This window comes from Schistocerca americana, chromosome 5 (assembly GCF_021461395.2).
Source record: "Schistocerca americana isolate TAMUIC-IGC-003095 chromosome 5, iqSchAmer2.1, whole genome shotgun sequence".
In the NCBI taxonomy this organism is placed as follows: Eukaryota; Metazoa; Arthropoda; class Insecta; order Orthoptera; family Acrididae; genus Schistocerca; species Schistocerca americana.
In genome coordinates, this window is record NC_060123.1 from 137,629,557 (window position 1) to 137,701,645 (window position 72,089).

A 72,089-nucleotide genomic window follows, 5' to 3' on the forward strand; every position below is an offset into this window, starting at 1 on the left:
CCTTGGCGCATTTACTGTGGGGTCCTTGCTACTGGCACACGTGGGCCAGTGTTCTCCAGGAGTCTATACTCGACACCGTGTTGTCTGCAATGCCATAAAATTATCATATATTTAACGATGTGCTTCCGAGTACTCACTCATCCATTTTGTTGTCGTAAGACCAGAGTTAAACTCGCAGCATCTGGAGAAGGCGACTGTGCGCCACAATAATCAACAGTTCGACTGAACGTCATTAAACTGCAGGAAGGTAGGAGTACTGTAGATGTTCACATGGCAGGAACACGGTAACGACAATAAGGGGGTGTTCATAAAAATGTTATTCTTCACCCCGAAAAGAAAATACAGTAAAGTTATGAACTAAATTTTGTGGTTGTTTGCAGGCACGTATCTGCAGTTCTGGTACAAGTTTAACATTTGCGCCACGTTACCGTACCCACTTCAGGAGCCAAAACAAAATCATGCAGTTCGTTTCTTCGTTTCAAAGGGAACAACAGTTTATTGTTACTTGGTGAATGTGTGTAATAATGCACTATCATTTGATATACTGGTAAGGTGGTGAGATGGTGCAAATTCTCCCATTGTGGTGAAACATGCCTGAATGGCGAAGAATGAACGGGCAGGCCACCTCTCTGTGAAGAACCAGGTATCACAAGAGAAGAGGAGACAGGGGAACTCTGACACCGGCGTATAAGTATCGAGGCGATAGTGGAAAAGAATCAGTCAGAGATCTGTTTTATACATCCTGTGTGGCATTCTGAACGTGACAAAAGTCGCCGCTACGCCGTTGATGATTTTTCTTCACAACAACGCTCCAGGTCCGTCCGTCCAGGATGTGAACACACACGCTGCTTCTACGGTCTTTCTAATTTTGCTCCAATCAGATGACACTTTATGATTCCAGAGTCCTTTCCAAGTCTCAAATATTTCTGATGCATATACGCAGATTGAAGCGACGAATAAAAATTTGTACCAAGCCGGATCTCCTGCTCACGAGGCGCATACGCTCACCACTACGCAACCCTGTACAGTGGCTTTGTATAGCTGCACTCAGTACCGTAGCACGCCTCCATCCTCAATTCAAATTTCCATTCACACCTCAGCCTACTCTCCATTCCCCCTGAACTCGAATAACATTCTCCTGATATGCCCCCCAGAGATATCTTTTTATTTCTTAGGATGAAGATCACATTCCATAGCAGGCATTTCCCGAATAACTGCGATATGTTTCCCGAAAAGTAACGTTTCCTGAACAACCAAAATGCAATTTTCTACAAGTACAAAATCATTGGGAAAATGTGACACACTGAAGGTTGATTACGTATAAAAGGATTAACACCAGGTTTCTTCATTGCAGCTTGATTTTGCGATAGTTAACGCTAGAATGACTACCCTTCGTGCTGTGTCGTCCGAACAATACACAGCCAGGGAAAAAACGCCACAGCCGCAAAGATCCGAGCTGGTGCCAGTGCCACAGAGACTCGAGTTTCCACCAGCGCCATGGGTGGCGCTGAGGATGAAGATATCGACTCCGCCTCGGCCAATTGCCGTCCGAGTACAGTCCGCCAATGATGGGAGAACAACGGACAGAAGCCTACTAAGAAGACAGAAGAGCATGTCTCCCACACTTGATTATAGTTCATCGTCCAGCGCTGACATAGACAGTGAACGTCGTTTAGTGAACTCTTAGAAGTGAATAGACTGTTGTTGTAAATTGCTTCTGCTACGTACTGTCTAGTTTACCTACGATTAGCCATTGACGGCCTGCAGTGTTGCAGACTTCCATTATTCAACAAGTGACAAAGGTAAATAACCTTTCTAAAGCACTTGTCTGACTTTGTTACTGATTTGTTGGAGTGTTGTAGAACCTTTGTTCTCCTACCCTTTGACCTCACCCTGGGGCATAGCTGTGTAATAGTGGCAGGGAGAAATTGTCTTAGCGGTGTACTGCACCAGAAGTCGTTTCACGAACTCATAAAGTCGGTCTACCGTAACAATATTAGCAACTCGGTCTCTTCAGCAGCCTTTACAAAACTGGGGACGAGGATTTACAAAACTTCGTATATGGATAAAAGTAGGTGCAATGAAATTGACCCAGGAAAGAGCATTTCTTTAAAGGATGCTATATTTTCGTGAGCTGCATTTCAGCCTACGGACAAAAATCCATCGACGTGCAGCGTTATTCAGGCCCATGCCACATCTTTCGACATTGAGACGAAATCCCTTTACCATTAAAGCATTATTCACCAAGATGAGCGTTTGTGGAAAATCTTATATCCTTGCAGATTTAGTGAAGTTAAATTTCGAGGAATGCAAGCCTCGAAGAATACAGACTACCTGACATGGTCAGTCTTCTAGGACGCGACCTATAATTACAAATTCTGAAGTTCTCTTCTGCGAACATTTTATCCACCAAAATCGTAATTGGTTGTACTGTGACGACTACTTTCGGTAAGGTTGAATTGCCGTTTACAGGTCTGAAAATGCATTAGATGTACGCTAAAGGTGAATATTCGACTTGAATACGTAATGTAAGACAACAGGGAAACATGAATTACACAGACTACTACGTTAGTACAAGCAGTAGCGTCTACAGCGGCCGTTATAGGTAGACACTTTGCATAATCGATAACAATATCCACAATCATAAGTAAAATAATACGAGGTTTATTCGTAACCAACGTACCTCGAGGTAATAACAATGCTGGTATTAGCAGATTTCTGCTTGCAATACACGTCGGTCAGGGGCCTGAAAAGCGTAGTAAATCGCCGAAACTGGTAGCCAAATAAAATAAGTTTTGAAACTAGATGGCTAAATTGCTTTTAATTTGACGTCCTTTTTGTAAGAGAACTGCACAATCAGAGCATTAGATAGCGTACTTATAACTTTGGTAGAACATAATTTGATAAATCATAAACGTTTAATAAACAACAACGTGAGATTAAAGTATTATTCGTAAGGATTAAATGCACACAATTGTATAATTTGGTAGATCATAAGAATAATTCGAAACGTATACAACAATTTTGATACCATTATGAAAAGGAAAGATGCCACTCGCCGTATAGCGGAGATGCTGAGTCGCAGACAGGCACAACAAAAAGACTGTCACAAATAAAGCTTTAGGCCCGTTTCGTCGAAAACAGACGACACACACACACACACACACACACAAAGGCGCGCGCGCGCTCGCGCAAACGCAACTCACCCACAGTCCCAGGCAACTGTAGCCACACGCAGTGGTCTGCAGCCTGCAGCTGCGTTTGCGCGCGCGCGCGCGCGCGCGCGCGCGCGTGTGTGTGTGTCGTCTATTTTCGACGAAGGCCTTACGGGCCTAAAGCTTTATTTGTGACAGTCTTTTTATTGTGCCTGTCTGCGACTCAGCATCTCCGCTATATGGCGAGTGGCAACTTTCCATTTCATAATATTGTTACATTCCATCCTGGATATTCCATTGTTTGACTTAATTTTGACATCATGTCACACATGTAAGTTAATAATGTTCAAGCGTTCTAGTTTACAATAGAATATATGATGAAAACCTTTAACATTAAGAATTGTTTTCATAACATAAGGTATTAAGAACTACTTTTGTAAAATATGATCTTAAATAATATATTATGTAAAAAATCTACGTGTAGTATTTAGACCTGTCCACCATGACTGTTGGTTCGTATCAAGTACAACCAATCCCAGGAATAAGGAATATATTCAAACATACTCCGTAATCAAATGTATATTGTGCTTGTTACAAATTCTGACCATAGCGTTATAACAAGACCTGGGCGACGTCATCATTGTATCGGGACTTAGTTGTCTAAAGTTCAGAATGCTATGACCTACAGGGAAGCCAGACATGTAAACAATTTCAAGGTCTTAAAATAACTAGATGAATGTGGGGCATGATCCTAGCCCAAGGTCTAGGTTATAATCGCAGTGTATAAGTAAGTTACAGGCAAATTTATACACGAAGCCTAAAATAGACATAAAACATTTCAACAGTATTTCAAACGACACTTCAGTATGTACTTAGACGTCTAGATATAAAACAACTCGAGGTCTAGTTTATATTTAGAACAACTGTACGTCACTCAAGGTCTAGGTGTAAGGTGTAGGATGAAACGGATAATATCTAGCCCGAGGTCTAGGTTATCATTATAAGAACATGTGGTGTATGGTTTATCTTACACATAGCTCAAGATCTAGCTCATAATAATAGCACCAGAGGTATCTGATACGTTGCTTGACGTCTACGCTGCAATCAGAAAGTATGACAGGAATATTATTAATTTCACTACAGGTAGCTACACTGACTTTATAACACTCCATCGAAAATTCTATTTGGTCATTAATATCTTATCAGGTAACCTTCGACTCCTGCTGTAAATCTGTAGCTCTTCCAATGAGTCTATTTTTCTTGCTTTCTGGGCATTATGGAGGACCTTCATATTATGTTTCACATTCGTGATTGTATGTTTGCTATTTTTCAAGTATAGCCCGAACACAGTTTCATTTGAGGTACTTGTACGTTCGTTTTATCTCGTCGAAAAGGAACGTCCGGTCTGTACAGTATAAAACATTTCACAAATATCACAATTTAATATACACACACACACTGAAACCAGTAAACTTACCTTTTTTAGCGCCTATATGATGTCGTAATTTCACTTTTAATGTATTAGCAGTTCTGAAGGCTAATTTTACACTAAATTTGCGAACCATATTGTCACGTTGGAGAAGGTGTAATTAGATGAATGACGAACACCAACTTCACTTAACGAAGGTTTATTCAGCACTTGCACATAGAAGAGCGCGGAGCGAACTGTCTCCGGCCAGAACACATACGGTGTATATAGAGTTACAGAACATTCCAGTACAATGATTTTTTAGATTTGTGGATACTTCTAGAGTGTACTCGAACCGAATATAGAAATTAAGATTTTACAGTTCAGGTGAGTTTTGAACTCACGACCATCCATGCAACAGTCTAGTATCACAACCACAACACCACGGTGATTGTGCTACTCAGCTTCTTCTGCGACAATATTCTCAGTGTTATCTGTAACAGTTCTACTGTATGGCACTGTGATAAATTTTGTTGTAGTTATCCTTGAATTCTGTGTGTAACTTGGGCCATTTCAGCGTGGGTTTTCTCTTTCTTAAGTTATTGTACATTTTAGTTACTGTATTTTCGTCATAGCCGTTCGTGATGGCTATTTTTTAACGATTTCTAGTTCTCTTTCAAAATTTCTTTCCATTAAGCAGTTCAGTAAGTCTATGTATCATTGTGTGAAAGAATGACATTTTATACCGTTCCGGGTCACACGTTGTGGTGTTGATGGTAATATCATTACTGGCTGATTTTCTGTAGATCCCGAAAATACGTTTACCATTCTGTTGTGTGACGATAAAGTCTAGAAAAGTAACTGAAGTGTTTCCTTCAATTTCGAACGTGTTTTTAATCGTGATATGTTTGTCGTGTAGTGATGACAAATCAGACACTTAATTTGCGAACCATTTGCAATTAGAAGACGGCCAAACAAAGGGATCCTTCAGATTAACTAAAAGTCATAAGGAAATACAAATCTATACATTTCATCGCAGTGGTAATGTCAGACCCTGACGTTTTTTTAGAGCAAACTGCGATTCATCTACAAGTGCTAAGACTGCATCCCTTGCCCCGTCGGCAGAGTGGGACGCAGTTGTGCTGAACACCTGCAAAACAGTTAGTAGAGTATAACGTAATAATAACTTGTGCTTTAAACCTTTTTCATTGTATCAGTACCATGTAAAACGAATGACACAATAAATTATGTTACTAAGAATAACAATTTTAATAGATATTGGGCCATGTGGTGATGTATAGAATTACAGCGCGTCAGTAGTTAATGATAGCGGGTTTTCCCTCTTGAAACACTAAGCGTGAAAAAAGACCTCCCAAGTCGGCACATTAGCGGTACATCGCCATCTCCTTTCCTTTCTTAATGGACAGCTGCTGTTCCACCACAGAGTCGTAAAACACGCTAGACGTTGATGGGGCAAGTCAGTGTTGGAGTTTTTCTCGTTACGTTGTACGAGCACAGGAAGCATGAGCAAGGGGAATGCTGCTGGTGATCATACGCAGAGAGAAAAAAATTAGAGTACTGTAAACACTCCTGATTGAACGGCATCTGTAAATTTGTTAAGGGCTAGAGGAAAGCACATATACAGCAAAGTCTTGCTCACAACAGCTAAGCGAAAGTCTCTTTAGTTTTATTGTATCTAACCTCTCCCCGGCTAAGAAAGAGAGTCTATGACGTTTGCGTAGAATCCGTAGCTTAGAAATGGGTTTGGGTGGAGAGTGGAGCGGAAGTCTGGGGCTTGAAGTTTTCCAGCAATCGAAGCGACGCCACAGATGAATTTCCCTAGCGCACCCGTTGATGGGAATGCTGAACTGTTCCCCGAATTACAGTCACGAGAGTTCGCACAGCTCACGTTTGCGTCACGTGTTCTCCTCGTCCCTTCTAGTATCCCAGCACCCGCAGCCTCCCGTGCGCTCCATGTGCGGAGTTCGCAGTCGGCAGAGACGCTCCTTTCATCTCGGCCGCCTCACGTACCGCCGCTTGCACTCCGTTCCGTGTGGCTGTGCAGAGGCGATAACTCCGGGCCGTGTGAAATCTTTTGACGCCAAAAGAGAAAAGAAGAAGGACGTGTACTCTTGTTGCTAAAACCGGTATGCGAAATTTACTGCACCTCCATGTTGCGTCTGTGTGCATTGAATACTGACCACTTGGCTGCAGCGCAAAGGCACTTTCCTCTTTCATCGTCCATTTTCTTTTTCTTCTTCTTTTTTTTAAGAATTCCCGTTTCTCGCACGGACCACAGCCAGCGCTGCTGGACGGAAGCCAAGGCGAAGAGATGCAGTCCCAGCCGCCATCCGGCGCCTTGCAGGTACCGCACTCGCGAAGTGGGCCACCGACCAAATTTCTCAGCTGCTTTCCCGAAAGCCGGTTTCTGGCTGTCTGCAGCGCGTCAGTAACATATTTACGTTACACAGTGCTACAAATGAAAATTTACACCAAAAATTTATTTCTCATAGACGAGGTTACACAGACAGACTCACAATTAATGAAGAGTAATGTAATTATTGTACAGTACTGGCCATTAAAATTGCTACACAACGAAAATGACGTGCTACAAACGCGAAATTTAACCGACAGGAAGAAGATGCTGTGATATGAAAATGATTAGCTTTTCAGAGCATTCACTCAAGGTTGGCGCCGGTGGCAACACCTACAACCTGGTGACATGAAGAAAGTTTCCAACCGATTTCTCATACACAAACAGCAGTTGACCGGCGTTACCTGGTGAAACGTTGTTGTGATGCCTCGTGTAAGGAGGAGAAATGCGTATCATCACGTTTCCGACTCTGATAAAGGTCGGATTGTAGCCTATCGCGATTGCGGTTTATCGTATCGCGACGTTGCTGCTCGCATTGGTCGAGATCCAATGACTGTTAGCAGAATACGGAATCGGTGGGTTCAGGAGAGTAATACGGAACGCCTTGCTGGATCCCAATGGCCTCGTATCACTAGCAGTCGAGATGACAGGCATCTTATCCGCATGGCTGTAACAGATCGTGCAACCACGTGTCTATCCCTGAGTCAACAGATGGAGACGTTTGCAAGACAACAACCATTTGCACGAACAGTTCGACGACATTTGCAGCAGCATGGACGATCTGCTCGGAGACCATGGCTGCGGTTACCCTTGACGCTGCATCACAGACAGGAGCTCCTGCGATGGTGTCCTCAGCGACGAACCTGGGAGCACGAATGACAAAACGTCATTTTTTCCGATGAATCCAGGTTCTGTTTAAAGCATCATGATTGTCGCATCCGTGTTTGGCGACATCGCGTTTAACGCACATTGGAAGCGTGTATTCGTCATCGCCATACTGGCGTATCACCCGCCGTGATGGCATGAGGTGCCACTGGTTTCACGTCTCGGTCACCTCTTGTTCGCATTGACGGCACTTCGAACAGTGGACGTTACATTTCAGATGTGTTACGACCAGTGGCTCTACCTTTCATTCGATCCCTGTGAAACCCTACATTTCAGCAGGATAAAGCACGACCGCATGTTGCAGGTCCTGTACGGGCCTTTCTGGATACAGAAAATGTTCGACTGCTGCCCTGGCCAGCACGTTGTCCAGATCTCTCACCAACTGAAAACGTCTGGTCAATGGTGGCCGCGCAACTAGCTCGTCACAATACGCCAGTCACCACTCTTGATGAACTGTGATATCGTGTTGAAGCTGCATGGGCAGCTGTACCTGTACACGCCATCCAAGCTCTGTTTGACTCAATTCCCAGGCGTATCAAGGCCATTATTACAGCCAGAGGTGGTTGTTCTTCGTACTGATTTCTCACGATTGCGTGAAAATGTAATCACATGTCAGTTCTAGTATAATACATGTGTCTTGTCAATACCCGTTTATCATCTGCATTTCTTCTTCGTTTAGCACTTTTAATGGCCAGTAGTGTATTCGAACTGGAACAATATGACGTTACTTAAGATCTTTTAATTTTGCACTGCCAGACATAGACTGACTGCCACAGTTTTCGAATCCCTGCCGCCCCCAGGTGAGTAAGTGAGATGAAAATTGGTAGTTTATCGTGATCTCATGTTATTATTCTACCGAGTATCAGACCAAGGGAAGGGAGGGAGCCACTGATTTGAATGGGCAATGGGTGAAGGTGGCAGAAATCACAACACAAATATGTTCTGAATTTAGGTATATGTCCTGAAATTAGCACAGAACAACGTATTCCTAACCGAGGGCAGTCTTCTCCAATGACACAGACACATTCACAGAATGTCATATAGAAATAGCATTCACCTACAGCTCCAAAAAATTTAAACAAGAACGCTTCTGGTTGGCGCTGGTGTCCCGTAGTACAGCGAAATATTCGTGATTGTCAAACGGCCGAAACGGCGATGCAATCTGTGTATCATTATTAGACTCTGCCCGAAGTCACGATCCGTTAATCTTTACCGTCGCATGGCGGAGTGTACGTGTGGACAACTGGCGGTCGCTGGCAAGACGGCAGTTAATGGACGTACCAATAAGACGTCCCAGTATGGGGCTGGAGCGACGATGCTCAGGGCTTTGTTAGGTGATCGGCATCTCACACCATTTTGTCTGCGGTTGAAAAAAGTAGTTCCGGTGCCAAGCTGCTGGGTGGTCAAGCGCATAGCTCTCGCCTGGTGGGTAGATCAGGCCGCTTCCTTTTTATCTCAGAAGTCTCCTAGCCTGACGCAACCTGGGCCTCTGGGACGGCGGGCTGTTCTGTGTTAATGGGCCCTCAAGACGAAGAAGGCGCTCCGTTTAATTTGAATCTTTTTAACGGCCTCCGCCATTTTGAACAATTTATTAATCCCTTTAAAAACGATGACCTCCGAGATCTGTTTACAGGTTTCAGTTCCTCTGAATGTAGGGAATTATTATTACAAGAGTTCTTTCGTTTCTGTAATTATCTAAATGGTTTAATTCATAGTTGAATCTTTAAATACTTCGATATCTACATCTACATCTACATCCACACTCCGCAATCCACCTGACGGTGTGTGGCGGAGGGTACTTCGAGTACCTCTACCGGTTCTCCCTTCTATTCCAGTCTCGTATTGTTCGTGGAAAGAAGGATTGTCGGTATGCCTCTGTGTGGTCTCTAATACCTCTGATTTTATCCTCATGGTCTCTTCGCTAGATATACGTAGGAGGGAGCAATATACTGCTTGACTCTTCGGTGAAGGTATGTTCTCGTCACTTCCACAAAAGCACGTACCGAGCTACTGAGCGTCTTCCGCCGGAGTTTATTTATCATCTCCGTAACGATTTCGCGATTACTAAATGATCCTGTAACAAAGCGCGCTGCTCTCCGTTGGATCTTGTCTAACTCTTCTATCAACCCTACCTGGTACGGATCCCACGCCGGTGAGTAGTACCCAAGCAGTGGGCGAACAAGTGTACTGTGACCTACTTCCATTGTTTTCGGTTTGCATTTCCTTAGGATTCTTCCAATGAATCTCAGTATGACATCTGCTTTACCGACGATCAGCTTTATATGATCATTCCATTTTAAATCACTCCTAATTCCTACTCCCGGATAATTTATGGAATTAACTGCTTCTAGTTGCTGACCTGCTATATTGTATCTACATGATAAAGGATCTTTCTTTCTATGTATTCGCAGCACATTACACTTGTCGACATTGAGATTCAGTTGCCATTCCCTGCACCATGCGTCAATTCGTTGCAGATCCTCCTGCATGAAATTAAAATGAAATGAAACTGAAATGCAAGTTGTCGATAGAGGAACGTCTGTTCCTCGTCAGAAGGTCCCGAATCTGTCATCTAATTTCATATTCATTAATCACTTCTCGACCCATCGTTTGTTTCCGGCCTTGCGCGGTCTCTCACGAGCTCGTTACTGCACGTGGCGTTCTTAAGAGGGATCGTAACACCATGTGTTACAACTTATTTGACAGTTTGTTACATCTAGTAAACTACTTTAGCACTATTAATACTTCTTGTGCTGTCAGTCCCTCCAGCATGGCACTATAGATTTAATATTTTCACTCTCATTTAAATTTTAATATTTTGTTTTAACTGCTTGTGACCGTTCGGTCCAGTGAGCTGTCTTAGTTCTTCATTATATGTGTTTCATTATTGTACTCCTTAAGTTTTCAAATAATTTATTTCAAGCTAATTACGTTATCAATACAATTGCTTCCTCACCTGAATATCGATCGCTTTTCTTTCAAGAAGACTTCAACAATTTTGCTGATTCTGCTTGTGATGATTTTTGAGTATACCTTGTAGGCTGTATTCAGGAGCATTAATCCTCTACAGTTTTCGCTGTTAGACCGGATCACTGAGAGCACCGACTGCAGTGAAATATACTTGTTTCTCCAACACATGTTTATAAATGTTGCAAACATTTTGACCACTTTATCTGGTTGATATTTAAGTACTTCACATTTAACATTATCAATGCCTGTACATTTTTATTCATTCCGTATTTTAAAGCTTCGGTTGGTCCCACACACAGGGTCACGTCAAGAGTCATTAAATTATAAATACGGATAACCATATTGATTATTTGATGACAAACGAAAAGGCAAAATTTTTTGAGTCTCAGATAAGCTACTAATAGCCACATCATGCCACTAAACTATATTCATTGTGACTACAATTGACTAATTGTAGTTCATTTAGCTTTCAGTATTTGTTTCCTCACTGTTACAGACATCGTCATTTATAAGTGTATTGTTGTGTCTCGTTACACTCCTTTTCAGTTGACTTTAATCCAAGAAATTCACACTGAATTTACTGGGCTCAACATGATAATAATTTCCTCAAAAGCATTCAGTTCATTGTTGGTGGCTCTCAAAGAACTCATTTTACTCTGCTGAATTTTTTTCCATAAGCCAAGAGATGACAGTCTTTTTTCGTATTTTGAAATTCAATTGACATGCACCCACAGGACGTCTGCAGATACAGCGGTAAAAATTCCGCAATAACATAGCAATGTGTCGCATCACCATGGCAGTGGGTTCTACCAGCCATAACCTGTGCGCTGAAAAATGGGCTCTACGAGGTGCGGCTAGAAAAAAACCGGACTGATGCTGGAAAAAACATTTATTTACAATTATTTACAATTTCATGTTATCTCCTTCAATGTACTCTCCTCCTCGGTCTCTACACCGCTCCATACGAATTTTCCACTGTTCATAGCAATGCTGCAGATCGTTTTCGGTAAGTCCATACATTACTTCCGTCGCTTTTTCTTTTACCGCTTCAACAGTCTCAAATCTAGTTCCTTTCAAAGCTGACTTGACTTTAGGGAAAAGAAAAAAGTCACAGGGGGCCAAATCAGGTGAGTAGGGTGGATGATCTAAGATGTTGTGTGAGAATGTGTGGGAATGTTGTGTTTTGCCAAAAACGTCTTCACTGACAACGCACTGTGAGCTGGGGCGTTGTCTTGGTGAAGGATCCATGACTTTTTTCTCCACAAATCGTTCCTTTTTCTCCGTACTCGCTCACGTAGGGTAGCCAGGACGCTAATGTAGTAATGCTGATTCATTGTTTGTCCCTCTTGTACCCAATCAATGTGCACTATCTCTTTGATGTCAAAAAAAAAAAACAATCATCATTGCCTTGAATTTCGATTTTGACATTCGTGCTTTTTTTTGTCGTGGAGAACCAGGAGTTTTCCAATGCATCGACTGGCGTTTAGTTTCGGGATCGTAAGTAAAAAACCACGATTCATCGCAAGTAATAACATTTTGTAAGAAGGTGGGATCACTTTCAATGTTTTCCAGGATGTCAGAACAAATCATTCTTCGGCGTTCCTTCTGTTCAATTGTGAGACACTTTGGAACCATTTTTGAACACACTTTGTTCATGTTGAAACTTTCATGAAGAATCTGCCTAACACTTTCCTTGTCAACTCCTGTTAACTCAGACACTGCTCTGATTGTTAAACGGCGATCTTGTCGAACAAGTTTACCGATTTTTTCAATGTTTGCATCAGTTTTTGCTGACAATGGTCTGCCAGTGCGAGTGTCATCACTGGTGTCTTCGCGGCCATCTTTAAATCGTTTAAACCACTCAAACACTTGTGTTCGCGATAAACAATCATCGCCGTACACTTGTTGTAACATTACAAACGTTTCACTTGCAGATTTTCCTAGTTTGAAACAAAATTTGATGTTAACACGCTGTTCTTTCTGTACACTCAACATTTTCCGACGCACAGACAAAACGTCAACTACTTAAAACAGACGCCACGGGCAGACTGAGTGCAGGAGGCAGATGAAACTCGAGCAGTAGGCGGAGCGAGAGTCACGTGACAGGCCACGCGACTTTCAGCCTTATTGCATTCGTTTTATTGTTTCACCAGTACTAGTCCGGTTTTTTTCTAGCCACACCTCGTATAAGGCAATATCAATATTAATAATACAGCCTCATCTAACATGAAAATTTTTTTGATCAGTTTTAATAAATTTGTCTTTGGTCTACATATTGGAGTGTCCAGTCTTCCTCCAGGTACTGCGTAAATACCCGCTCTCCAGAAGTCTTGGAAATATCTGATTAATTAATGATTACATTCATTGGTATCTATCAAGTAGCGTGTATGTTGGTTTTTCTGGCATACATACTAGAATATACTGCTGCATGTTGAGCAATAATTTTCACTACAATTAGAAATGGAAAGAAGGAACTTTGCCGTTATGGCTGGTCCTGCTACAAAGTGTTGTATACAAAAATTGGCGGTTGATACGACGGATATGCTGTTGGCACTACCTTTCCTGATTTTTACCTACTGATGCCTCTGGAATCAAGACGTCAAGCAAAAACATACCGACTGTGTGGTCTGTGTCCGTTGTCGTTACAAGCATGCTAACCACGAGTTGCTGTGCTCAATGACGGAGACGTTTATAGGGTCGACAACCATCGCCTTAACTGCCTCCAATCCGTCACAGAACCAAGTGTTTGGGCCAACGCCTCAGGGTTACCCATCAATGGAGGACCGTTCTCTCTTTGCTAGCTAATTACCAACTAAAGTGCTTCTTTTCCACGCTATGTTGGTTCCTTAAACAGGCCATCTCCACATTTTACTTTTCGTCAAAACGTACTGCTGTGCATATTATTGCAGAGCATAATGGGTCTCACAGTGACATTACTTGATGAACAAACTGTTTGACTGATGTGAAAAGAAATGATGTCACAAATGTGTGATGAAAAAAGGGAGTGCGATGTGCTTTGTGGATGAAAATTAACTTTCTTTTGGAAATTCCAGGCTTTGTCCACTGTACATGGTCCACTATAGACACCCTGAACTACTGATGTTTGTGTACGTCGGCAGCTCGTGGTCTAGTGGCTAGAGTTGCTGCCTCTAGATCACGGAGTCCCGGATTCGCTTCCCGGTCAGGTTGAGGATATTTTCTGCCCAGGGACTGGGTGTTTGTTCTGTTCTCATCATTTCGTTGTCATCACCATCATCATTCGTGCCAGTGACAAGACTGGATTGTGTAAAAGTTGGGACTTTGTACGGGAGATGATGATCGCGCAGTTAAGCGCCCCACATACCAAATATCATCATCTGATCTTCATGCGAGATTGAGCCACAGCACGTTTCCATCTTCCTCTCCGCATAGAACTTGAAGAGCAGTTTCGAGAGCTTTGATTAACCTCACTATAATTCTGAATTGGTCTCCGGAGTCTTTCTATTTGACTGTCTTTTCACCTTGCTAAATGAGTAGACGTTTCAATTTTCACATACTTGTGTGGTCAAAAGAGCGAAGTAACCGCTATGATATAGGAGAAGCGAATTCTTCAAGTCTTCAGGAGTGTGTTCCTGGAGTACCTGCGAATATCTGCCAGCGGTTACGAAAACTGGCGAGTTATTACGGTACCTAGGTGGAAACTTTAGCATTGCGTAGAAAATCTGTGGTTGAAAGTAATATAAAGGGTTTTATTTCATAAAAATAGGTTAAGAGATGTTAGTTGCACTCTACACCGCCCGAATAAAAGAAAAAAAACTCTCAGTAGAGGAGAAGGAAATGAAATTAAACTTCTCGGACTGAGGGGGGATGTGGTGTTATTTCAATGGGCACAAAATCGAATCAGATTTACAAATAACTTGACACTGTGAGTCCACTTATCACTATGACGTAGCACATGCTGTGACCTGGATGCATGCACCTGTAGTGTTAGGAAGAGTGTCATGAAGCTGTTGAATCCCATCCCGAGGCAGTCGGCCCACAACTGTTGCTGCGACGGAGTCACGTACAAGCTGGTCCCATACGTGTTGTATCGGGGACAGATCTGGGACCCTACTTGGTCCGGGGAGTACCTCAACATCACGCAGGACGACATGTGTGGACGAGGACTGCCCTATTGAAATCTGGCACGTGATGGGTCCCCACACTATGACACGAGATGCAACATCGCTGTGTCTCTCCAAAACAAGGGGGAAATGGGAGCACTCCCGGTTGCCGCCATGCTAGCCCAAAATGGTAATGTGGGCGAGTGCAGAACCACGATTCTTCGCTTAACATGATCCGACGCTATACATCAGCTTCCCGTACACGGCAGCACTCCAAAAGCAGGGCTTCCTAGATAACAGAACGCAGCATGTCATTCTCAATGCAGAGAAGTCTTCCGAAGTAAGAGTGATTTCAGGTGTGCCGCAGGGGAGTGTCGTAGGGCCGTTGCTATTCACAATATACATAAATGACCTTGTGGATGACATCGGAAGCCGGCCGCGGTGGCTGTGCGGTTCTAGGCGCTCCAGTCCGGAGCCGCACTGCTGCTACGGTCGCAGGTTCGAACCCTGCTTCGGGCATGGGTGTGTGTGATGTCCTTAGGTTAGTTAGGTTTAAGTAGTTCTAAGTTCTAGGGGACTGATGACCGCAGCAGTTGAGTCCCATAGTGCTCAGAGCCATTTTTTTTAATTTTTTTTGACATCGGAAGTTCACTGAGGCTTTTTGCGGATGATGCTGTGGTATATCGAGAGGTTCTAACAATGGAAAATTGTACTGAAATGCAGGAGGATCTGCAGAGAATTGACGCATGGTGCAGGGAATGGCAATTGAATCTCAATGTAGACAAGTGTAAAGTGCTGCGAATACATAGAAAGATAGATCCCTTATCATTTAGCTACAAAATAGCAGGTCAGCAACTGGAAGCAGTTAATTCCATAAATTATCTGGGAATATGCATTAGAAGCGATTTAAAATGGAATGATCATATAAAGTTGATCGTTGGTAAGGCAGATGCCAGACTGAGATTCATTGGAAGAATCCTAAGGAAATGCAATCCGAAAACATAGGAAGTAGGTTACAGTACGCTTGTTCGCCCACTGCTTGAATACTGCTCACCAGAACACTTAGAAGAGGCGACAAACTCACTAAACAGACAGCCTACATTACACTTGTCCGTCCTCTGTCCGTACCAGATACGGTTGATAGAAGAGATAGAGAAGATCCAACGGAGAGCAGCGCGCTTCGTTACAGGATCATTTAGTAATCGCGAAAGCGTTACGGAGATGATAGATAAACTGCAGTGGAAGCCTCTGCAGGACAGACGCTCAGTAGCTCGGTACGGGCTTTTGTTGAAGTTTCGAGAACATACCTTCACCGAAGAGTCAAGCAGTATATTGCTCCCTCCTACGTATATCTCGTGAAGAGACCATGAGGATAAAATCAGAGAGATTAGAGCCCACACAGAAGTATACCGATAATCCTTCTTTCCACGAACAATACGAGACTGGGATAGAAGGGAGAACCGATAGAGGTACTCAAGGTACCCTCCGCCACACACCGTCAGGTGGCTTGCGGAGTATGGATGTCGATGTAGATATTTGTTTTGATGCTAACGACGCCCTACAGTGGCACGGCAAATCCCTGGTTCAAAATTGGTTCAAATGGCTCTGAGCACTATGGGACTTAACTGCTGTGGTCATCAGTCCCCTAGGACTTAGAACTACTTAAACCTAACTAACCTAAGGACATCACACACATCCATGCCCGTGGCAGGATCCGAACCTGCGACCGTAGCGGTCGCGCGGTTCCAGACTGTAGCGCCCAGAACCGCTAGGCCACCCCGGCCGGAAAAATCCCTAGTGCTAGTCACCGGCGAGTGGTGCGTGACGACACAGAATGTCGCAGGCATTCCATTACCTGCTCTCGGATGGCAGTACGGGTGAGAAGTGGTTACAGTGTGCTTGCTGCATGTTACAGCGATCGTCCCTTATGTTGGTCAGACCGACGTGGGTGAGTATGTCTACCAGCACGTTCCCATGCAGCCAAAATTAGACCTTTGTCACATTCGTATGTTTCACAAAACTGGATACTGCACTACTCGACAACCGGTCACATGGTGACACACAATGAAGCCCTTTTAAACCTCTGTCAGGAGCCGACAACGCTGTCTCACAAATGCATGCGGCATTTCTGCGCTCTTCACAGCGATCACTCACAACCTGATGCTGTTGACGCCCCTTACGTACCCTACCAGACATGCTAACAATATTAAAAACGAACAACATTAATTCAGTATGGTGTCCGCTCTGCCTGTCACAGAGAGTTGCAACTCTAACCGTGTACATACCCGCCAGTGGTGTGTACCTGCAGGACGCTAAACTGACATCCGACCATGTCTTTTGGGTGCTGCACTTTTTCTGTCATACAGTGTATTTTTAGTTAAGAATTACTTGTCACCGAATTTCTGCATCAACATTCAGTAGAGATTCACTTGAACTTAATGGTCCGTTGTGTCGAGTGCAAAAGTTTATAGTTATTGAATGAGTTATACTTGTTTCTCAGAGAATGACAAACTCTTACGTAAGAGCACAAGTTCTCGCTGTATGTTCCTCTGAGTGCCATAATAGAACGGCAACATTTTATGCATTGCGAATTCCTATCGCAGGCGACGAGCAAATCTTGTCCAGTGGAACGCCGTCCAGGGTCTGCTAGTGGCTGCAGCTGGAACAACGCTGCCACAGGACAAATGAGCTGACAGCCTATTACCACACAATAGGTGGTGATTAGGCAACTTACGCAGTTACTTATGCAGGAACCATTTAATTAAGTCCTTGGAACTAATTTTTCTCCATAGACAATGCATTTGCCTGAAAAGGTAAAATCTAATTAGTTATTCCCATAAGTCATACCTTCACTCGTAGGCTACGGTTTAAAATAATCTGCATCGGTGGCAAGCAAAGTAAAGGTGTTCCTTTTTTCATTCATTAGGGGACTAAATGTCTAGTAAGGGAATGACTCACACGACAGCAGAACAGTCCTGGTTCCAGTCTCAGGGGACGTCAGACATGTCAGATTTTTTTCCATCACCACACTTTTGACTGGTTTGATGCGAGCCTTCACGATCTGCACTCCTGTGCCAACCTTCCCGCCTCGTAGTGTCACTTAATCCTAACAACCTAACTTGTTTCTTAGATATATTCCAATCTTAGTTTTCCCCGACAAAGCCACGCCCCTATTGCACCCCTAGTCCCATGGAAATCCTATCATCCTTTCTCCTTTTTTGTAGTGTTTTTCACGTATTTTTTTCCTCGTCAGTTATGTAGAGAACTTCATCATTTCTTACTTAATTTTCAAACATCTCTGTAACATTACATCTCAAACTCTTCACTTCTCTTCTTTTCTGGTTTTCTACAATCTACAGTTCAAAGTGTGAGTTACTGCGAACACAAGATAATCCTGAAGATGAACCGAGCAGAGGAATCTAAATATCGATTTTGTCAGAAGACATGTGAAGAGAAACATGATAGGACATGACAACTTCAGCAGTTATACCACAAAAGCCTACAGACTTACACAGTCTGTGGTTCGTTTACACGCAACGCTGTGGTCCAGACGAACCACACGAACACACTCCACAATTCATTTCTGAAGTTATGGCCTATATTTGATACCAGCAGAAAACTTTTACGGAAGAATGCTCCCTTTCCCGGTGCTTAATTGCCTCTTGTGTCCTTGTTTCGCCCATCACGCGGTATTTTATCTCAAAGATACAGAATCCCTTTACATCATTTACTGGTACCCATAACTTTTATGTTAAGGTTGTCGTTACTATGATTTATAAAACTCAATCTTTTCGTCTTTCTTTGGTTTATTGTCAATTAATATTCTGTCCTCAGTAAAATGTTAATTTTGTCAACAAGTCTTCTACTTCTTTTCCACTTTCACAGAGGATGACAATGTCATCTGCGGATGATATCAGCGATAGCCCTTCGCCCTTAGTTTCAATCCCACCTGCGGATCTTTCGTTCACTAATTTAAGATTCAGAAAGAACAGTGAAGAAGAAAGACTGCATCTTTGCCTTACGCCCATTTTAAACTCAGCACTACTCTATTGGTTTTCCATTCCTATTGTTCCTTCTTCATTTTTCCATCATAATCCCTCTTTCCGTATGTCGTATACTTTTACGGGAGTTTCAAACACGTTGAATTCACATTGTCGATCGTGTTTTCTACGTCAACGCATACCATGGGGGTGATTTTACTTTTCCTAAGTCTTGCTTTCATCATCGAACGTAACGTTAGAATTGCGTCTCTCGAGCCTAATACTTTCCTTTAGCCAAATTCATCGTCATCTAACAGATCCTTAATTTGCTTTTCAGTTCTTGCATGAACTGCCAAGCTGATGATATTAAAGCTGTAATGTTTTCTTATATTGATATCTGCACGATTGTTTAGTCGCTAAGTTGTAAGACCTCTTGGTATATCTCCAGTCATACAGATTTTACTCATTCCCATACATAATCGTTTGGTTTCTACTTTCCCAGTTACTTTAGAAATTCAGGACAAGTGTTATCCATTCTTCCTCATTCGTTTAATAGCGAGTCTGACAAAGTTCATTTAAACTCTTACTCTAAAATTTAAGCCCCTGCATCGTCAGATCGACACCCATGTCGTCTTCTTTCCCAGCAGGCATTTCTTCCCCTTCGTAAAGGCCCTCAGTGTACTCTTTCCACTTGTCCGCTCTCTTCAACGTGTTTAACATTGAACTCCTTATGTCTTAAATTCTCCTAAGGCTATTCTAATTTTTTCTAAATACTAGACTATTCTTTTTAGATTTCTTCACATTTTTAGTGAAACCTTTTCGCTTTCGGTTCGTTGCACTTGGTATTATTTTCATACCTAACTGACTAATATTCCTGTAGTCATTCCTTATATTTTTCTTTCTTCAATCAGCTTGGAGTATTTCTTCCGTAACTCATTTTTTCGGTGCAGTTACCTTTCTTTTACCCATACTCCTATGCCCGATCTTTTTACGGATGTGTACTCCAACTCTACGAACACTAAACCGCCCATTACCATCGTACCTACAGCCTCAGAGGCATTTGATAGTACTGAATTGTAAGCTGATTCATCCTGGCAATTAACTTCAGATTATTCTTCATCATTACTCAATCATAATCCGAGTCTATGTCTGGCCCTGAGTGTCTTCCAATTCAGTTACTGATTTCTAAATCCCTGGACCATTACGATAAAATCCAACTGTGTCTGCTGGTCATTTCCACGTATACCTACTTCTCTTCGGATTCTTGAACATTGTATTTGCTGTTACTATGTAATATTTGTTGCAGGACTCGAGAACACTTTCTCCTCTCCCATTCCTTTTCTCCAATAACATTATCTTTGCTTCCTTTTCATACTACAGTGTAACATGCTCCTCAGGATCTGGTGTAATCATTACTTACGATAAGGGGTGGTACGTCTTCTGTTTCAGATGTAAATAAGTAAACGTTGCATGCAATGATGGGTCGAAAGAAATCCCACAAACTTCCTGAGAAATTGCGGTACTAATTATGGAATTCTTCAAGCACCTCGATGAATTTCCACTGTTTCCTAGTCATTACAGATTTCATCATATTTTAAAGCTAAGTAGTGGTAATAAATAGTTTCCTTCAAAGTAAAGTTGGCAACGCAAGCACTAGATGTGAGGAATCAAATAATAGAATATAGAGGGTGAAGGAAATTCGCGGACTCGGGCTGCGCAGAGAGACTCCTCACATGCCAAGGATAAAAAAGTCTATCTCAAAATTTCGTCCGGCGAGTAAATCCGACAGGAAAAGGACGTTAAAGAGTGGCAATCTGGCGACACTGTAACCACATGTGTGGTAGCCACTTCTGTCAGCAGCTACTAATTATGCTGTACTGTTGGTGCAGTGGGTAGAGTTTTGGGATGGCATACAGGAGGTCAGTGGTTCGATCATGTGTTAAGGCTTATGTTTTTTTTTTAATTATTTGGTAAATGTAGTCCAGATGGTACGGTATCTGGCATCTTAACGGTCAACAGCGACTGCAGCGAGTCCTCTAGAAAATATCTGCACTTACATACTACAATAGCAGAAATGGTGGATTGGTCCGCTTTGAAAGTAGCCATTTCCACATCGTGGGCGTGAATTTATTCGCACCACTTCATCTTCTAGATGCGAAACCTGTTTTCTTTGTACCCTCCTCCAATGATCCCATAGATTAGTACCAACTATTATTCTCGCCTCGTTCAGGTCCTTTACATTTCGTTAGGGCCTTACGTTACCAGTAGGACTAGCAACGTGCTTTGCGAATGATGTCCGAACTCGGTTATTATTTGTATGTGTTGTCACCATGGTGCCACTAATTATGACTTTCGACATTGAGTCTGGTAACCGCATAGCGTTTAGTACGTATCTCAGTGCCTTATTATTATTATTATTATTATTATTATTGTTGTTGTTGCTGTGGACACAGCTATGGTGCGAAGTGTCCAGAGCTGTATGATCCGGTGGGTTGCGCAAAGTAGAGCATCTTTTATTCTAAGGACAACGTATTCAATTGTGAAGGTCATGCAGTCATTAATATGCATGTTATTGTTGTCACTGGTTGCTAATGTGCGACATATGGGCCTTCATATTACTTGTAATATAAATGAAAAGTAGATGTTGTGTTATTGTACTGTGCTATCATCTTTAGCATCTCGTAATTGGTATTGTTTTTGTAGTTACTCTGTCCCGTGACTGGTCATTTGTTTCAACTGTCTACTTATTTGTCTGACCACTAATTTGTTTTGTTCAGCTTTACAAAATGTTATGAATATAGGATACGTGTGACCTAAAAATGGTGTATATTACAGTATGAAATGTCAGAATGAAATTAGGAAATAAAAAAAAATGCGCCCTTCCCCAGGATTGAACCCTCGATCTCCTGCGTTCTAACCCAAAACTTTATCCACTGCACCACCTATACGACACAATGAATATGTGCTGACAGAGGTAGTTATGATACGTGTGATTACAGTTTGCCAGATGCCACTCGTTAACGTCCTTTTTCTGCCGAATCTACTTGCCGGACGAAATTTTGTGAGAGACATTTATTTATCGCTGGTATGTGAGGAGTCGCGCTGCGAAGCCCGAGTGTGCGAATTTCGCTTCACCCTGTATAGTTAGTTAAATGCATTGTCCAGTCACTTTAACGTGACCACTTGTAAAAAACCTAAATAACCACCTTTTGCAGCACGAGTCTTGCAGAGAAACAGTCAATGAGATTCTGGAAGATAATGATAAGGATGAGGAGCCATGCCGAATCTAGTGTCGCTGTCAGCTGCGCTAGGTTTCTCCGTTGGTGCGGGTTTCCAGATCGAGATGGTTCCACACATTCTCACTGTTCTCACTGTGTTTACGTCAGGTGGGACTGGTGGCCAGGAGAGTATCATAAACCCATCTTGGTGCTGTCCGCACCATGCACGTACACTGCGTGGTTCGGAGACCACCAGGATGGGTTTACCATACTCTCCTCGCACGTACGCTTCTAGCTGTGTGACACGCTACATGTGGGGGTGAACATAAATGCATACTTATGCTAATCCATTGTGCCTTCCAGAACGACGAGACCACCCAGTGAGATTCACGAAAACATGCCCCAGGACATAACACTCCCTCCTCTGGGCTGGACCCTTCTAACGATATCCGCAGGATGTTTTCTTTCAGAAGTTTGATGCCGATGGGGCATAAAACGTGATTCATCTGAAGTGGCCACCTATTTCCACTCAGTGGACATCCAGTGGCTGTATTGGCGTGTAAATTCCAACCTTCGCTGCCAATGAACAGCAGTCAGGACGGTGCATGAACCAGGCGCCCGCCGCAGAAACCCATAAGCGCCAATGTGCGCTGAATGGTCGTTGACTAGACCATTTCGGTAGACCCTCCGTTCATCTGGATGGTCAGTTCCTCAACAGTTGCCTACCGTGCACATCTCCGCAGCCGTCATTCACTGCTGTCATCTATGGCCCGTGGTGCCCCACGGTTGCCTCGGCGCCGGTTTTAGATAGCGCCATTTTGCCATGCACAGTATACGTTAACCATGGTGGCACTTGAACCACCGTTTCTAAACTACTTCCACCCTTGGCTCTAAAGCCAATGATAATGCGCTTTTGGACGTTAGATAAATCGCTCCGTTCCCAAATTGCGGCAATGGGTACAGTGTCTTCCACGTCATCTCGGCCCGCTTTGTATACCCTCCACAGCTAGTGCTGCCACCTACTGTCTGTGAGTGGTTGTTCTAGGCTGACGTCGGAAAGAGGTGGTCATCACATTAATGTGACCGTTCCGTGTACATTTCATGTGCGAAAACAAGAGCCGTGGATTCGGTAGAAAATCCTGCACTACAGCACAACAGTAAGATCTCTTGGCTAATAGAGAATAAGTTTATAAACCGGGCAGATTGATTCTGAGTGAACTTGGGAACGAAGAAGAATATTTGATTCTCTAGTCGTTGAGATGAACACCAGTTCGGGGCCTTTTTGTTTCACTTGCTTGTGCCGGATGTTCGTGGTGAAAGTACGAAAATGTACAAATAAATATTTGTGTCTTTAAGTGTAGCTGTGAGAGGATGAAATGCATCAGTCCACAGATGGCCGGCCGGGGGGGGGGGGGGGGGGGCTGAGCTGTTCTAGGCGCTACAGTCTGGAACCGTGCGACCGCTGCGGTCGCAGGTTCGAATCCTGCCTCGGGCATGGATGTGTCTGATGTCCTTAGGTTAGTTAGGTTTAAGTTGTTGTAAGTTCTAGGGGACTGATGACCTCAGAATTTAAGTCCCATAGAGCTCAGAGCCATTTGAACCAATCAGTCCATAGATGATCAATGGACCTTATTATGCCATGAAAACAAGGCCATGGTGAAATAGTAAAAATAATGCTTCTTTCCCAGTAAGAAAGCAACTCACATAGATTTTGAGGGAAGACGCCTCAGTAATCGTAGTATATGTTTCAGAGACGCTGCTATACCAGAAGTCGAGTAGTTGCGCGAACGGCTGCAGTATGAGTTCTTTGAGCTTCGTGGTGGGTCGATGCTTTTATTCCTGTTATCTTTACGTGGCATTCGAGTATCATTATGATGAGAGATGTTCATAATTGGGATCAAAAGTAACCGTCGCATGACCTCGGGGAAGAACCTCCAGTCCAAGGTGGAAGGCACAATTTACTAAGTGTACGTAATCAGTGGTTTCTATACGACAGGTTTTTGTAGATCTCAAGTAGTAACACAGGAAGTCCTGATGACTGTGTAGTGCAACTAATTCTATTCTAGAACTGCTTATTACTTCACGAAGTAATTTTCACGTGCCAAATTGCCCTATTGACATAATTACCGGTAAAATATTTATGAGAACAAGCGTTCGCTCATCACCACCACACTGGAGTCTCACTCAGCAGGCTTGTAATCTCTCTCAGGGAACGGGATAGAGTAACGCAATCAAAAGAAGTAAAGAACCTCAACTCTTACCCTGAAAGTTTCTGAAAATACAACCCTGAACAGTTTTTTCTGTTCGTGGGTAACTGCACATTGATATCTAAGTCAAGAAAACGGTGGAGAAGATTGCAAGACGGGCGCTTGTGGAGCAGTGACCACTCTCTCTCTCTCTCTCTCTCTCTCTCTCTCTCTCTCTCTCTCTGTGTGTGTGTGTGTGTGTGTGTGTGTGTGTGTGTGTGTGTGTGTGGTAGTGTGTTCGTCTCTGTAATTTACGTATTATTTTTCTGATATGATCGATATATTGCCTATTCTGTCACTCCAAAGCTACTGAGCGTCATTTGTGTGTCAGTAGTGCAAATACCCCTTGGTTTTATTCTGTATAATTTAATGTCGACTTTAAAATATCCTGTTATACATCGTCAAAACATATGAACTTATTTTGTTTGGGCGTATTTGTCTATAGACATTAGACAGTCTAACGCGGATTTAGAATCTTTAGAGGAAACTGATTCCGTTTAAGAAAACCTCATTACGTCAGCGAAACGAGTGGGGCGGAATTTATTTACGTGTTTTTCAACTTTTTTATTTCTAATTATGTATCCTGCGTTAAATGCATGTGATGGTGAAAAGTTGTTGTTTACCGTTACTTCCATCATTCTCATACATTTTCCTCTACCTCACTTTGGTGACGCTCACTGGACGAACATATCAGCTGAATAGGTACCAAGAAGATCCTATCGGTTTCGTAAAACGAGAAAATAAAGAATTCTTAGCTACTCATTTGTGTTTTTCACACCAAATGTTAGATACGCTGAACAGGCTGGCTTAAAAGAATGTTAATGTTTAAGGTCACATTGACACGGAGGTCATTAAAAACGTCAGAGGGAAAAGCATAAGGAGGAGGAATTTGACCGCAGATCGAAGGAATTTAGGGAACGTGCATAACACCTAAATGAGTATTGTCAAAAATGGTTCAAATGGCTCTGAGCACTATGGGACTCAACATCTGTGGTCATAAGTCCCCTAGTACTTAGGACAACTTAAACCTAACTAACCTAAGGACATCATACACATCCATGCCCGAGGCAGGATTCGAACCTGCGACCGTAGCAGTCGCGCGGTTCCTGACTGAGCGCCTAGAACCGCTAGACCACCGAGGCCGGCTGAGTATTGTCACTCAAGTCGAGCAGTGATTTTTGTTTACATTGTGAATTCGATGGTGATTATGAGTACATGTTCGTCTTTATCCCACATTCATTACACACAACGCCTACCTAATACACACACAAAAGATATGCAGTACGTACAGAGACATCCAGTTAGTGACGAAATTACGTTAGCCTATGACAAGGATTTTATTTTGTCTTGGCTATGTTACATATGGTGGAATGAATTTGTTACTAGAACCACATTTTCAGAAAGTAGTCATGGTCGAACAGATAGGACAGCGAAGGTAGCAATCATTTCCATCTTTCACATAAGGGTTTACAGCTCCAGACCTTCAACATTCAGTCACCAAAATACAGGAACTAGTACTATGACACTCTTCGTCTCCAAACTTATGCAATAAAAGTAAGCCGCGCGCGGAACGCGTATTTGCCGTTTATTGCTTGACAGCTTGTCTTTGTGGTGCCGCCGTCTCGTTTCATATTCGTCTTACTGGCGTCACTAAGTTGCTGGTTTGCTTCTCCGTGAGTGGCAGCAGCAGCAGCGCTCATCGATAAGAGCACTGTCGTACCATCTCTGGCGCGACCGATAGTATTTCCGGGTCGTCATCTGGGAGTTGAGTCGTGACGCAGCCCCAGTGAGGTGGGGACAGCCAGTACTCGCCGACCGCTGGCGACACACATGCACTGTCCGGCGGAAGGACACAGGAGCGGGAACGACCGTTGGTTGGTCATTCGGTCGGTCGTCTCATCGGCGTACGTGTATTTGGTCTTTCGATCGTTTCTGGGCCTCGTCAGATGGTCGTCTTAAAGGGCGTGGGTCGGTTCCTTCCTTGTGCAGAGATGTCGGGTGGCCAATGGGCAAGTGTTACCTCTGCACGGTTGCGTACGAGCCAGTGTGCCCGCGTCGCAGTGTCTCCGAGTTCCGAATGGACATGGAGTTGAGTCGGGATGGAGCTGCAGTGAGCTCCGTAGAGCCAAGACTCGCCCGACCGTTTCTGACACACATGGCTTGAGTGGGGACGACCTTGGTTGGTCGTTCGGTCGGTCGTCACATCGGGGTACGTGTATTTGGTCTTTTGATCGTTTCTGGGCCTCGTCAGATGGTCGTCTTAAAGGGCGTGGGTCGGTTCCTTCCTTGTGCAGAGATGTCGGGTGGCCAATGGGCAAGTGTTACCTCTGCACGGTTGCTTACGAGCCAGTGTGCCCGCGTCGCAGTGTCTCCGAGTTCCGAATGGACATGGAGTTGAGTCGGGATGGAGCTGCAGTGAGCTCCGTAGACCCAAGACTCGTCCGACCGTTTCTGACACACATGGCTTGAGTGGGGACGACCTTGGTTGGTCGTTCGGTCGGTCGTCTCATCGGGGTACGTGTATTTGGTCTTTTGATCGTTTCTGGGCCTCGTCAGATGGTCGTCTATAAAGGGCGTGGGTCGGTTCCTTCCTTGTGCAGAGATGTCGGGTTGCCAATGGGCAAGTGTTACCTCTGCACGGTTGCGTACGAGCCAGTGTGCCCGCGTCGCAGTGTCTCCGAGTTCCGAATGGACATGGAGTTGAGTCGGGATGGAGCTGCAGTGAGCTCCGTAGAGCCAAGACTCGCCCGACCGTTTCTGACACACATGACTTGAGTGGGGACGACCTTGGTTGGTCGTTCGGTCGGTCGTCTCATCGGGGTACGTGTATTTGGTCTTTTGATCGTTTCTGGGCCTCGTCAGATGGTCGTCTTAAAGGGCGTGGGTCGGTTCCTTCCTTGTGCAGAGATGTCGGGTGGCCAATGGGCAAGTGTTACCTCTGCACAGTTGCGTACGAGCCAGTGTGCCCGCGTCGCAGTGTCTCCGAGTTCCGAATGGACATGGAGTTGAGTCGGGATGGAGCTGCAGTGAGCTCCGTAGAGCCAAGACTCGCCCGACCGTTTCTGACACACATGGCTTGAGTGGGGACGACCTTGGTTGGTCGTTCGGTCGGTCGTCTCATCGGGGTACGTGTATTTGGTCTTTTGATCGTTTCTGGGCCTCGTCAGATGGTCGTCTTAAAGGGCGTTGGTCGGTTCCTTCCTTGTGCAGAGATGTCGGGTGGCCAATGGGCAAGTGTTACCTCTGCACGGTTGCGTACGAGGCAGTGTGCCCGCGTCGCAGTGTCTCCGAGTTCCGAATGGACATGGAGTTGAGTCGGGATGGAGCTGCAGTGAGCTCCGTAGAGCCAAGACTCGCCCGACCGTTTCTGACACACATGGCTTGAGTGGGGACGACCTTGGTTGGTCGTTCGGTCGGTCGTCTCATCGGGGTACGTGTATTTGGTCTTTTGATCGTTTCTGGGCCTCGTCAGATGGTCGTCTTAAAGGGCGTGGGTCGGTTCCTTCCTTGTGCAGAGATGTCGGGTGGCCAATGGGCAAGTGTTACCTCTGCACGGTTGCGTACGAGGCAGTGTGCCCGCGTGGCAGTGTCTCCGAGTTCCGAATGGACATGGAGTTGAGTCGGGATGGAGCTGCAGTGAGCTCCGTAGAGCCAAGACTCGCCCGACCGTTTCTGACACACATGGCTTGAGTGGGGACGACCTTGGTTGGTCGTTCGGTCGGTCGTCTCATCGGGGTACGTGTATTTGGTCTTTTGATCGTTTCTGGGCCTCGTCAGATGGTCGTCTTAAAGGGCGTGCGTCGGTTCCTTCCTTGTGCAGAGATGTCGGGTGGCCAATGGGCAAGTGTTACCTCTGCACGGTTGCGTACGAGGCAGTGTGCCCGCATCGCAGTGTTTCCGAGTTCCGAATGGACATGGAGTTGAGTCGGGATGGAGCTGCAGTGAGCTCCGTAGAGCCAAGACTCGCCCGACCGTTTCTGACACACATGGCTTGAGTGGGGACGACCTTGGTTGGTCGTTCGGTCGGTCGTCTCATCGGGGTACGTGTATTTGGTCTTTTGATCGTTTCTGGGCCTCGTCAGATGGTCGTCTTAAAGGGCGTGCGTCGGTTTCTTCCTTGTGCAGAGATGTCGGGTGGCCAATGGGCAAGTGTTACCTCTGCACGGTTGCGTACGAGGCAGTGTGCCCGCATCGCAGTGTTTCCGAGTTCCGAATGGACATGGAGTTGAGTCGGGATGGAGCTGCAGTGAGCTCCGTAGAGCCAAGACTCGCCCGACCGTTTCTGACACACATGGCTTGAGTGGGGACGACCTTGGTTGGTCGTTCGGTCGGTCGTCTCATCGGGGTACGTGTATTTGGTCTTTTGATCGTTTCTGGGCCTCGTCAGATGGTCGTCTTAAAGGGCGTGGGTCGGTTCCTTCCTTGTGCAGAGATGTCGGGTGGCCAATGGGCAAGTGTTACCTCTGCACGGTTGCGTACGAGGCAGTGTGCCCGCATCGCAGTGTTTCCGAGTTCCGAATGGACATGGAGTTGAGTCGGGATGGAGCTGCAGTGAGCTCCGTAGAGCCAAGACTCGCCCGACCGTTTCTGACACACATGGCTTGAGTGGGGACGACCTTGGTTGGTCGTTCGGTCGGTCGTCTCATCGGGGTACGTGTATTTGGTCTTTTGATCGTTTCTGGGCCTCGTCAGATGGTCGTCTTAAAGGGCGTGCGTCGGTTCCTTCCTTGTGCAGAGATGTCGGGTGGCCAATGGGCAAGTGTTACCTCTGCACGGTTGCGTACGAGGCAGTGTGCCCGCATCGCAGTGTCTCCGAGTTCCGAATGGACATGGAGTTGAGTCGGGATGGAGCTGCAGTGAGCTCCGTAGAGCCAAGAATCGCCCGACCGTTTCTGACACACATGGCTTGAGTGGGGACGACCTTGGTTGGTCGTTCGGTCGGTCGTCTCATCGGGGTACGTGTATTTGGTCTTTTGATCGTTTCTGGGCCTCGTCAGATGGTCGTCTTAAAGGGCGTGGGTCGGTTCCTTCCTTGTGCAGAGATGTCGGGTGGCCAATGGGCAAGTGTTACCTCTGCACGGTTGCGTACGAGGCAGTGTGCCCGCGTCGCAGTGTCTCCGAGTTCCGAATGGACATGGAGTTGAGTCGGGATGGAGCTGCAGTGAGCTCCGTAGAGCCAAGACTCGCCCGACCGTTTCTGACACACATGGCTTGAGTGGGGACGACCTTGGTTGGTCGTTCGGTCGGTCGTCTCATCGGGGTACGTGTATTTGGTCTTTTGATCGTTTCTGGGCCTCGTCAGATGGTCGTCTTAAAGGGCGTGGGTCGGTTCCTTCCTTGTGCAGAGATGTCGGGTGGCCAATGGGCAAGTGTTACCTCTGCACGGTTGCGTACGAGCCAGTGTGCCCGCGTCGCAGTGTCTCCGAGTTCCGAATGGACATGGAGTTGAGTCGGGATGGAGCTGCAGTGAGCTCCGTAGAGCCAAGACTCGCCCGACCGTTTCTGACACACATGGCTTGAGTGGGGACGACCTTGGTTGGTCGTTCGGTCGGTCGTCTCATCGGGGTACGTGTATTTGGTCTTTTGATCGTTTCTGGGCCTCGTCAGATGGTCGTCTTAAAGGGCGTGCGTCGGTTCCTTCCTTGTGCAGAGATGTCGGGTGGCCAATGGGCAAGTGTTACCTCTGCACGGTTGCGTACGAGCCAGTGTGCCCGCGTCGCAGTGTCTCCGAGTTCCGAATGGACATGGAGTTGAGTCGGGATGGAGCTGCAGTGAGCTCCGTAGAGCCAAGACTCGCCCGACCGTTTCTGACACACATGGCTTGAGTGGGGACGACCTTGGTTGGTCGTTCGGTCGGTCGTCTCATCGGGGTACGTGTATTTGGTCTTTTGATCGTTTCTGGGCCTCGTCAGATGGTCGTCTTAAAGGGCGTGCGTCGGTTCCTTCCTTGTGCAGAGATGTCGGGTGGCCAATGGGCAAGTGTTACCTCTGCACGGTTGCGTACGAGGCAGTGTGCCCGCATCGCAGTGTTTCCGAGTTCCGAATGGACATGGAGTTGAGTCGGGATGGAGCTGCAGTGAGCTCCGTAGAGCCAAGACTCGCCCGACCGTTTCTGACACACATGGCTTGAGTGGGGACGACCTTGGTTGGTCGTTCGGTCGGTCGTCTCATCGGGGTACGTGTATTTGGTCTTTTGATCGTTTCTGGGCCTCGTCAGATGGTCGTCTTAAAGGGCGTGGGTCGGTTCCTTCCTTGTGCAGAGATGTCGGGTGGCCAATGGGCAAGTGTTACCTCTGCACGGTTGCGTACGAGGCAGTGTGCCCGCATCGCAGTGTTTCCGAGTTCCGAATGGACATGGAGTTGAGTCGGGATGGAGCTGCAGTGAGCTCCGTAGAGCCAAGACTCGCCCGACCGTTTCTGACACACATGGCTTGAGTGGGGACGACCTTGGTTGGTCGTTCGGTCGGTCGTCTCATCGGGGTACGTGTATTTGATCTTTTGATCGTTTCTGGGCCTCGTCAGATGGTCGTCTTAAAGGGCGTGCGTCGGTTCCTTCCTTGTGCAGAGATGTCGGGTGGCCAATGGGCAAGTGTTACCTCTGCACGGTTGCGTACGAGGCAGTGTGCCCGCGTCGCAGTGTCTCCGAGTTCCGAATGGACATGGAGTTGAGTCGGGATGGAGCTGCAGTGAGCTCCGTAGAGCCAAGACTCGCCCGACCGTTTCTGACACACATGGCTTGAGTGGGGACGACCTTGGTTGGTCGTTCGGTCGGTCGTCTCATCGGGGTACGTGTATTTGGTCTTTTGATCGTTTCTGGGCCTCGTCAGATGGTCGTCTTAAAGGGCGTGGGTCGGTTCCTTCCTTGTGCAGAGATGTCGGGTGGCCAATGGGCAAGTGTTACCTCTGCACGGTTGCGTACGAGCCAGTGTGCCCACATCGCAGTGTTTCCGAGTTCCGAATGGACGTGGAGTTGAGTCGGGATGGAGCTGCAGTGAGCTCCGTAGAGCCAAGACTCGCCCGACCGCTTCTGACACACATGGCTTGAGTGGGGACGACCTTGGTTGGTCGTTCGGTCGGTCGTCTCATCGGGGTACGTGTATTTGGTCTTTTGATCGTTTCTGGGCCTCGTCAGATGGTCGTCTTAAAGGGCGTGGGTCGGTTCCTTCCTTGTGCAGAGATGTCGGGTGGCCAATGGGCAAGTGTTACCTCTGCACGGTTGCGTACGAGCCAGTGTGCCCGCGTCGCAGTGTCTCCGAGTTCCGAATGGACATGGAGTTGAGTCGGGATGGAGCTGCAGTGAGCTCCGTAGAGCCAAGACTCGCCCGACCGTTTCTGACACACATGGCTTGAGTGGGGACGACCTTGGTTGGTCGTTCGGTCGGTCGTCTCATCGGGGTACGTGTATTTGGTCTTTTGATCGTTTCTGGGCCTCGTCAGATGGTCGTCTTAAAGGGCGTGGGTCGGTTCCTTCCTTGTGCAGAGATGTCGGGTGGCCAATGGGCAAGTGTTACCTCTGCACGGTTGCGTACGAGCCAGTGTGCCCGCGTCGCAGTGTCTCCGAGTTCGGAATGGACATGGAGTTGAGTCGGGATGGAGCTGCAGTGAGCTCCGTAGAGCCAAGACTCGCCCGACCGTTTCTGACACACATGGCTTGAGTGGGGACGACCTTGGTTGGTCGTTCGGTCGGTCGTCTCATCGGGGTACGTGTATTTGGTCTTTTGATCGTTTCTGGGCCTCGTCAGATGGTCGTCTTAAAGGGCGTGGGTCGGTTCCTTCCTTGTGCAGAGATGTCGGGTGGCCAATGGGCAAGTGTTACCTCTGCACGGTTGCGTACGAGCCAGTGTGCCCGCGTCGCAGTGTCTCCGAGTTCCGAATGGACATGGAGTTGAGTCGGGATGGAGCTGCAGTGAGCTCGGTAGAGCCAAGACTCGCCCGACCGTTTCTGACACACATGGCTTGAGTGGGGACGACCTTGGTTGGTCGTTCGGTCGGTCGTCTCATCGGGGTACGTGTATTTGGTCTTTTGATCGTTTCTGGGCCTCGTCAGATGGTCGTCTTAAAGGGCGTGGGTCGGTTCCTTCCTTGTGCAGAGATGTCGGGTGGCCAATGGGCAAGTGTTACCTCTGCACGGTTGCGTACGAGCCAGTGTGCCCGCGTCGCAGTGTCTCCGAGTTCCGAATGGACATGGAGTTGAGTCGGGATGGAGCTGCAGTGAGCTCCGTAGAGCCAAGACTCGCCCGACCGTTTCTGACACACATGGCTTGAGTGGGGACGACCTTGGTTGGTCGTTCGGTCGGTCGTCTCATCGGGGTACGTGTATTTGGTCTTTTGATCGTTTCTGGGCCTCGTCAGATGGTCGTCTTAAAGGGCGTGGGTCGGTTCCTTCCTTGTGCAGAGATGTCGGGTGGCCAATGGGCAAGTGTTACCTCTGCACGGTTGCGTACGAGCCAGTGTGCCCGCGTCGCAGTGTCTCCGAGTTCCGAATGGACATGGAGTTGAGTCGGGATGGAGCTGCAGTGAGCTCCGTAGAGCCAAGACTCGCCCGACCGTTTCTGACACACATGGCTTGAGTGGGGACGACCTTGGTTGGTCGTTCGGACGGTCGTCTCATCGGGGTACGTGTATTTGGTCTTTTGATCGTTTCTGGGCCTCGTCAGATGGTCGTCTTAAAGGGCGTGGGTCGGTTCCTTCCTTGTGCAGAGATGTCGGGTGGCCAATGGGCAAGTGTTACCTCTGCACGGTTGCGTACGAGCCAGTGTGCCCGCGTCGCAGTGTCTCCGAGTTCCGAATGGACATGGAGTTGAGTCGGGATGGAGCTGCAGTGAGCTCCGTAGAGCCAAGACTCGCCCGACCGTTTCTGACACACATGGCTTGAGTGGGGACGACCTTGGTTGGTCGTTCGGTCGGTCGTCTCATCGGGGTACGTGTATTTGGTCTTTTGATCGTTTCTGGGCCTCGTCAGATGGTCGTCTTAAAGGGCGTGGGTCGGTTCCTTCCTTGTGCAGAGATGTCGGGTGGCCAATGGGCAAGTGTTACCTCTGCACGGTTGCGTACGAGCCAGTGTGCCCGCGTCGCAGTGTCTCCGAGTTCCGAATGGACATGGAGTTGAGTCGGGATGGAGCTGCAGTGAGCTCCGTAGAGCCAAGACTCGCCCGACCGTTTCTGACACACATGGCTTGAGTGGGGACGACCTTGGTTGGTCGTTCGGTCGGTCGTCTCATCGGGGTACGTGTATTTGGTCTTTTGATCGTTTCTGGGCCTCGTCAGATGGTCGTCTTAAAGGGCGTGCGTCGGTTCCTTCCTTGTGCAGAGATGTCGGGTGGCCAATGGGCAAGTGTTACCTCTGCACGGTTGCGTACGAGGCAGTGTGCCCGCGTCGCAGTGTCTCCGAGTTCCGAATGGACATGGAGTTGAGTCGGGATGGAGCTGCAGTGAGCTCCGTAGAGCCAAGACTCGCCCGACCGTTTCTGACACACATGGCTTGAGTGGGGACGACCTTGGTTGGTCGTTCGGTCGGTCGTCTCATCGGGGTACGTGTATTTGGTCTTTTGATCGTTTCTGGGCCTCGTCAGATGGTCGTCTTAAAGGGCGTGGGTCGGTTCCTTCCTTGTGCAGAGATGTCGGGTGGCCAATGGGCAAGTGTTACCTCTGCACGGTTGCGTACGAGCCAGTGTGCCCGCGTCGCAGTGTCTCCGAGTTCCGAATGGACATGGAGTTGAGTCGGGATGGAGCTGCAGTGAGCTCCGTAGAGCCAAGACTCGCCCGACCGTTTCTGACACACATGGCTTGAGTGGGGACGACCTTGGTTGGTCGTTCGGTCGGTCGTCTCATCGGGGTACGTGTATTTGGTCTTTTGATCGTTTCTGGGCCTCGTCAGATGGTCGTCTTAAAGGGCGTGGGTCGGTTCCTTCCTTGTGCAGAGATGTCGGGTGGCCAATGGGCAAGTGTTACCTCTGCACGGTTGCGTACGAGCCAGTGTGCCCGCGTCGCAGTGTCTCCGAGTTCCGAATGGACATGGAGTTGAGTCGGGATGGAGCTGCAGTGAGCTCCGTAGAGCCAAGACTCGCCCGACCGTTTCTGACACACATGGCTTGAGTGGGGACGACCTTGGTTGGTCGTTCGGTCGGTCGTCTCATCGGGGTACGTGTATTTGGTCTTTTGATCGTTTCTGGGCCTCGTCAGATGGTCGTCTTAAAGGGCGTGGGTCGGTTCCTTCCTTGTGCAGAGATGTCGGGTGGCCAATGGGCAAGTGTTACCTCTGCACGGTTGCGTACGAGGCAGTGTGCCCGCGTCGCAGTGTCTCCGAGTTCCGAATGGACATGGAGTTGAGTCGGGATGGAGCTGCAGTGAGCTCCGTAGAGCCAAGACTCGCCCGACCGTTTCTGACACACATGGCTTGAGTGGGGACGACCTTCGTTGGTCGTTCGGTCGGTCGTCTCATCGGGGTACGTGTATTTGGTCTTTTGATCGTTTCTGGGCCTCGTCAGATGGTCGTCTTAAAGGGCGTGGGTCGGTTCCTTCCTTGTGCAGAGATGTCGGGTGGCCAATGGGCAAGTGTTACCTCTGCACGGTTGCGTACGAGGCAGTGTGCCCGCGTCGCAGTGTCTCCGAGTTCGGAATGGACATGGAGTTGAGTCGGGATGGAGCTGCAGTGAGCTCCGTAGAGCCAAGACTCGCCCGACCGTTTCTGACACACATGGCTTGAGTGGGGACGACCTTGGTTGGTCGTTCGGTCGGTCGTCTCATCGGGGTACGTGTATTTGGTCTTTTGATCGTTTCTGGGCCTCGTCAGATGGTCGTCTTAAAGGGCGTGGGTCGGTTCCTTCCTTGTGCAGAGATGTCGGGTGGCCAATGGGCAAGTGTTACCTCTGCACGGTTGCGTACGAGCCAGTGTGCCCGCGTCGCAGTGTCTCCGAGTTCCGAATGGACATGGAGTTGAGTCGGGATGGAGCTGCAGTGAGCTCCGTAGAGCCAAGACTCGCCCGACCGTTTCTGACACACATGGCTTGAGTGGGGACGACCTTGGTTGGTCGTTCGGTCGGTCGTCTCATCGGGGTACGTGTATTTGGTCTTTTGATCGTTTCTGGGCCTCGTCAGATGGTCGTCTTAAAGGGCGTGGGTCGGTTCCTTCCTTGTGCAGAGATGTCGGGTGGCCAATGGGCAAGTGTTACCTCTGCACGGTTGCGTACGAGCCAGTGTGCCCGCGTCGCAGTGTCTCCGAGTTCCGAATGGACATGGAGTTGAGTCGGGATGGAGCTGCAGTGAGCTCCGTAGAGCCAAGACTCGCCCGACCGTTTCTGACACACATGGCTTGAGTGGGGACGACCTTGGTTGGTCGTTCGGTCGGTCGTCTCATCGGGGTACGTGTATTTGGTCGCCGACCGCTTCGGGTTCTCCGTGGGTGTCGACTTGTCATTCGACCTGGTTGTTGCACAGTGATTGCTTTTACGATTGTTCGAGTTCTTGTGGAAGTGTTTTTGTGGAACTGTGTCTAGCTCGTGTTATTTAGGCTGAGCAGTTAATTTTAATGCTGTCTGCGTACTGGTGTAGGCAGTCGGTCGGTTGGGACAGTGCAGCGAGGAAGTCTCCGAGGCGAGATCATTGGCGTAGTGTTCCGCACTGTGTTTTTCCTCGTCGTGTTGATGCTGTCCGTACCACGTGTAGTTTGACAGCCCTTGGTGTTGTTCATGTTTTTGAGTGGTTATTGCGCCTTGGCTGTTTTTAGACGCCAATTTTGAAGACGTAGTGCTGCTTGTATCTTCGCCCTCGGCTGATATTTTACGTTGCCTTGCCGCTGATCGACGCAGCGGAATTAATTAGGTTGTTGGTCGGTCCTTCAGCCGTCCCTGGGTCGGTTTGCCATCTGATTACTTAATCTTGTTCTTGGCTACCTCTCTCACCTCAATTTACGTTAGAGTTACCGCCCCAGGCCGACCCCTGGAGCACCTCTGAGCCTCATTGTTCTGTTGTTTTAGATTGTGATTTTCTTTTAGTCTCAAGTATTGTGCCAGGCCTCCAGCCGTCTATCAATTTACTTGCTTCAGTTTTAAAATACGGCCTTCAGCCGACTGTGATTAGGGTTTCAAGATCTATTTCTTCAAAACTCATTTAAAAAAAAAAGCCAGGTTTTACTCTATTCTAAATCCTTATTATCCAGGTTTTAAGCCTTGTTCTACGTTCAGTATGTGGCCTTCAGCCGAAGTTTACGTGAAATATTTTAAGATAAGGCCTTCAGCCGTCTCAAATTAAAATCTGAAAATTCATGTATAAAACATTTTAAATTTTATTTTGTCTATCTGAAATTCTTGTTATCCAGGCCTTAAGGCCTCAGTTCTTCTGTGTCCAGTGTGTAGCCTTCAGCCGAGTATTTATGTAAGATTTTTTTAAAGTAAGGTTTTCCGCCGCATGTATTCCTTAAAGCAATTGTAATAACTTGTGTTCGGGCTTTCAGTCGTATTGTTTTGAATCCTTTTAAGGGCATGTGTGATTAAATGTTTTTAGGAAAATAAAGTGTGTGTGTTTTGTGCAACTGACAGTAATTGATTTTGGCCCCTTTCCACAAGCATTACCTGATCCGTTCTGTCCTGCGAAACCAGGTTTCTAACACCTATTGTCTAAATAATTGAGTAGCTGCTATGTGAGCTCATTGTTTTAAAACCTAAAATCCCTTGAAGCTGAAGTTGTCATGGAGAAGTCAACTACTACGGATCAAACACATCACTAACGTAACGTAAAAGGGTCGATTAAAACGGTCGGTTCAGAACTACTGCTTTGAAAAACTACGCGTTTCACTTGGAAGGTGTAATACAATAAACCTTACAGCCGCAGTGCACCAGTTTCGTACAACAGTTACCAGCAATACCGCAGATCATCATAGAGTGAATCTGGTCTAACTAGCACGGAAGCACTCTGGTCAAAAACTCGCAGCTTCGGTGCGAGACTGACGACAGGTGGTGTACCATCCACCATCGCGACAGTCGGAAAACATACTCTAGAGACCATCAAGGAAACATCACCGTACACACATCTTCCCCACCACTGGTGACTTTCTGTATGGCATTATCGAATGTTGCATGTATGCATCTCCTCTACTTTCAAAACTATAAACGTTTCCCTCAAATAATTAAGTAATTGCTTTAATTTTTAATTAATGCGGTGGGAAAATAGGCTAGACTAGTTTTGCTTGGCAGACAGCACAAGAGCACAGATTAAAATAATTTGCACGTGTATGAAGAGAGATTGATTGCTAGAGGATGCAACATAGGCCACGAAAATTAGAATTCTAACTTCCAAAAATTAGTCGAAACCCGGAAATAGTTTTAATCACTAAAGAAGGCCCACTAACATGAATAATCTGAGTTTGCCCCGATCTCCGAGTAGAGCTTCTGCCACGATGGGAAGAAAACCACCAAAATTTCGGACTTCTCCTGTTATCTTTTTCCAGTTTCCTCTGGAACAAAGAGTTTAATCAAAAAAGCCAAGGTCAGCAAAAATATGCATAGATTGAGTACCATAATCTCGCTATTTGTTTAAATTTTTCTACAGAAAAGCTACGTTAGAAAACGGTAACGTCTCAGTTTTCGAAGGACACTCGTTTTGTCCCTATAAAACGTGCAATATCTGAGAACTGGCCAAAATGACGTAAAATGTTTTGGGAGGAAAGTTGTAGAGTATCAAATTATGTTTCTATAAAGTCGAAGGAAATGACGAAAGCCTGGCGGTACGTAAATATCGCCAATACTCAGTTATACACTGAAGAGCGAAAGAAACGAGTACACCCGCCTAATATCGTGTAGGGCCTCCGCGAGCAAGCGGAAGTGATGCAACACGACCGTCGCATGGACTCGGCTGTGTCTGATCTAGTGCTGGAGGGAATTGACACCACGAATCCTGCAGGGCTGTCCATAAATCCGCAAGAGTACGAGGGAGTGGAGATATTTTCTGAACAGCACGTTGCAAGGCATCCCAGATATGCTCAATAATGATCATGTCTGAGGAGTTTGGTGGCCAGCGGAAGTGAATAAACTCAGAAAAGTGTTCCTGGAGCGATTATGTTCTGAACTTGTGGGGTGTCGCATTGTCCCGCTGGAATTGCCCAAGTCCGTCGGAATACACAATGGACATGAATGGATGGAGGTGATCAAACAGGATGCTTACGAGCGTGCCACCTGTCATATTTATATCTAAATGTATGAGGGGTCCCACATCAGTCGAACTGCCCGCGCCCTGCAGAGCCAACACCATATTGAACAGTCGGCTGCTGACATACGGGGTCCGTGGATTGATGAGGTTGCATCCATACCCGTACACGTCCATCCGCTCGATACTATTTGAAACGAGACTAATCCAGCCGAGTTTCTCTGATGAAGTCACAGAGAGACCAAGTCGAGCGGTAGGATTGTTGTAACAGGACATCAGTTACTCGATGGGGCCAAGTCTTTTGTCCGCTAACAATACCATGATTTAGTTCACAGATACGATGTCACCGTCGGACACGGTATGTCGTACACCGTGAGAGACAGTCGAGGCTCCACGAGCAGTGGCCCATACGATGCGGTTCGACTCCACAAGCAGAGAGCCTGACGTAAAAAGGGGCACTGCAGGTGGTCACATTTTGTGGTTTCATTGGTCTATGTACCACAATAAAAGAAACATGCTGTAGACCTCGCGCACTGCATTTCTATACTTACTCCGATTTTCATTGAGCTAGCGACAATCGATTAGGCTTTTCCTGCCATGCTGACAGTTTGTGCTTCTGTAGATGAACCTTACGGTATTAACTAGCTGACAACCTCTCTCATCGCACGTTTAGAACTATCAGTTTCGTGCACAAGCGATTAGCGTCTGAATGTCAATAAATTTATTTGAAGCAGCGCCTCAGCATCCACTATTTAGCTTACGTTTTCCTCCATGGCAGATCTACAGGACTTTACACTAAGAAGCGTTTGTAACACTGCAGTATCAACTATACAACACAGAACTCTATCTATACACTTCTTGCGAAAAACAGGTAAACAGATAAGTCTTTTTCTTTCTCGATCACACTTGAACGCTCAGTTCCTACTACGTTATTAGATGTTGCGAAACTCATGTACCTACGCCGTACTGATAGGTTCACAAACAGAGTGAGATCTTCTACAGACAAAAATGCAGCATACGTTGAAGAAAAATGAAGAAATAGACAGAAAAGAAATGTGAAGGAAGCATCTGGAAGTTCACCATCAAAGTTGTTCTAAACGAGTCATCTTAAATCCGCACAATGACAGATGCTTGCTGTCTCTCGTCATTCTCACTCTATATGTTTTTCTGAAAAATCAGGAAATGCAAAATTTTCAGTCAGGAAGCCTACATATATGATAACAGCCGGGCATATTGTCATTGAAATCCAGTTCTTATGTTTCAAAACCTGTCTAGACATATATGACGTTGAGAATTTAAAACGTTGCTAATAATTATGTTGCGGCTTTTGTTGCACCTTACACCCAGGATTAATATCGATAGTTCCTGATTGCTGATGAGCCTTATTGAGTTCCCAATACATTTATAAACTTTTTCACGTGAATTAGGGACGAAAATAACGGTACATTCATTATCGTGAGGTGAAGTGAGGAGTTGCTTGAATAAGCCAGCGGCTTATCGACGAGCAACAGAGTGAGTGGTTTAATCGCGCAACAACTGGAGAAGTACGAAAACCAATAGTTGGGTAGCGCGTACTATTAGGTAACGCCAGAATCAAGTGGTGAAACGAAAGCCATTACCATTTACTATCTACACTGCCTGAAGAAAAAGTGAAGCATCCAGCAGAGGAGGAGAAAACGAAATGAAACTTCGAGGGGTAAGAGGGTGCGTGATTTTATTTCAGTCCTAACAAAATCGAGTCACATTTATAAAAACCTTGACGGTAAGAGCCCACTTATCAGTAAGATGTTGCACCGACTCTGGCTTGGATGTAAGCACTGGCTTGGTTGGGAAGTGTGCCATAAAACAGTTATTTCGTCTCCTAAGAAAACTGGTCTGTAACCGTTCTAATTAGTCCTCGATGCCCCAGAGACTGTCAGTGGGATGGAGGAGATATGCGACCTGGTCTCAGACTATTCTGTCAGCGAAAAATCTGAGGACCTTGCTGGCAATGGGAGTTCCTCAGTGTAGAGTCTTGTACTGTAAGAAGGAAGGGAGAGGATATTGTTATGGGTGCCAGTACTCTCTTTCTACAACACAAATGCAGACGTGGATTAATACGGTTCTTTATTTACGAGATGCTGCTACTTAATTTGAATAGAGTCCATATTCGTGGTAAAAACTCATCAGTAACAGCGCTCTTGCAGACACTATAGGAAATCTTGCTATTACAAACTTTAACCTCACTGCTAGTGCCACTCTGTGAGTGAATGACAGACGCCAAACTGATGTGTGAGTTAGTGAGGCCCTCCAGTCAGCGGCGGCGGTCTAAATACATGCTGTCGAGAGGGCTTGGCCTCTCTCGTGACAGGTGCGCTTGATCCAGCGCCTACTATCAATCTTTGAGCTGCATCTTTGCCGACCCGTGTGCTGGCAACTCCTTACGCCAGCACGCTCAGCATCACACATAGTACATACAGACATGTTCCAAGTTACGGATGAGCACTGTCATGTTGAAAAATGGCGCCCGATACAGCCGCATGAGAGGTAACACACGACGATGCAGGATGTACCGTTATGCTGTCAGAATTCCCTCAGTCACTACCTGCCGTGACCTCAAGCCATACCCGATGGCTGGTCCCAATATAACGTCAGAAGTGACACCTCTGTGGTTCTCCAAAATGATGAAAGAATGGGCCCTCTCACCAGGTCGCCACCACACTCGTCGCTGATGGTTATATGGGCCCGTGCAGAACACAAAGAGACAAAGCGACGTTATTCATCAGCAGTTCGTGCTTCCCGCTCATGGCAGCATTCCAAATTCAGCCGTTTGTGTTGTGGTGCTGGCAGCAGGCTACGCATGGGACGGTAAGTCCCTGGTTTGGCTGCTTAAAATTGCTGGGCAATGGTGGGGGATAACATAGAATGTTGCAGGTAGAACATTACTTGTACTTACGAGGTGCATTCAAGTTCTAAGTCCTCAGATTTTTTTTCTAATTAACAACTCACCCGAAATCGATGAAACTGGCGTTACTTCTCGACGTAATCGCCCTGCAGACGTACACATTTTTCACAACGCTGACGCCATGATTCCATGGCAGCGGCGACGGCTTCTTTAGGAGTCTGTTTTGACCACTGGAAAACCGCTGAGGCAATAGCAGCACGGCTGGTGAATGTGCGGCCACGGAGAGTGTCTTTCATTGTTGGAAAAAGCCAAAAGTCTCTAGGAGCCAGGTCAGGTGAGTAGGGAGCATGAGGAATCACTTCAAAGTTGTTATCACGAAGAAACTGTTGCGTAACGTTAGCTCGACGTGCGGGTGCGTTGTCTCGGTGAAACAGCACACGCGCAGCCCTTCCCGGACGTTTTTGTTGCAGTGCAGGAAGGAATTCGTTCTTCGAAACATTTTCGTAGGATGCACCTGTTACCGTAGTGCCCTTTGGAACGCAATGGGTAAGGATTACCCCCTCGCTGTCCCAGAACATGGACACCATCATTTTTTCAGCACTGACGGTTACCCGAAATTTTTTTGGTGGCGGTGAATCTGTGTGCATCCATTGAGCTGACTGGCGCTTTGTTTCTGGATTGAAAAATGGCATCCACGTCTCATCCATTCTCACAACCAACGAAAAGAAAGTCCCATTCATGCTGTCGTTGCGCGTCAACATTGCTCGGCAACATGCCACACGGGCAGCCGTGTGGTCGTCAGTCAGCATTCGTGGCACCCACCTGGATGACACTTTTCGCATTTTCAGATCGTCATGCAGGATTGTGTGCACAGAACCTACAGAAATGCCAACTCTGGAGGCGATCTGTTCAACAGTCATTCGGCGATCCCCCAAAAAAATTCTCTCCACTTTCTCGATCATGTCGTCAGACCGGCTTGTGGGAGCCAGAGGTTGTTTCAGTTTGTTGTCACACGATGTTTTGCCTTCATTAAACTGTCGCACCCACGAACGCACTTTCGACACATCCATAACTCCATCACCACATGTCTCCATCAACTGTCGATGAATTTCAGTTGGTTTCACACCACACAAATTCAGAAAACGAATGATTGCACGCTGTTCAAGTAAGGAAAACGTCGCCATTTTAAGTATTTAAAACAGTTCTCATTCTCGCCGCTGGCGGTATAATTCCATCTGTCGTACGGTGCTGCCATCTCTGGGACCTATTGACAATGAACGCGGCCTCATTTTAAAACAATGCGCATGTTTCTATCTCTCTCCAGTCCGGAGAAAAAAATTCGGAGGCCTTAGAACTTGAATGCACCTCGTATTACGATGTGGTTGGTGCACGGGACGGTGATCCTCCCTTTAGTCGCCATGCGCGGTCGATCGGAACATTCACGACAAGGGTGCGTGCTGTTGAACATTGGGCCACTGCACATCCCAACACCCCAGAAGTCTAGTTATTTCACGGTTCTACCAGCCAGCCAAATGGAGACCCACAGTGAGGCCCATTCGAAAACCTACCAGGTGCTCATGTCTCGGCATCTCCGTGTCCATTACAGTGATCACTCAACATACACTACTGGCCATTAAAATTGCTACACCAAGAAGAAATGCAGATGATAAACGGGTATTCACTGGACAAATATGTTATGCTAGAACTGACATGTGATTACATTTTCACGCAATTTGGGTGCATAGATCCTGAGAAATCAGTACCCAGAACAACCACCTCTGGCCGTAATAACGGTCTTGATACGCCTGGGCATTGAGTCAAACAGAGCTTGGATGGCATATACAGGTACAGCTGCCCATGCAGCTTCAACACGATACCACAGTTCATCAAGAGTAGTGACTGGCGTATTGTGGCGAGCCAGTTGCTCGGCCACCATTGACCAGACGTTTTCAATTGGTGAGAGATCTGGAGAATGTGCTGGCCAGGGCAGCAGTCGAACATTTTCTGTATTCAGAAAGGCCCGTACAGGACCTCAAAGATGCGGTCGTTCATTATCCCGCTGAAATGTAGGATTTCGCAGGGATCGAATGAAGTGTAGAGCCACGGGTCGTAACACATCTAAAATGTAGCTTCCACTGTTCAAAGTGCCGTCAATGCGAACAAGAGGTGACCGAGACGTGTAACCAATGGTACCCCATCCCATCACGCCGGGTGATACGCCAGTATGGCGATGACGAATACACGCTTCCAATGTGCGTTCACCGCGATGTCGCCAAACACAGATGCGACCATCATGATGCTATAAACAGAACCTGGATTCATCCGAAAAAATGACGTTTTGCCATTCGTGCAGCCTGGTTCGTCGTTGAGTACACCATCGCAGGCGCTCCTGTCTGTGATGCAGCGTCAAGGTTAACCGCAGCCATGGTCGCCGAGCTGATACTCCATGCTGCTGCAAACGTCGTCGAACTGTTGGTGCAGATGGTTGTTGTCTTGCAAACGTCCCCATCTGTTGACTCAGGGATCGAGACGTGGTTCCACCATCCGTTACAGCCATGTGGATAAGATGCCTGTCATCTCGACTACTAGTGATACGAGACCGTTGGGATCCAGCACGGCGTTCCGTATTACAGTCCTGAGCCCACCGGTTCCATATTCTTCTAACAGTCATTGGATCTCGACCAACGCGAGCAGCAATGTCGCGATACGATCAACCGCAATCGCGATAGGCTACAATCCGACCTTTATCAAAGTCGGGAACGTGATGGTACGCATTTCTCTTCCTTACACGAGGCATCACAACAACGTTTCGCCAGGCAACGCCTGTAAACTGCTGTTTGTGTATGAGAGATCGGTTGGAAACTTTCTTCATGTCAGCACGTTATAGGTGTCGCCACCGGCGCCAACCTTGTGTGAATGCTCTGAAAAGCTAATCATTTGCATATCACAGCACCTTCTTCCTGTCGGCTAAGTTACGCGTCTGTAGCACGTCATTTTCGTGGTGTAGTAATTTTAATGGCCAGTAGTGTATGACGCTGTTCACAACATTTATTTAGCCTATCAGGCCTCGTAACAACACTAAATATGAACAGGGCAAGTGCAGTATTGTGGTCGTTCTACCTGTCACAGAGAACTGCAGCTCTAGTCATTTACATAAACTAATATATAAGAAATATATAAGAAAATATCATCCTCGATTGAGGTAATGAAACCAACCTTTATCTAGCTTTCAGCCCAAATAATTGAGTCTTCTTCAGAAGATATACCTGAATCTATAATTTGTCTTAGAGGGCATGGTCTAGAAATAAAATTAAAACAGTCTGAATAGGCGTTGTCACATTCGAGGCTGATAGCTTCTTATATATTAAATTATCACAATTGGTGACTGTGCTGCAATGCTGAAAGTACAAAAATTTACATAAACGCCGATGGAGAGTACGCGTACGAAGTTACACTGATATTCGACCATGTATTGTGGTTGCTCCACTTTTTTCCAGGCAGTGTATATTTATTTTACTGTCATAGACAGATGACGTGTCTTCAGATGCTCTATTGAACGATGTTAAGATTTGAGGTGAACAGAAAGCTTTGAAGGTTTAAGCAGACTTGCTTCTTGTAATCGACTTCTTTCGTGAACAAATTTCCCTAAGATACTTTCAGAGTAATACCCCGACATATGTGTGCATTTTTTTAGACTGATACTACAGGGTTTGTCAACCACCAATTCATCTAGATTCAGCTGACATACAACAGCACTTCTTTTAAGCCATTTCCAGGAGTATGTTATTGACATTTGCCTAGCTGCAAACCCACAGCCGGCCGCGGTGGTCTCGCGGTTCTAGGCGCGCAGTCCGGAACCGTGCGACTGCTACGGTCGCAGGTTCGAATCTTGCTTCGGGCATGGATGTGTGTGATGTCCTTAGGTTAGTTAGGTTTAAGTAGTTCTAAGTTCTAGGGGACTGATGACCACAGCAGTTGAGTCCCATAGTGCTCAGAGCCATTTGAACCATTTTGCAAACCCACAGTTAACATTTTCTTGTCATTGCCATAAGCCGTGATAATATGTGAGCTCTGGTGAACGAATTTCGTAACGGAATTCGCGACTTCCTTTATTTCTTATTCGCCGTGTTGGATCTGCTGCTCCCGTCTACACTTAACACCACGAAGTGTATGGCCTGCTGAGGCCGCCATGCATCATCGTCCGTCTACTCACAGAACGGCCGCAAGTGAAACAGGAAGCCTCGCTACAGCTGTTGCATGCAGTTCGCTTCACTCTGCCGACAGACGCCAGCCAACCGCAGGCGAAGCCTATGCACCGTAGCTCTTTTGTTGGACCGCATTCAAGAACGAGGCGATGACACAAATCTCTCTAGGGATGCCTCCTGCTGGTGCGCTCTTAAATATATTTTACACGCTATGCAGCACAGGTCCTCAACAAATTTATCTGGACAGTTGAAGTAAATAACAATTTTATTTCTACTTGCGTAAGCAGATGTTACCCGGCTTGGCAAAAGAACAATATACGATACGTTCTCGTGGCGTTTATACTCTGATGGTCCACTGTTTGGTTAACTTTAGTTCGAAGGTTAGACAGTTCATTCTCTGTCATTAATACTGGTTTTCTTTTATGTAACTTTTCGGTAATTTACGTCATGACTGTCTCAGTCAGTGTTTATGTAAATGAGAGCCCGATAAATCTTAGAACCAAGGCGGCCTTTGCGAAATCTCTCCTCAGGGCTCTTCCGCGTCTGTCATTTACTGCCTCCATTCTCCACTCCCACCCCTTCCTCTCCTCCTGACCCCCAGCAGCACAGATGATACACCTTTCGCACGTTTAAAAGAAATGTATGTTGCATCGTTGACTTATTACCAATATATTGTCCGCCCCAGTAGCTGAGTGGTCAGCGTGACGGATTGCCGTCCTCTGGGCCCGGGTTCGATTCCCGGCTGGGTCGGAGATTTTCTCCGCTCAGGGACTGGGTGTTGTGTTCATCATCATTTCATCCCCATCCGGCGTGCAGGTCGCCCAATGTGGCGCCGAATGTAATAAGACCTGCGATATGGCGGCCGGACCTGCCCCGCGAGGGGCCTCCCGGCCAATGACGCCAAACGCTCATCATCATCATCATCACCAATATATTATTACTGCAGCATACCTACTGTTGTTATAGGAAAATAATTAACAAGAGAAGGAATATTGCTAGATACGGGAATTGATAAAATGTTAATAACAAAAACTAACTTTCAGACGGGAATCCTTTGAAGTTAATGAAATTCAAATTCTAATAAGGTTCACAGATAATGTTTACGATACACTCTTAAATATACTCATCACTTCACTGTGCTCTATATTCACATGAAGCTAAGTAATTTGTAAGTAACGAACACTAGGGGTTTTCTGCTTTTCGCACTTTACACAAAATACCTTTTTCTTGATTTTCGACGAGCAACTCCATCAATAATATCATCAGAATTCAGTTCTGAAACCACGTCGTGCTCCACTGAGAATGTAGCGAGAAAGGACGGGCACTCTTGCGAGATGCTGCTCCTGATGTAGTTATTGATCAGCTTCAAACGGGAAAACCTCCTTTCAGCGGTCACTGGCACGGTCAGAAAAACACGGCAGGCAATATAAATTCTGGGAGATGGGTTTCCAATTTCATTTAAGTACTTCAATATTATCAGTGTACTTTTCATAACCTTGTGCAATATTTCTCGAGAACACATTGAATTCGGTCAAAAGTTCTGATTCAACAATTTCCTTTAAACGTTCACCATTTATGTTCAACATTTAACTCTTTCTCTAGTTTTTTACCTTAGCATTTTCAGTTCTTCCTCCTGTATGTCCCTTAAACTTTCTGGAGAAAAAAGCCGAATATTTCGGAATACTTAGCTAGTTGCCTAAACGTGTCGTTCAAACATAGCAGAAGAAATCAATTTTGTATTTCTCCTACGCAAGTTGCGACTTGTAGTCACTTTCGTAATCAGATTTCTTCGTCTTCTTGCCAGTTATTTTCTCGAAATGTTGGTTCCATCTGTAAACCTTCAGCTATCTCTTTCGCAGTTATACTTGCGTTAATAACACCTTGTTCACGGAAATTCTCAGTAAAACTCACCAAATTTTCGAGAGATTTAGTTGCTACTTTCATGTATTCTGCTTGAAGTGCCTTACTTGCTGCGCTAAAGGCAAAGAGAAGATCATACCAAATGACAACGCCTACAACAAACTCGAAGATTCCTAATTCATTCACACTAAGCGAATGTGCTTCGCTCTTCGTTTTCGGGTTCATCAGTACTGTTACTCACCTAAAGAACGCGATTTCCTACTTCTCTCGCCTGCTACTTTATAGCATTCATACTCCCCATCCTACTTTCCCATCGAGTATCTGAAAACTTCTTCACTGTTAAAGTTGGTGCCATGCTCAGTAAGATTTCCCATCTCTGACCGGATCCACAAAAACCAATGTATATTCTTTAAATTATACGAAAAAATGTGAATGCTTGTGCTGTAGATTTTGTTGCATCTGATAACATAAGATTAAGATTGTGGCTAGCACAGGGCAAACAAAGTTTACGATTGAACACAACTTCTGTGATCTTTCATATTTGCGCCTTTATCGTAATTTTGGCCTCTGTAATCAAGAATATCGAGACCTAGTTGACCTCTTTTCGACAAAACGGTTTCAAACTTTCTCCTGTTGTTGGAGTAACGTTCAGGAAGACTATAAAGTTTTCTTCTACAGTCACTGCGTCTTCTGATAAGTTTAGGAACCTAACAATGTATGTCATATGTTCATTGAGGCTTGTATCAAGAGTACAAGAATACAATCACTGTACGACTGAAAAATATTTATTTTCTTTCACAAAATTAGCAATGCTGTTCTTTGTTTTGTTGGCAAGCAAATTTATGAGTTCATTTTTAATGATTTTTTCCAAGATAAGGGTAATGAATTTCTTGGGTTTTATCTGCTTAAACGCAACTGCAAAACAGGATCAAATTCTGCCATCATTTCAATGAAATTAAGACAATTACCATTTTTATCTTGATAGAGCCTGTCGCCGGTCCCTCCTAAGGTCATATTACGCTGAGCCAGGTATCTAACATCGACTACAATTATCTTTAGAAACTGATCCTGATGTTCCTTCTCTTCTTTTAGTAGTTCACAGTCAATTTGATGAATATAACTTTTTTTTTGTTTCAACCATATCTCATATTCAGACCATATTTGCGTACATTCCTGTGGTTAAATGATTGTTCATGCTCTTGAAGCCGATTTCCTAAATGAACCCAATCACAGAGACCACCATTTGACAGCTTATTTGAAGGAGGTCCATAAAGCTTAAAACTGCAACAAAAAGCTTTGTCGGTAGAATTCGGATACAAAAGCCATTTTTGGTCCCTTTTTTCCTTTTGGGTATAGATCCAACATAAAAATGAGTTGAATATTTTCTTCTGTTTTCATTTAAAGATACTCAAAATTTTCAACAATAACTGCAGTAATTCCAGCGTCGGAGGTCGGCGCAACTTGCTCCACGGAGTCCACCCGACGTTCTGGAGTCTGAAGATGGTTCTTAAATAAAATCGAAACTGGTCACTCCAATAAAAACGACAAGTTGCTATCTAGACTGTTTTTAATCTTTAAATTTTAGTTTTAAAAGATCTTTGATAATGTTTTCAAAAATTGTATGGACATATTTGATTTGGAGAGGCGTTCCTAGTTTCAGTATTCGTTTGACAATCAAGGAAAACCACCGAAAAGTTTGTCGGATCTTGTCGACTGCAACTAATTTAATTTTATCCTGGAACAATCGGTAACACCTTTTTTAAGGAATAATTCAATGCAATGTAATAACATTGTGGGGTCCTGTCCACTCGTCTCGTATAGGGTGCCTAAAGGATGGTGCGTTCTCGGAATTCTGTACAACCATTCAAGCAAATGACATTAATAGTTTTTATTACAATAAAGAAAGTCACAAATACTTAAATTTGAATTTAAAATGGTATCGCAAGCGATGGGCGACATGCAAACAATCAAAGTACTTTGCTGTATACAAGGTCCATGTAAGCAATTGATACAGATTTACCAGAGCGCTTTACCTCCTTTTCAGAGCAGATGATCTGGAATTATCAAAAGTTGCTGATGGTCCTTTGTATAAGTGAATCTCACCTAGTATGGAACTATCACTTATGGTCGGTGGTGAACATCATGAATTTGGGAGGAAAGAAGCTATGCTGCGCACAGTGTATCAACTCGCTATAGAATCTAATCATAATAGAAAAATGGGCATAAAATCCAGCAAAACTGTGTGCTTTGCAGATTTTTATGTCGCTGATTACGAATTCGATGTCGGAATTACAAAACTCGACATGGCGGATTCCGTTTGGTGGGTCTGAAATTATAAATTTAGAGGATTCGAGTAAAACTTCGGGTCTAACGTATTTTGAGGCCGCTGATAACGAACAGAAGTCGAAACTGCCATTTTGAAATGTTTTACATTTTTCAAGAGAAATCGTAACCACATTTGTCGCTTGCATCATTATCGCTATCAGAAGGGTCGCCGCCAGGTTCTCTAGATGGAGATGGTTCGAAAAGCAGATCTTTTACTTCATGTTGCATTTGTTTATGTTATTCAATATCTCGCTTCCCGCGCCCGGGTTCCCGGGTTGGATTCCCGGCGGGGTCAGGGATTTTCTCTGCCTCGTGATGACTGGGTGATGTCCTTAGGTTAGTTAGGTTTAAGTAGTTCTAAGTTCTAGGGGACTGATGACCATAGATGTTAAGTCCCATAGTGCTCAGAGCCATTTGAACCATTTTTGTTGTTGTTCAGTAGTCATTTTATGGAATTTTGAGACGACTCGATTCGAAGGGGTCAAACCCGATGCAATATGTCACGCATCGCTTTCTAATAGGAATATTTGCGCATAAAATTTTCTCTGTAACGCCGGAAATCCTTATTCCGAGTCTTCTGCGCATCAGATAGCCGACCATCTGGCAACGGAGCAGTTTCGACTATGGCATATCCGCGCATCAAAACTATGTGAGCTGATGCCGGCATCGATGGTTATGGCAGAATATTGTGATTTATTGCACAATAATTGTCTACCGTGTAGCACTGCCACACGCTAGAAAAATGACCGTCCACTAAAAAAGCAAAAATATAAGTACGGAAATACATCTGAACTCGTTAACTATACTAATAAGATAACAGGAAAGCCACTCGCAAAGCAGAACAACGGAGAGGCAATTTTGTAGTCAACGATTTCGTATCAGTACGGGTAGTAGTTTAGTTTTAATTCAATATACATCATTATATCGGTTAAAAATGTTATAAACATACATTCTGGAGTGCTACCCATCTTAATTTATGCTGACAGCTGAGCAGTATCGCTGTAATATATTTATAGGCCATACAAACAATATCTGAAAATTGTGTCATTGTCCGAGTCACTGTTTACTGGCAACTGTCAAGGCACGTATCACAGACTGGAATGCCACCACAGTATTCCCCAAGAATGCACCAGTGCATCATACACATGATTTCGTGGGACTTTAGTCGGAATGCGCACACTTTTTGCTACTGTTCTGTCCAGGTTTTGCAGCGAGTTGGCCGACTGTACGGCGATACAGCGTGCGTCGCACAGCTACATGAAATGCAGGCACCGACAGGAAACTGTTGTGTAATAATGTATTCTGTGTCACTCGCGTTCATGTAGCTTGTGCATCTGTATCACTAAAGGCAGGCTTCCGCATTTAGAATGGTTGTGCACAGGAACGGTGAGAAATGACAGGCTCTCACCAAGCCAGGCGGATGTTTTCTATCCTCAGCAAAAAATGGTTCAAATGGCTCTGAGCACTGTGGGACTTCTAAGGTCATCAGTCCCCTAGAACTTAGAACTACTTAAACCTAACTAACCTAAGGACAACACACACGTCCATGCCCGAGGCAGGATTCTAACCTGCTACCGTAGCGGTCGCGCGGTTCCAGACTGTAGCGCCTAGAACCGCTCGGCCACTCCGGCCGGCTATTCTCAGCAAATGTTAGTGTCAATGGATCTCATTCGCCACGGAGAAAGGATGTGAAAGAATGCCAGAAAACGTCCCATTTTCTCTTTTGCTTTCCACAAAATATCTGCTTCATGTTGTTCGGTGGTCTCTGTGCTTCTTGCGATTGCAACTCCGGCGTACTTAATTTGCGTGCAACTGTTTAACACGTTGTGTGAGCATAATTAGAATTTTATTGTTTCATTATTCTCCAGCTACAGCTAGAGAACTAATGGCAGTAATTATCTCTCTAAAAATTCCAGTTATTTCTATAGCAGATGCTTCTGAAAGCTCGTCAATATTTCGAAGGTCTCACAGCTTTAGACACGAGGAAAGGCTTAATGACTTAGTAATATGTTCATTGTTGCGAGGAAGTATTACGTGTCGGGATTTGTGCATATTTTACTCTCCCGTGTTCTAGCTACGTCTTCTCTGAGTTGTGTTTAACGTTTGAAGGATTAGACCCTCTTCGTCACGAGGTAACCAGCGCAGCTCTGCTGCTGAGTATACCCTTTCCATAACGCACTATGTTTACTGTCTTTGTCCACAAGCTTAAGCAATGATGAAAATAGTTTTCAAATTGCATAAAAATTTACAAGAGACGTGGCAAGAACAGCAACAGTCGTTATTTTCTCTGACTTATTCAAGGAATTTGTGAATAGAAATCGCACATTTGCTTAGAGAGACTAATGTTTTGTAGAATTAATAGCATAGATAACAAATTCCTCAGGTCATATTTCGTTAAAAGAATGCAGAAAGTTATGATGAATAATTCAACAATTCTAGAAGCGGATGTTGTTCTGAAAAGGGAATTAATTAACTGTTTTCTGCAAACAGTTACTCCCTGACTTAAAGTAAATAGATAAATAAATCAAATATATTCAGTTCCATTCAAGAAAAGATATTATATGAATGATATACTTCGAGCGAGAAGGATGAACAGTTAGTAAATTACAAAGAATTTTCCAAATTTTCGTGTGTGTATAACGATGATAATTTAAATTTAGAAAAAAGAAAATGCTCTTAGGGTTTTTTTAATATGGCGTTACCAGACTAACTGGGGTGCATAGTAAAACTGGACTACGTACGCTCTCGCCTCCCCTCCCACCCCTTCCGAACTCAACCCCCCCCCCCCCCCCCCGCCATTCCGTCATTTTTCTTTTGTCTTGTTTAATTCCCTTTATCGTTTAGGTCGTTTATTAATATCTTGATGCCAACACAACTTTACAGTGAAATAATCGGTCTACATTTAAAAAAAACGTTAAAATACTCGTTTCCAACTTTCACTGCATTCGCTTTCTTGGCATATCGAGAGTGGCTCGATCCCATAGCTGAAAACAAAAAACAAGCGTCTCCGTACTGGGAAAAGGTGGGTCTTTAGGATCTGTTGCTCACCAAAGACCCGTTCGAATCTCATCATGCTTTCCTTATCTGCGTCTCCAGTCCATTCTCATTTGGTGTCCTGCAGTCCTTTCACTTCTTCTTCTTCTTCTTCTTCTTCTTCTTCTTATTCTCCCTCCCTCCTATCGTTGACCTTTCTATTCCTCATTTTTTCCGCCCGTCACCACACGACGCCCCTACCGAACCAGTGCCCATGGTACGAGCCCCGGGCGTCACGCCCTGGTTATGCCTCTGCTGCACTAGAAGCTTCAGTGGACAGAAGTACACATATTCACTGTGCTTCCTGTAAAGACGGAGCAAAAGGTTATGTGTCGTATGGCTGCTCAACAGTGGCTGACTTCCAGAATCGAACTGGTGACCGACTTGCTGCAATGTGACTCTCTAAATGGTGTTCACAGCCCTTATGGTAGCGACTTGTGAAAAGCCGAGTAAAGCAAGATAAAATTCACTGTCATCACACTTGTTACGCATCCTGAGCTCGACAGTCACTATAATGGCCAGCAGTAGGTCTCGTGACATCCCGGTCACTTGACACGCTCAGCAGGCAATAGCGTCCTCTAAAGCACACAAGAGCTGCTTCTGAACATGTTGTATACAAAGGATTTTTGGTGCCCAAAACGCGGGTACCCCACTGGCCATTTGCATTCCTTCTCACTGTCGTGATAGCACACAAGTTATGTGTGAAATAAAACAGCAATTTTTTGTTTTATTTTACATTTATGTTTTGAAAGTTCTGTAATTCCAATGGTATCTAATAAGTGATTTCGTGTAATATATTAAATCTCATAAAATTTATGATTCCATTTGTGTGCTGGTAGGTAAAGCTTGTCCAATATGTGTTCGCAATATTTTGCATTTAAAAATGAAGCCATAATTAAGAAAATTTAGGTTAGCATTGTTATCTTTCAGTATTTTATATAATATGATGTGTACCGTATTTAAAAGTCTTTCTTTATTACATACGACAGTTTCAGCACAAAACAAGCAAGATTTTGTGGGTAGTTACTCATAAAATTGTTTAACTTTTAATTTTTAATTTAATAAGTTTGCACTGTAGCTTTAAAAAATGGTTCAAATGGCTCTGAGCACTATGGGACTTAACATCTGTGGTCATCAGTCCCCTAGAACTTAGAACTACGTAAACCTAACTAACCTAAGGACTTCACACACATCCATGCCCGAGGCAGGATTCGAACCTGCGACCGTAGCGGTCACGCGGTTCCAGACTGAAGCGCCTAGAACCGCACGGCCACACCGGCCGGCCACTGTAGCTTTGTTGACTTTATTGTTAAGAAGCACAAGGCTCAAGAAGGGTCAGTTGGACACAGTTTTGAGACGCAACCACGGTATTGTACGTCTGTACAGCAATCTAATTGTTTTAATACAGAATTGTGAATATGTAGCCTGTTACGTGGAGTGGACTACCACTAAGAAGAAGAGGTGCAGTTTGTCATAAATAAACCAGTTTAAAACGATTTGGTACCTGGATTATTTCATGGAATTCACACAACTTGATCCAGTTAGCAGATGAAATGGACCGAGGCAACGACTATTTCAGCAGCAACAACAGCAGCAGCGGCAGAAAGCAGATTACTCCGAGTTACACCAAACTAAGATACGTATAAGAAATCAACTGAACTATGTATGTGTCACTGCAGAACTAATAACTAAAGTGTAATGTTTTGGAAACTGTTCTAGCAGTGAACATTTGCATTTGTCTGAAAGTAAGTCTTTGAGTGGTGGAGGCCAATGTGATCAGTAAGAAACGCCGCCATGATCACACGTTTCTTGAATGTCTATGGAACTCAAGAATAATTTTTGAGGTTTTTGTGGTTAAATCAAATAATCTCTTTTCGATGTTAAAAATTTCGCCCCAGAAAAATTTCACTGCCTCCCCACGTAACGTAACAAAGAAGTTTCGTTACAATGTGGTGGAGGAGCTGGGATTGCCGTAAGTCTATCTGGTGTGCTAATCTCTGTGAATTCCAGGTGCCTTGAATAACTGCCAAAAGAACAACAAACCGTGTTTATATGTGTGAAGTGAACGCTTCAACGCAAGAAAGCTGAAGGTCAACTGTAAGGTCCTGCAACATCGCCGATGGACGAAAGATGAGTACTCTGTTTTTCAATTATGTTGGTTTGGGACTAAGTTTGGGGTTAATCATTTTTTTAATAGTTAGAAATGCTACGATAAATCTTTAATAATTGCTGTATAAGGTTTTATCCGTTAGACGATCTGATTTTGAGCAGTGTTGCTAGATTAAGATTCTAATCAGGAGTGAAGATAACATACTTTACGTACCTATGACCACTAGGTCGGGTAGGGAAATTTGTGCTTCGACACCGAACTTAAATTCTGAACACAATCACGAAAATGCGTCACGTGGTTCGTGCTCTCCTTTACACGGCTTTGAACAATCAGGCCAACCCATAAATTTAATTGAACAGCTATCTCAATTGTTGGATGCTAAATTGTTAGACCATAGCAAGAAAGTAGAAAGGAATATTAATCAGAATATAGATAATGTAAATCAGAACATGAATAGTAACTTTCAGAAAATCTATGCAACTTTATACTCTTTGAAACACAATTTAAATACAACCAATACGAAATTGACCGACACTAACATTCGTGTTGACCGCATTGAAACAGAAGATGATTGTTTAAGTCAAGCCACTGATTCAGAAGTAAAAGTAATAAACGATAGAATTGAAATAGTCGAGGAAAGGGTCAGATTCACAGAAACAAATGTTATCGGTAAGTTGATCAAGAGTAGAAAAGCTGAAATTAAAGCTATGCAGAAATATTTTACTTCCGAAAGTGAATATGTAAGTGAGAAACTGAAATTGAACTCCATATTAGTTGCAGAAGAGGTTAAATCCTTAAACGAAAAAGTTGAGTCAGTAACCGAAAGCTTTCAAACAGTCAACTTTAGAGTAAATAATTTAGAAAATAACCTTGTTACTAATTGTTACAATAACAACAGTCTGTTTACTAACCCTTGTAACAATGTATTGTTAAAAACTTTCCCTGGAGATGTCAAATTGCATCCTGTAGATTTCTAATATCAATGCAAAGACAGTTTCACACCTGGTATGCCACAACCATTAAAAGTAAAAGTACCTAAGCGGTTTCTGGATGGTGAAGCTTTATCCTGAGCAAATCAGAAGGTAAGCCCTGAAATGACTTTTGATCAGTCTGAAACATTGTTTTTAAATAAATTCTGGTCGGGAAGCAGGATAAAGGCTGAATTTTTGAACGGCAGCAAATATAGAGAAGGGAAATTAAGCATGCGCGAGTTTTGTGAAATACAGCTAAGAAAACTGACACATCTAGACAAACCTTGTGACGAGTTAATTTAGATTGAAGCACTGAAACGACGTCTACAAAACCGAGTACAGTGGGGTCTATTTTATGGGCCAGATGACTCAATTGAAGAATTTTAGAAGTATGTGGATAAGCTAGACTATGCATGGCAAAGTCATGGCAGGTCAAACAATCAAAGTAGAGGAGAGTACCAACACGAGAGTGGTGGGTTCTCTCAAAATCAGAATTATCATAACAGTAACAGACAAAATAACTATGATAACAGGAACAGTGGTCAAAATAGCAACAATTACAGAAAAATGCCAACTCAAATCAGAACGGACAGTATAGACAAGAAAACAATTAACATGCGTGCTATTTTTGGTAGAAATTTCTTCAGCCAGTACTGAGATATGTTGATATGGCACTCTCTTTGCACGCCGCCCTCCCGCTGCTGCTCCAGCTCTAGCAATGAAGCGTTATCATGAAATTTCACAGGCATCGAAAACTAAGGATATGATAATAATATCGCCTGCTGTCGAATATTTTTGCATCTCACGTCTTCTGTTCCCCATCTCCAGCCCCACAGTATTTTTTACACAAAGAAAGAGCCATGTACACTCTATGACAAGAAAATCGACGCACTACGAAGGAATTCTACGAATGGGACGGAAATCTGTAGAATTCGTGCACATGTACCGACAAACAAATATTACAGTTTCAGAAAAATTCGAAGATTTCTTCAAGGGAAAGAGCTTCACAAATTCAGAAAGTCAATAACGCGTTAGTCTACGTCTGGCTCTTATACAAGCATTTATTCGATCTAGCATTGACTGACAGAGTTATTTGATGTCCTCCTGAGGGATATCGTGCCAAATTCTGTCCAATTGGCGCCTTAGATCGCCAGAATACCGAGCTGACTCGAGGACCCAGCCCATAATTTTCCGAGCGTTCTCAATTTGGAGAGATGTGGCTACTTCGCTGGTCAAGGTAAGTTTTCGCAGGCATGACGATAAGCAACATAAATTCTCGGCATTTGGGGAGGGTATTATCTTGCTGAAACGTAAGCCCAGGCTGGTTTGTCCTGAAGGACAACAAAATGGGATGTAGAGTGTCGTCGACGTACCACTGTGCTCTAGGCGTGCCCCGGATGGCATTCAAAGAGAAACGAAATGGCAACCCAGACCAAGAACAGTTGCATTTAATGGAAAAGAAACTACTACACTACTACAAGAATGAAATATTAACCCACGTTGCTATAAGCTACCCCTAACTTCTCACGTAATCAGCTCGCAGTACCGATGAAAAGTTACAAATAAAAACTGAATCGGAAAATAAATGAAGCAAGAGAGTCTCCTACGAAAATTCAGTATGCAAATACGATGAAGTTTGAGAAGAATGGCCTGAAACAGGCCGCAGCATCACAAGAGGAATACTATGCTAGTAAAAAATGTATTCCAAAATTCTACAACAGATTAACGACAGCGATGTACGCCTAAAGTTGTGTTCATCTACTCGACGACCCTTCTTGAAAACAATAACGACGTTCGCACTTTTTGAATCTATTGGGGCTGCTCCTAGCGACTAACGAAAGACATTTTAGAAGGGGAGTTCCTCAGTATTCCATGTAGAATCATATAGGCATTTTCTCGGGCCTAGTTGCTTTTCCTTCGTTCAGTGATCTTAGTTCATTTTCTCTATTACGGTCGGTTACCGTTGTACCTGCCATACTGTTGTTCATACGACCTCAAAGATAAATCATAGCACAGCTTTCAATAGTGAAATCATTTCAGACAACAGAATTTAGCATATCTGTCTTCTCTGAGTCAGTCTTCGTTCCGATGTTAGTTTGGTCTCTTAATGAATGGAGAGATGGTATCGATCTGTTTACACATTTACTGATTCAGGTAAGACCAAACCATGTTACGACTTTTTCTGAAGCTAGTCTAGGTAATTTTACTTTCGAATTAGTAGAACATTTCACACATGGCTCTCTCTATGCTCATTTTGGCTTCAGTTTTTGTTTCTCAAGAAGGCTTTGGCTCCGCTTAATCTTATTTTATCTCACTTTTGACCCATTTACTTTAGCACAGCGAAGCCAGCTGAGATATAGTGCTTAGTATATCGTGACAGACAGGAGGTTTGCCACAACTAATAAACATCGCAAGACATTTGCGATAGGAGCCCCTGGACAGTCATGGGCAGCAGCTGAATGTCGACTTGTTTGTCCCGCCAGCAGCCGCCTTATCTAGATTAATCGCAGACCCGGATGCCCGCGTGTCGCAGGTGCTGGAGCTGGTGATGTATTGCTTCCAGGACAGCCGCTGGAGTCCACAATACCTCGCGTGGCTCCAATCGTGACGGACGCCGGCCGACCACAGGTGGTCGTGAGCAGATCTTTTGCCCTTCTGTGCTCTGTGCACTCTGGCACTGAGGACACACCACAAGACCGCAAGCGAATGTTAGAGGTACTCTTCGTCTTTTACACACACACACACACACACACACACACACACACACACACAGGTGCAGGTAGAAGAAAGAGCCATACACAGTTTTACACATTATTTAAAGGCAACTTCAAGTTCATTACATAGAGGAAAATACGGAAATGCAGCAAACGAAGCAGGAAAAATGGAATATAGACGTCTGAAAAATGGAACTGACAGGTATTGGAAAATGGCAAAGTAGGACTGTCTCGACGTGAAGCGCAAAGTTGTAGAAGCAGGCAGGACTGGAGGAAAGTACGTACCACCTACAAGAAAATTAAAGAAAAATTTGGAAAAAAGAAAAGGAGCTGTATGAAAATAAAAACACAGATCATAAACCAGTATTAAGCAAAGACGGGAAGCTGAAAGTTGGAAGCAACACATAGACGGCCCGCAGAACAGAAACCTACTTGAATATAACATTATGGAAAGAGAAGAGGAAGTAGAGATGGGAAATACGGCAGTGAGAGAAGAATTTAATAGAGCTATGAAAGACGGAAGTCGACACTAGTCCCTTGGTGTGGACGACATCCCCACGAGAGAGCCACTCATAAAGAAACTACCCGACCTTTTATGCAGGATACAGGAGTGAGGCGAAATAACTTCAGACTTAAAGAAGAGTTAATAAATCCTATTCCAAAGTAGGCAGGTACACATAGGTGTGAATATTACCAGACAATCAGTTTCATAAGACATAGTCGCCAAATATTACAGCCCATTATTTACAGAAGAATGGGAAAACATTGTCGAAACACATTACTATTCTTGAGACTAATAGTGTATGCCCAGGAGAATGTGAAATTTCTAACAGAAGCAAACTGAGCAGCCACCTTGTTGACTTAAGTGTTTATGAAACTAACACGTCCTTTTCTTAGTTATACTCATGTATTACCAAAATATGCACTCAAGTAATACACCACATTAAATATCTCTCAAGAACAAATTAAGTCAGTTTTAATATGGTTTGTTGTGGTAAAATATAGGAATATGTGATGTCGGCACTACACAAACTGTACATCTTATTTACTAGTTAATAACGGAGAAGAAAGGAGAAACATTCAGGAAACTTTTTGTAGATACCTGGCACTAAAGTTCCGATAGGTAATTGTCAAAGCCTTCCTTGAACGCTCGTTCTTGTAGCATCCGTGGAACATAACCTCAAGTAGTCTTAATATGAAAAAATAAAAAGGTATATTAGCCAGTCAGTAACGTCAATTACATTTTTATAGCGTAGAAAATGATGCATTATCTTTCTCTCTCCCTTTAATTATCTTGTACCACGGAAGGAAAAACACCTCAAGTAAGACTAAAATCGAAATACTAATATCTATACATATTTTGATTAATGTTAAACTCAAATTAGATATGACGATATCATTATGGCACTTAAGTTAAGGGTCTGGAGTTGTTTCAGACTTCAACTGTACCTCAACCTGTTACTTGCAGCTGAGTGTAAACGAGCTACTCAAATGTATTTGTGTTGTTACACAAGATAATGCAGACAATTTAGATACAGAAATAACATTGTGATATTTAATTAGAAGGTAGATCGTGCTTTGCACTAAGTAAGGTACAAAGATCGATCTATACTCTGTGTCTAGTGTACTTTAATCTGTATGTGAGATGAGTAGTGTCAATAACTGAGACACGTATATTTAGTACTGTTATAGTACAATAATGCAGAAAGTGTAGACTTGGAAGTACTACTTTGACATATAATTTGAGAGTCGTTTCTGCCTTGCACAAAGTGGGGTCCACAGATCATAATCAATGCCTAATTGGTTACAGTAAACGAGATGGCCGGCCGTTGTGGCCGAGCGGTTCTAGACGCTACAGTCTGGAACCGCGCGACCGCTACGGTCGCAGGTTCGAGTCCTGCCTCGAGCACGGATGTTTGTGATGTCCTTAGGTTAGTTAGGTTTAAGTAGTTCTAAGTTCTAGGGGACTGATGACCTCAGATGTTAAGTCCCATAGTGCTCAGAGCCATTAAAACCATTTTTTTGAACGAGATGGCCAGCTCTGGGGTACACACTGATTGGCTGTTTGATTTTAATAGCCGGTAAAATACTAAGCTGTGATTGGAAGAGCAAAATATGCACGTGTTGGCTTAGAAGCTCTCTGACTGGCCTACTTCTAAGAAGCTCCACGACTTAAGAAGGAGTTGAAAAATGTGACTGTAGGATAAAATGTTGCGCTGTTATTGGGGGTTCTAAATATGCGTGTGTTGGCTTAGAAGATCTGATTGGCCTGTTTCCAAGAAAGGCATAGAACTTAGGAGGGAGGAGGGGCTGGTGGGGGGGGGGGGGGGGAGGGAAGAGCTGTTGGAAGGGTCCTCTTGTGTGTCGGTCCTTTCAGGCACTAGTCATATGCATTGCTCCTTCCTTTACACTGAAATGCTGAAACGAACTGGAAAAAGTAGAAATTTGGGGCAGAACTCGGTTGATAGGGAACATCCTGAGTCATCAAGGAATCGTCAATTTCGTAAGAACTGTAGTGGCGGACCATTACCTGAATGAAGTGAGCACATTCAGATGCTAGTAAGTTGCAGTAGTTATACCCTGAAATGGAAATGCTTCCACAGGAAGAGAGTTTTACCACACAAACTATATATCGTTCAGCTCCCTCCTTTACCCCACCCCCCCTTCCTCTTTCACCTTCTTCCCCGCCATTCATTAACAGATATTCATTGATCTCTTAGTTATAGGTTTAAAAGGAAGCAAAATCTAGTGATCGTGGAAACTTTTTCCTTTTAAAATAAGTGCTGCATAGATATTCCATAGAAATAAGAATAGATTTCTAAATATTATTCCATTTCTAAATATTAAAAGAATAAACGATTCATTTACATTGTAGATAACATCCGACATTCCTAAAAGTTTTAGTAACAATGGAAAGAACTGAACTTAGTGCATTATTCTAGCTTCCACAAAAATATGCTGTATATTCAACTTAGTTTAAAACAAATGTTAAGTATAAAATTTCAGTTTTTTCGTAGTTCAGTTAGGGAAATATATAATTCTATAGTTCACAAATTATTTCCACATCGATTGGAAGAAGAAGAACAGAAATACAAAAAATCGTCTAATTTTACGTTGATGTGTTTGACACAAGTCACTGTCTAACGGCGTAAGTTGTTACACGTGAAGAAAACTCTTCACTAAGTACCAATATTTAGAAAATTGGCCACGAAAGTTGTTGAAAATTTACTAACATGGTAAGAACGTTTCTGTATACAAGTGAAAAGGAAAATACGAATTTGTGTGTGATGCAAAAGAGAAATACTCTGTCAATAAAATCATTTCTAGTTCCAATGTTGTGCAAGGTAAGGTAGTTCTTGGGTGGAATTTGAGTCCAATTAGATGGGGAATTAGTCGAAAAGTTTACATTTCGAGTACATTTATACCAACTATAATAAGATTTGATTATCAACTCAGTGGCGACTACTAATCTCACATCAACAGTTGCCTCGCAAACGGTTCCTTTGCGGACACATATCTAGACTACTGGAACTCTTTTGCTTCTATTCCTCCACCCATATCAGTTTTCGCTACTGATCATGGTACACCTTTTACACAAATTTTGCATTTGGGCGTCCCAGGCGTCTTTACATCTTGACATCCCAAGCGACAGCTTGTGTTGGTTAAACCGGCATTTTGCACAGGATAGAATAGTATGGGGAGCTGCGTCAGACCAGTCTCACGGCTGAAGACAACAACAACAAGAAGAAGCAAATACAACTTAATATAATTAGCTAGGAAGTCTATATTTTCCTCTGTCTGTCTACAGACTGGACGGGGATCGTATTTCCTACCGCAATGTTTCAGAGGTACACAAAGCAACCGTCCGAAAGGACATATGTGAGGACTGTGTACAGACAACCCTGATTCACACCTGAGTGGCATGAATTCGCTGACACTATTAATCATTTGCTCAAGTGTTGTGGAACTGAGGAACAGTTCAACACTGAGCTAGAGGGGTAATCAGCAGTAAAATTGTAACTGTGGAAAGCACCATCCAAATCAAAGTTCGGTTTCCTAGCAAATCTCAGACAAGTTCAATAGCGCTGCAGTCGTGGGATCACTGTTTTCACATCGTTCGAATGATGCTAGTATTCCGTAACGTGTCACGCTACATCTAAGATATATGGGAACGGCAAATTTTACAGCGCATGGCATCGGCGTATGACATACTTTCCAAAGGTGTGAAACTGCATGTGTCTATAAAAACCGATTGTTGCCCGTATAATCAATCAGTATATACGTAGTTAGACTGGATCATGGATGGATGTTGCGCTTCACGTCCTCTCAAGGTGTAAGCCAGCTTGCCCAACTTTCATTGACACTTGTCAGAAGTCCGTTCTGTGTGCCTTGTCCATGCATTCCGTGTGCACCAAACAAACTGTTCGTTTCAACTAAAGTTTTCCTGCGCTGTGGCCTCGTGTTGTTAATACGACGGTTCGAGGACATAGGTACTTGCACAGTGACGTTAACAGACTATTTATTTCCCTATTCATCGTTCTCAGGTTGTGGAACGCATTTGGCGGACTGCTAGTATTCGGTCAAGCTGAGATTACGATTGTGGACGAAGCTATCCTCATCTTCGAATATCTTACCTTATTTCCTGGGAATAAATGTTAGGAAGCTTTTATAAATTGGCTACATCATTCTGTAAATGACCAGAATCCATCGCAAAGATTACAGTTTATAACTTAGAAGAAAAAATGCTCCCTCTTTACTTGTGTCGCAGTGTATCAAAATGATTACTAACAGCACTTATCCATATTATCAGTACTTTGTACATGAGATACATGTGAACGTAACAATAGGGGAATTTTTCTGTGGAAAATAAGTTGAGTGAGGCAATGACTAATGTACATGAACCAAGCTATGGAAGATGTCGGACATAAATGCAGCTCCGAATTGAACAAGAAAGAAAAAAAGCGAAGAATAGAGATATCCTGCTAACGTTATAGCTGCCAAACAGTCTGCTTCGCCAAAGAAAACAAAAAGTTTTATTCGAAAATCATGACGGTAACATACGTTATTGATGCGAAAATTTACAACAGTCAGTCACTTTCGTTTGTTGGTGTCTTGTCCATCTTTCTTGTTGCATTGCCTGTTAAAGTAAAAGTGAAATGCATCTCATTTGTACCTTGTACATCTGTTACATGTGGCAAGAGAGCGACATCTAGGTCACGTGGGCGAAATGTATCGTGGTTCACAGCATTTGGCGATTTTACCGGTGAGGCACTATAGCTTCTGTATCTGAAGTGACTCATGAAAGATTCTGATGGAAGTGATATATGTATTACCGTGCATTAGGACTTGTGAACATGACCAACATACAGGCGAACGCAACGAGGGACGAGACGAGAAACTTGACAAATTGCAGATTGCTTGATCTTAGTGCACATATTCGGTTCCTACAATATGGAAGCCCACCACATTTAGCATGTCTTGATCGTGAGCAGCTGCGTCAGACGTTCTTTGAGGGGTGTCAAGGAAAAGAAGGTTTGTGGCCAACTCTGCCATCTAATCCACCCCTCTTGATTTCTTCTAACGGGGTCAAGTGAAATGTCATGTGAACAGCACATCTGTTGAGGCGAAGAGGAACTTCCGCTAAGAACTGTCACTGCTTGTGCAATTGACCGTACAACAAAGGGTTTTTCCGAGGAGGTGCTGCAGAATACAGTGCGACAGTATTGCGCTTGCGTAGAAGCTAGGGCAAGTCGCTTTGAAATACTCTTGTGAACGTAACAAGATGTGAAGGTAAATGAAAGGATAACGGGCCTATGTCTTCTTTAGTCTTTATTATTATCAGCCGAACAATGAAAAATACGAAATTTTCTCATTTTATCTTATATTTTTCGACTCAGTCGTTCTGGAACCACATTTCTCTTAATTAAATACGTTTATCTTTCTCTCCGATCCATAAAAGTTTGTGTCACCATAATGGAAACACGTTGACCGTCGAGGTTAAATTATCACCATCTGCAACAGAAAACTTTGCGCTGGAAGCGCATTTATAGGGCCTGTATACATTCATGGAGTTGATGTACTCCTTGGGTCGATCGTGAGTACACCGGAAACATCAGCATTTGAGCTCGGTAAGCATCTAACCTCTTTGTCGCAGGTATAAGTGGGCCATAATGAGGCAAATATCCGGGTTCCTGGTTACTTGGTCAGTAATGTTAAAAATCTTAAAATTTAGAAAAGTTATGTACTACGTAGCGTTCGGAGGTGCAGTGACCACTGCTGGGTGGTGGGAATCGTCTTCTGGTATGTCAGGAGGTGTTCGAATTCCACCAGGAACGGCCTGGGTTAGTGTGACGACGAGGGAGACAGGAAAGACTCCAGAGTGTAGCATCGTAGGAAGGCGAAGGAAACGGGCTGCTGACAGACAGGGGCGTGAACAGACAGTACATTATTTTTCTGTTATGGTTGAACGGTTAACTGAGTGCGCCCCCGTCTTGTAACACTCCAGCATCGCTGTGTCATAGGCGTGCTTTCTCGGCATTGCTGACACACTGGGTGGTGAGTTGACTGTGGCAGTCACAGCTCCGTGGCTGAGCGCTAGAGACTGGATTCAAAACGTCTTACATTGTAGGCCATTGTAAGACTCCTACAACCTGAGCCGAATTTTCTGTCGTGTTTTCTCCACAGTATAGATTATTCATACTTGTTTACGTATGAGTCACAATTTGAGTGTGAAATTTTGTTATTAAATATATTGAAGAATTCGCCGTAAGTATGGGTGGTTGATCACCTGTGAACTGCACTAACCATTGCAAAAATGACTTTGCCTGTTTACATTTACGAGTGTCTCTGAACGAAGAAAAATATTTATTGTGTTGGATTGAATTCACGTGGCAGATTAACGATGAGGGTTGCGATGCTGTTCAGCTTGGGTGTGGTTTTTTAGTCATTTCCCACTTTTCAATAGGTGAATACCAGGCTCTTACTCAAGTCCAGGGTAGCTGATCACCTGTGAACTGCACTAACCATTGCAAAAATGACTTTGCCTGTTTACATTTACGAGTGTCTCTGAACGAAGAAAAAGATTTATTGTGATAAATCTCTTAAGTCGTAATCATAAATATACAAACAGAAACTGAATAATACTTAACCACATTTCTTATATAGGTACAGTAGGATGAATGATAATTAACATATGTTCATAGAGGATTGGTTGTTGTGAAAGAACCCGCACAAGTAACATGACCTGCAAAGAATAAAATTTTGACAACAATTCAACAAGTAACAAATATTCTGTCCTGATTTTGTGTTAATGACAAAGACATTTAATAATAGCATGAATTCCAGCTACACAAGATTTACAGTTGGTGTTTGAGGGGAGAGGGAGGGCTTGTTACACAGACCTCTCTACTGGACAAGAACTAATTTAATCTAATGAACAAAAAACCAGGTAAAGTGTTAGTTTCCGGTAATAGGGCTATATTAACATACTTCTGGGGTTGAGTTCGTGCATAGTCCTAGGAGCTTAATAGTGATATAGCCTTTCAGTTTTCATTGAGATTAGAGTCACTGTTACCCTCTGTACAACAAAAATGCCACATTTTTTTAAAGTACTCAGTTATAATTAAAAAATAAACACCACTTCTGCATGTGCCTATATACGGGCAAAAACTAATAAATTGGCACAAGTTGTAACTGCATGTTTGAAGACATAGGTACCGAGTTCTTTACTTATTTTCTTTAATATTTACAATTTACCACACAAGCTCTGTGCCTACATTTCTATAGTTGCGTAATATTACATTTCATTTTTACTTTTATATGAGAATGGCTTTCTAAAAATCCCAATACACTTTAATTACTTTCGCTACAGTTCAGATATGCAATATCAAAAATTTTATAAGAAATACAGGGTGTTTGAAAAAGAACTCCCTAGTTTTAATGTGTCCTATAATCTGTACAAAGTGACATACACTATTCTAGTTTGTGGTGTTTGATTCATCAACTCTCCAGGTTTGGCTCCCCTGCAGCTGGCAGGTCTGCTGGTCCTTGAGACGGCACCAGTGCTGTTCTTTTCTTCTGTTCCCTCAGTTCTGTCCAGGCGTGCGTCCAGTGCAGTGCAGAGCAACTCAGCAGCAATGTGTACTCCTCAACAGAGAGCGCAATGTGTTATTTGGATTGTGAAAACAGAATCAGTTATAACAGTGCAACGTAATTTTAGACTACAGTACGGTGGTGAACCACCTACAGCAAAAACTATCCGTCACTGGCTAAAGCCTTTCAAGGAAACCGTACCTTGCCCACCACCAAGCCGAGACTTAACCCCAGTGGATTTTTTCTTTTTGGGCCACATAAAAAATGTTGTGTTCAGTGAAAAGATCAAAGACATCAATCATTTACGGGAAAGAATCGTCGCGGCGGTTGGGACAGTTACATTTGAAATGTTGGTGAATACGTAGAGAGGAGTGGAATATCGTCTCGACGTGTGCAGGGCAACAAATGGATTCCACTTTGACGTCTACTAACAGTAAATAATACATGAAGGAATTATCTTTCATGATATGTACTCGTGGTAATTTTTCGTTAATTTCCCCATTAAATTTATACTTAAAACTGGGGAGTTCTTTTTCAGACACCCTGCATTGAAAAAAAGTTGAGTGAATAGGTTAACCGTCCACAACGTAAACGCTGCCGAATCCTCAGAATTGGGAAAAACATGACTGGCAATTCAGTCTATTATACAGGAGCTAGCAGTTGAACGGAATGGATAGTGTCTTGAAAGTAGGATATAAGATGAACATCAACAAAAGCAAAACGAGGATAATGGAATGTAGTCGAATTAAGTCGAGTGATGCTGAGGGAATTAGATTAGGAAATGAGACACTTAAAGTAGTAAAGAAGTTTTGCTATTTGGGGAGCAAAATAACTGATGATGGTCGAAGTGGAGAGGATATAAAATGTAGACTGGCAATGGCAAGGAAAGCGTTTCTGAAGAAGAGAAATTTATTAACATCGAGTATAGATTTAAGTGTCAGGAAGTCATTTCTGAAAGTATTTGTATGGAGTGTAGCCATGTATGAAAGTGAAACATAGATAAATAGTTTGGACAAGAAGAGAATAGATGCTTTCGAAATGTGGTGCTACAGAAGAATGCTGAAGATTAGATGGGTAGATCACATAACCAATGAGGAAGTATTGAATAGGATTGGGGAGAAGTTTGTGGCACAACTTGACGAGAAGAAGGGATCGGTTGGTAGGACATGTTCTCATGCATCAAGGGATCGCCAATTTAGTATTGGAGGGCAGCGTGGAGGATAAAAATCGTAGAGGGAGACCAAGAGATGAATACACTAAGCAGATTCAGAAGGATGTAGGTTGCAGTAGGTACTGGGAGATGAAGAAGCTTGCACAGGATAGAGTAGCATGGAGAGCTGCATCAAACCAGTCTCAGGACTGAAGACCACAAAAACAACAACAATACAGGAGCTCTAGGCCTGTGTCCCAGAGGTGCGGCAAATGACGGTGTTGCCCAGAGACGAACCCTGGACCGTTGACTGGAGGGCAGCGGCGATCGGCTGGCGGATTCTCGCGGCACGGAGCCGGGATGCCGTTCGTGCTGCGGACCATGAGCCGGCGGTGGACCCGTATAGGCGGCAGCGGCCGCGTCACAAGTGCGGCGTCGTCTGCCACTGCATAACCCAGCTGCACCGCTTCTGACAGCGTCATTAGAAGGTTGTAGATCTCGCGGCAGCGGCTGTCACAAGAAAGGCATCATAACAGATTCCTGCAGAGCTGATGACGTACTCGGTTGGCCTGGGCTTCAAAGTAGAGCTATCTGGAACTGACCACGTGGAAGTTTCTCGGACGTCTATCTGTGTACTAAATGCTGATGTTACATTGCTGAAGGGCACCGCTCCTTCCCCTTACCCCCTGGAAACGGAGTAAGTGTGTAGGCGCCCTACATACCACACTGGCACTGGGTGTGACCCATGCCATTACTACTTGCTGACGTTGTCTCGTCGTTTACAAAAGTGTTGTTACATAACTCAAGTAAGATCTTCCCCAGGTATAGCACAGATATTTCACACACCTTTGGCAACTAGCTATTACAGTGGTAAAGCTATTCCCATGAACAAATAGAAGATGACGAAATGGATAGCCTATTAAACCCTGTAGTAGCTAATTACTGTATGTAACATTTTGAGACTCAGAATAAAAACACCCACCCGAGTAGCCGTTCATATGAAACAGTCGCTTCCGGGACTAGGAGGTGCGCTGGCCCTGGATTGAATCCACGTGGCAGATTAACGATGAGGGTTGCGATGCTGCTCAGCTTAGGTGTGGTTTTTCAGCGGTTTCCCACTTCTCAATAGGTGAATACCATGCTCTTACTCAAGTCCAGCTTCAGTTACATGATTCGCAAACATTTAGAACTCTATGGCCCTGTTTTACATCAATAACACTACTCGAAGACAGTTGGACAGTTGCAGTACACGTATGCCTTCCCGCTTTGGGGAGAGCGTGGGGGGAGGGGGGTACCGACAAGAAGGGCATCCGACCATCCTATAAACTAACCAAGCCAAATCCGGAAATAACCAAGACGACGCTGCGCCATGGGACAAAGACACAAAGAAAAGAAGAGGAAGAAAGACCTAGGGAGAAAAAAAAAGGTACAATCCAGTAGTGGAGATACGTAGATAAGGTTTTACCATCTGCAAATATAGAGAAGTAGGGGTATACAACTAGTGTCCACCCTACCACAACATTTACGATGAAGAAAATACAGCACCACCAATTTGCTCAGACTAACCACCACCGTACCCACAATGAGACTATCATTCATGCCGTTACGGAAGGTGTGAAACGAATATGTCAGCCTAAGCACACACTTGCAGAGCTGCAACTGCTGGAAGGCAGACATTCTCAAAGCTAAGGGAACGTGATAACTGATATCCCGAGGACAAGAAAGATCAGACTGCAAAAACCTCACCAGAAGTAAACTCAATACACAGCCAGCCGTTTACCACACGGTTCACTGACGGAATCGGTCACATTGTGAGAAGATATGAAGATTTGTGAGCCGGCCGCTGTGACCGAGCGGTTCTAGGCGCATCAGTATGGAACCGCGCGACCGCTACGGTCGCATATTCGAATCCTGCCTCGGACATGGATGTGTGTGATGTCCTTAGGTTAGTTAGGTTTAAGTAGTTCTAAGTTCTAGGGGACTGATGACCTCAGATGTTAAGTCCCATAATTCTCAGAGCCATTTGAATCATTTGAAGATTTGTGCCATTTTCACATCCACTATAATCTAGATGAAGCATCAGCATATTCATTTTCTTGCTTCATCGTCATCATAGATTTAACATCCACTGCTGGATAAAATTCTCCTGTAGACATTTTCATATATTATGATGTACAGCTATATGGTTCCATATCACTTCATCAAGTTTTCTAATATCAGCTGCTCACATTCCATTAGACCGTCGTCATGGGATTTTTTTAATGTCTTGGAGTAAATCCAACAATTTTATGGTCTTTCCAACATCCTTTCGCGTAGCTGTTTGTTCTGGTAACCTCCACTTAAATTTCATTATAGTCATAACTATATTTTACGCTGCAGTTCCGTTACCATTTTCGTTTTCATTTTCCTCTCTTATAGTTGCTGCCAACATGAGTGTCTCATTTGCTCATTGAAATCTCCGTTTCCGAATGGTTTAGCGTTAACTGTCCACATCTCATTGCCATAAATCACACTGGTAATACACACTGGATGAACCTTCTTGTCTAGAAGCAGCAAATTTTAAGTTTGAAAATCCTATTTAGTTGTTGACTTTAGTAGGCCCTAAATTACAAACAGGTAAGATATAGTAGTGATACCAAGCAGGTAAGTGAAGCAGCTGTGGTTATGCAAAGTGAATTTCTTTAACACCACAAGAGAAATTATAGCAACTCAAATAAAGGGAAATGGGTTATATAAATAAGAGGGGTAATTTGGAGCTTGGCTTGGATAGGATTATGAAAGCATTTACAGCTAGAAGTGGCGATTAAGGGAACTGTGTCTGGTCATTCAGTACTAAGCCTGGGATGATGGACACACGTTTGTTAATTTCCATTATTTCCTGACAATTCATCGCCTTTCCGTTGCGGATGTGATGTAGCACTGCATATTTCAGCTATGACCTTCTTTAAGCAGGTAGTTTACAAAAGTGGAATCTCCTTTTCTAAGTTTCCAAATCCTGTGTTGTTCTTTCATGCAGGTACATATGCCCTGCGAGACTGACCTATATAGAATTTACCCCAATTACAAGTATCTTTATATTTTCCACTCGTTTCAAATCTGGAGTGCTGTCTTCACCATTGGGAAAAAAGGTCCAGCGGTGCTGTGCACACAAACGAGGTTTTTATGTTTCGGGCTACATACAGTGAGACTACTCCTAAATACGAAAGTGCCCACTATTTATAGCGTTCTTCAAGAGGTGGGTCAACAACAGGGTGAAGAAGATAGTACACTTGTTGTTTCTGATTTTTGTGCATTATAGAGTCGACTAAGTTAGGAGGGCAGCCATTGCTTGATGCTATTTGTTTGACTGCATTTAATTCCAAAAAAAAAAAAAAAAAATGGCTCTGAGCACTATGCGACTTAACTTCTGAGGTCATCAGTCACCTAGAACTTAGAACTAATTAAACCTAACTAACCTAAGGACACCACAGACATCCACGCCCGAGGCAGGATTCGAACCTGCGACCGTAGCAGTCCCGCGGTTCCGGACTCAGCGCCTAGAACCGCTAGACCATCGCGGCCGGCATTTAATTCCATTTGGAAATTTTCTTTACTTATGTGGATGGATGTTAGGTGATGTATCATTGAATGAAAGCATGTTTATGGATCACTGTGTGTTGTGCATTGGCAGGTATTACAGTAGCTGTGGCGATAGGTTTCCTATAAACCTTGAATATACGAGCAGTCACTGATGTCTCTGGTTGGATCCAAATAATTTATGCAGTTACCTGAAACTCCACTTTAAATTTTATACTGTTGTGTTTAGAATATAGTTACTTCAGGAATTTTGTGAAATGGTCTGGTAGTACCTGTCCATAAGCACAATACATCATCAACATACCCAAACTAGTATCCACATTTATGAGAGTGGATTGCTTTCCAAAAAGTGTGTTCATAATTGTCCATGAAGGTTCAGCCAGTACTGGACTGAGAGGGATCCAATAGCTAGACAATCCAACTGTGTGTTTATCCTGCAACTGAAATGGAAGTAATTTTGCTTTAGACAAGTCTGTGTAGCTAATCTTATCTCATTTGTGACAACAGGGTTTACTCCTGATTTGTCTAATAAGTCTTTTAGAATGTTTAGGCATTCTTGAACAGGTGTTTAAGTGAATAAGGTGCTATCATCAAAAGACACTAGCGTGATCTGGGCGTGGGGGTTATGCATGTCTAACTCAACTGAAGTAAGGATACCATGAATAGGTTTAAACTTGGTTTTGATCTTGATCAGGTCATTTAACTCTCTGTCT